Source organism: Rattus norvegicus, chromosome 1 (genome assembly GCF_036323735.1).
Source record: "Rattus norvegicus strain BN/NHsdMcwi chromosome 1, GRCr8, whole genome shotgun sequence".
Lineage (NCBI taxonomy): Eukaryota > Metazoa > Chordata > Mammalia > Rodentia > Muridae > Rattus > Rattus norvegicus.
In genome coordinates this window covers 209470016-209539656 of record NC_086019.1, presented here as the reverse complement: position 1 = coordinate 209539656, position 69641 = coordinate 209470016, and the positions used below count along the sequence as shown (strand labels likewise).

At 50.4% G+C, this 69641-nt stretch overlaps 3 protein-coding genes, 2 long non-coding RNA genes and 1 pseudogene across 13 annotated transcripts; 3 read left to right on the top strand and 3 right to left on the bottom strand.

Annotated features, from left to right (window-relative positions):
• The first annotated feature begins 11670 nt into the window (after positions 1-11670).
• Ccnd1 (cyclin D1) lies at positions 11671-21369 on the top strand. 2 transcript variants are annotated; one of them, XM_008760168.3, is made up of 5 exons: positions 11671-12169; positions 13561-13776; positions 14316-14475; positions 16829-16977; positions 18343-21369. In XM_008760168.3, exons 1-5 carry the CDS (start codon positions 11972-11974, stop codon positions 18571-18573), a joined length of 954 nt encoding a protein of 317 aa, XP_008758390.1. In that variant the 5' UTR covers positions 11671-11971; the 3' UTR covers positions 18574-21369.
• Positions 21370-23988: 2619 nt separating this feature from the next.
• Rps10-ps18 (ribosomal protein S10, pseudogene 18) lies at positions 23989-26091 on the top strand (annotated as a pseudogene).
• Positions 26092-29419: 3328 nt separating this feature from the next.
• On the bottom strand, positions 29420-36757 carry Lto1 (LTO1 maturation factor of ABCE1). 8 transcript variants are annotated; one of them, XM_063264152.1, is made up of 5 exons: positions 35912-36757; positions 34699-34804; positions 33524-33594; positions 31604-31742; positions 29420-31363 (listed from the first exon to the last, which is right to left on the bottom strand). In XM_063264152.1, exons 1-5 carry the CDS (start codon positions 36151-36153, stop codon positions 31295-31297), a joined length of 627 nt encoding a protein of 208 aa, XP_063120222.1. In that variant the 5' UTR covers positions 36154-36757; the 3' UTR covers positions 29420-31294. The 8 variants fall into 8 exon arrangements, with proteins under 8 accessions (XP_063120222.1, XP_063120231.1, XP_017444729.2 ...); XM_063264161.1 differs by having other exon boundaries at positions 29420-29812; XM_017589240.3 differs by having other exon boundaries at positions 31604-31721.
• On the bottom strand, positions 36608-36760 carry Bc1 (brain cytoplasmic RNA 1). Its single transcript, NR_036653.2, is given in 1 exon segment — positions 36608-36760. It is a non-coding gene; the product is annotated as a brain cytoplasmic RNA 1 (long non-coding RNA).
• A 12629-nt stretch (positions 36761-49389) lies between these two features.
• On the bottom strand, positions 49390-53844 carry Fgf19 (fibroblast growth factor 19). The gene is made up of 3 exons (NM_130753.2): positions 53462-53844; positions 53176-53279; positions 49390-50725 (listed from the first exon to the last, which is right to left on the bottom strand). The coding sequence occupies exons 1-3, from the start codon at positions 53712-53714 to the stop codon at positions 50426-50428; spliced, it is 657 nt and encodes a 218-aa protein (NP_570109.1). The 5' UTR covers positions 53715-53844; the 3' UTR covers positions 49390-50425.
• Positions 53845-54383: 539 nt separating this feature from the next.
• LOC134485204 (uncharacterized) lies at positions 54384-56508 on the top strand. Its single transcript, XR_010063201.1, has 2 exons — positions 54384-54588; positions 54874-56508. It is a non-coding gene; the product is annotated as an uncharacterized LOC134485204 (long non-coding RNA).
• The last annotated feature ends 13133 nt before the right edge of the window (positions 56509-69641 follow it).

Genomic DNA, 69641 nt, shown 5'->3' with positions numbered 1-69641 from the left:
TGTCCCCTTCAGAGAGGTGCACAGCCAGCATGAGGGAAGACCTGGTCCCTTAAGGTGGCAAGGCAGTTTGCATCATGGCTGGGATTTGGTCCCAGGTGACATCTGTGTGCTGGCCAGTGGTCTGTGGGCAGGAGAGTGAGCCTCAAGTCTGCTTAGAAAGGCTCATGTGGCACTACACCCTTCTTTTATCTGTTGCCTAACAAACTGTCCCAAAGTCTTATGCTTTAACCTTCCCCTGAAACCCTCCCGCCCAGATCCTGTGCTCCAGCCCAGTCAATGGAGATCATTACAGGAAGCCACAAACATTCAAAAGGCTGAGATCCATTCACTGTGGGGTACCTGGCCTCAACTAATACATCTACAACACAACACCCACACTGAACACTTGGGGACCATCATGGAAGAGGGGCGGAAAGACTGATAACCAGAGGACACAATGCAGAGGACCAGAAGTCTACCTCAAGACAGTGACTTCTACCTATGCCAGAGAAGCTACACCTGTGAAATCCCAGCTACATGGCTGCTTAAATGAGACCTGACCAATGGCAACACTCGTTACCATGCCAACACAGATGGGGGAAACAAAGGGATGAACAGCCATGGGCAATTAATAACTGCTGAAAAGGAGTGAACCCCCCGACTGGCTATCCAGTAACAAGCGGTCAGACACACAAACATACAGGCAACACTAAACAGACTCAGTAGATACAATATCTTAGTTAAGGTTCCCGTTGCTGAGATGCAACACCATGACCAAACACAAGGTTGGAGTGGATCATTTGGTTTACAGGTCCCCACATCCTGTCCATCACTGAAGGCAGTCAGGACAGCAACTCAAGCAGGGCAGGAACCCGTGCTGCTTACGGCTTACTCCCCTAGCCCTTGCTCAGTCTGCTTTCTTTTTTTTTTTTTTTCTTTTTTTTTCGGAGCTGGGGACCGAACCCAGGGCCTTGCGCTTGCTAGGCAAGTACTCTACCACTGAGCTAAATCCCCAACCCCTCAGTCTGCTTTCTTATAGAACCCAGGACGGTCAGTCCAGGGGTGGCCCCACCCACAATGGGCTGGACCCTCCCACATCAGTCACTAATTAGGAACGTTCCCTACAGGCCTCCCTATGGCCCAGTCATATTGAAGAATTTTCTTGATTGAGGCTCCCTCCTCTCTAGTGATTCTAGCTTGTGTCAAGTTGACATTAAACTAGCCAGAAATAAATACACACACACACACACACACACACACACACACACACACACACACACACACACATTACATTATATACATATGTATAATATATGATTATATAGTCTATATAATTTTTTGAATGGGAGGGTCTGAAAAGATGAAAGGGAGAAAAGTTATAAATATTAATTAAGAATAAAATTAAAGGGGCTGGGGATTTAGCTCAGTGGTAGAGCGCTTGCCTAGGAAGCGCAAGGCCCTGGGTTCGGTCCCCAGCTCCGAAAAAAAAAAAAAGAACCAAAAAAAAAAAAAGAATAAAATTAAAGCTCTTTCTCCTTGTTCTTCTCTTCCCTGCTCTTGCCCTCTTCCCTGTCCCTTCTCTCCCCATTCCTACCCTTCCTTCCATGGGCCCATGGCTGGCCTCCTTTACTTATCCCCCCCCCCACTCTTCTTCTCTCATTAAACCTCTCCACATGGAAAAAAAAGAATAAAATTCAAAAACAACACTTTGTTTAATAAACCAACTTGAGGGGTTAGGGAAATGGCTCAGGGGTAAGAGTGCTTGTGCTTGAAGAGTGCTTACATAGGACTTGAACTCAGTTCCTCGTCCTTACATGATGGCTCATAACTGTACACAATCCCAGACCTAGGGACCCAATAACCCAAAGCCTCTACAGGTACTATACACATATGGTGTACAAACAGACATGCAGAGGGTGCCAATACACAGAAACGATAGCAAGTCTTTAAAATATTTTCTAAAATAGGGCTGGAGACATGGCCTGGTAAAGAGTACTTGTTTCTCTTCCAGAGGACCCAGGTTTGGTTCCCAGAGTCCGCTTGGTGGCTCACAGCCGTCTATATAATCCAGATACCAGGGGATCTGACACCTTCTTCTGGCCCCTCAGGTACTGTATATATATATATATATATATATATATATATATATATATATACATATATATATATATATACATATATATATATATATATATATATATATATATATATATATGTGAGCACATGGGTGTAAGCCAAACATTTACAAACATAAAATAATATAAATAAAGACATTTTAAAAATACATTTCTAAAACAGAAGCCACAGGGCTGGAGAGATGGATCAATCCAGAAAGGGTTTGCCACACAAACACAAGAATCTAAGTTCTCTCCCTAGGACCCACTTGAAAAGTTAGGTTTGGGGGGAGGGGGATGAGGAAGGGGTTTGTGGAGGGGAAACCGGGAAGGGGGATAATATTTGAAATGTAAATAAATAAAATAACCAATAAAAAAGAGAAAAGATTAGCAAGATTGATAAACTTTAAAAAAATAAAAAATTAAATTAAATTAAAAGTTAGGCGTGGTAGCATATGCCTTTCACTGCTAAACTCAAGAGGCAGACAGCTCTCTGCCACCCAGGACGACACAGTAGCTCCTGTCTCAAAAACAAAACAAAAACAAAAGTGGGGGAGCATAGTAGTACACACCTTTAATATCTACACTGGAGAGGCGGAGGAGGTGGATCTCTGTGAGCTTGAAGCCAGCCTGGTCCACACACAGAGTCCAGGCCAGCCAGGTCTACAAAGAGAAACCTTTTCTGCCTCAGAAAACAATAAAATATAGGAAATTAGATGTGGGTGGTGGCTGCCGCCTGTAATCACTGTGGAGACAGGAGGAGCCCTTGGGGCTTTGCCTGGCCTAACTGATGCGCTCCGTCCCAATAAGAAACCCAGTGTCAAAAAACCAAAGTGGACAGCCTGCTCTTGCAGAGGACCGAGGCTTGGTTTCAAGCACTCAGATGGTCACTGACAACCTTCCATAACCTGAGTTCCATGGGTTCCGAAGCCCTCTTCTGACTTCTGCAAGCACTGCACCCACATGGTACACAGACACGCACTCGGGCACGCACACATGCACGCATGCACTCATGCACGCATGCACACCAACCCGTTGGCTTTCTAATTCCTACGGCTTCTGGTTTAGCACTAGCACATGTTGAACCTTATTTATCCCTGGTTGCTGCCACAACTGACCCAGACCCTGCCTTTCAGCATCTGTCAGGCTTCTCCCTGCTTTTCAGACATGGGACAGTTCTGGGGTCTCTTTGGAAACTTGGACCTTGGCTCAATACCAAGAACAACATGGTTTGTCAATGCATTGAACCTGGTGCCCTGGTCTTACTGCAACTGTAAGCAACAAGGACACCAGAGGTGGTGGCTATGAGGAGAATGGGGAGTGGAGAATGGGGGGCGGATACAGAAAACAGGTAGGACCCAGCCAAACACTATTCCCCACCCCAGATACAGTCACATCAGGCCCCACCTGCCCCACATCCCACAACCCTGCAATAGTCACCCTGGGCACAGCTGATCTGCTGAGTTCTACACTAGATCGTTTCTGATTCTTCCTGCCACCAGCTTCCGCTCATGAAACATGAATCCAGGCTTAGGTTGTAGTTCAACTGATAGAGTGCTAACCTAGCATGCATGTAGCCTTGGGTTCTGTCCCCAGTACTGAGTGAATGAGGCCTGGTGGCTCATGCTGTGATTCCAGTGTTCAGAAAGTGGAGACAATAGAATGAGGAGATCCAGCTTCAGGTACATGAGACCAGCTCAAAAAAGAAGAGGACGAGAAGGAAAAGGAGGAGGAAGTCTAGTAAAAGATAGAAGAAGCATACGGTGACTTTGAAGATGCGTTAACTTTCCCCTGCTGTAAGGAAATACCTGGGGAAATTAACTTACAAAGAACAGAGGTGATGTGAATTCACAGTTTGGGGGTTTTCATCCAGAACAGGACACCATTCTACTTTGAGTCTCTAGTGCAGATGGTGAGAGGGAAATACTGAGCAAACAGAACTGAACCATCCTGCACCACACAGCAAATGGGAGGAAGAGCGGTCCCATCATCCTCTTTGAGGTCACCTTCAGTGACCTAAGGACTGCCGGGCTGTCTGTTCTCTGTCTCTAGGGGTGTTTGCTTGTTTGTGAGTTTGTTTGTTTTTGTTTTGTTGGTAGTGGGTTTTGTTCATTTCCTTGTCTTGGGTTTGTTTGCTTTTGTTTTGGAGATGGAATCATGCTATGCAGCTCAGGCTGATCTCAAACTTGCCATCCTCCTGTCTTCACCCTCGGAGTACTGGGATCACAGGTGTGTGCACCACCACACCTGGCTTTAGGATCCATCTCTAGGAAGTTCTACCACCTCCCAACAGGACCACCCTGAGAATGAAGCCTTGGACAACCAAGGAATACCGCTGAGCTAAACTACAGCAAGAAGGGTGACCAGACGGCTCTGCTGAATTCACAAGCCACTGGACCACTGGCAACAGACACCATCTGTAAAGGAGTCGCTTCTCCCCAGGATGACAGATTCAATGCAACCTCAATTAAAACCCCAGCTCCCCCAACCCCGTGTGTGTGTGTGTGTGTGTGTGTGTGTGTGTGTGTGTGTGTGTGTGTGTATGTGTGTGTGTGTGTTGGGGGTGCTAACCTGTGTCTGTGCATGCATGCACAGTGTCTGAGAAAGAGGGTCCAAGATGTCAGCCATTGTAAGCCATGTTACTGTTCCCAGGGGCCAGGCCTAGAAGATGAGCCTTGTGCCCTCCTCCAGTGAGACCCACTGCAGCCCGCTTTCACAGTCAATCTCTGCCTCCATCTATCACCTCAAAGCCTGTCTGGGATTTGCTGGTGGGTGGATTGTAGGCTTAGCCTCAGCTGTTCCCCTAAAAGAAGGAGGTGAGGGCCCAGGCCTGAGGAAGCATTGGGAGGCAGATCCCAGGACTAAGTTTGTTGGAGACATATTCTCCAGGACCATATACAGCAGACATGGTGATGCCAGCCTGTCCTTCCAACACGTACAAAGTGGGAGAACCAGAATCAGGTGTTCAAGACCAGCCTGGTCCACTGTGACTCTGTCAAAGAACAAAACTGAAGTAAAGTACATCAACTCCACTCCGCCCTTTAAGAGTTAAAAGGGATCTGGAGAGATGGCTCAGCAGTTAAGAGCATTTGACTGTTCTTCCAGAAGAACACAGGTTCAATTCCCAGCACCATGAGGGAGCTCACAACTGTCTGTGACTTCAGTTCTATAATTCCAGGGGATTTGGCATCTTCGCAGCCATGTGTATGCATAGAAAAATAAATAAATCATAAAACAAACAACAAAGACTTAAGAGGACAGGAGAACAGGAACAAGGGAAGAAGATTCATGTGGCTAGATTTTCTTTTCCTCAATTTAACAGTTTCTTCTGTGGTTTACATCTCACACCCATGAAGCGCTCAGAAGTCGGCAAAGGGAAGAGGCTTAGATTCATCATGACGTCATTTTAAAATATCTCTTTCCGAATATAAACCAAAACATTTAATTAATTTCACATGCTTCAGCCTTCAAATTCACTCTGCTTAACAGCAAATCCGTGAATGAATGCATGAAACAGAGTCCAGCCACCCACCAGCACTGTGCTAAATGTCCTCTGTACTTTATCTTAATTCTTCTTGGCCATGGCTTGGCAGAGGAAACCATCACACCCCGCACAGCACAGATGGGGGCAGATTTGCTCACAGCCTCTCCAGTGCAAGAGAGCCCAGCTCTGAGTTGTTGCCTCCTGCAGTTACAGAAATGTTTTCCAACTTCCTGAAAAGAAGTGGCTTGCTTAAAAGTGACTTTTCTTTTTCCCTTTCACATATAACACAGGCTGGCCTCAAATTTACCATCCTCCTGCATCAGTGCCCTAGTCCTGGGGTGACAGGTATGTGCTACCTCATCTAGTTCTGGCAGTACACGGATTTTCTATGTCTCTCCCTGTCCCTCCCTCTCTGTCTCTCTGTCTCTCTCTGTCTCTGTCTCTCTGTCTGTCTGTCTGTGTGTGTGTGTGTGTGTATGTGTGTGTGTGTGTGTGTATGTGTGTGTGCAGGTGCTGGCATACATGACTTCTGTGTGAATAGCAGAGAACAATGGTGGGTGTCTGCTTCAATTTCCACTTTGTAACAGCATTTCTTTAGGTTTGCCTTGGTTTTTTTTTTTCCTGTTTTTGTTGTTGTTGATGATGTTGTTGTTGTTGTTGTTGTTGTTGTTGGTGGTGGTGGTGGTGGTGGTGGTGTGTGTGTGTGTGTGTGTGTGTGTGTGTGTGTGTGTGTGTGTGATGGGATCTCACTATGTAGCCCTGACTAGCTAAACTTGAGTTTGGATCTTCCTGTTTCTGCCTTACAAGTACTGGTATTTAAAGCAATGAGTTGGCCTATGAGCTTCTGTGGACTCTCCAGTTCCTGCATCCCATTATCGCCTGGGAGTGCTGGCGTTACAGATGCCTGTCTCCAGCTCTGTGTGGATTGTGAACCTGCCCCCACCCCCTCTGCACTCCAGTTTCCTGCCCTGACAATGACTGCATCCACCGATCAAGCTGGAAGGTGGGGGCCTTTCCTCATCCCACGGGAGTGGGTATGACTTCCTCAGATAGGCAGGGCTGGAACGCATCTGATCTAGAGGTACTTTGGGGACACACAGGAGTCATGGAGCCCCTAAGGTCCACCAGCAGCTTCTGCCCTGTCCCTGATGGCAAAGGGTCCATCTGTCAAAGCAGGGGTTGAAGGATGGCCCAGAAGAGATCTCCTCGAATCTCTGACCCCTACAGGACTCTGTGATATTAGGCCTGTCCTGGCTTCGTTTCTTGTGCTGTGATAAAATGTCATGGGAAAAAAGCAGCTTGGGGGGAAAGGGCTTCTTCTGGCTCAGAACTCCAGGGTTTATAGTCCAATATCACAGGAATGGCGATGTGGAAGGAACTCGAAGTCTCTGTCACATCACATCCTCCAAGAGCAGTGACATATGAATGCAGGGATAGGGATTGGAGAGAAGGCTCAGCAGTTGAGAGCATTGATTACTCTTCCAGAGGATTCTGGTTATAACTTTCTGTAAATGCAGTTCCAGGGGATCTGACACCCTCACACAGACATACTTCAAGTAGACATACATGTGGGCAAACACCAATGTACATAAAATATAAAATAAATGAATTATAATAAATAATTAGGCACTTAGTTATCTTTCCCACTCTTAATCAGTCCAGGACCCAAGCCTAGGGAATGTGCCACCCACTCCCACACTGGGTCCTCCCACATCAGTTAACACAGCCAAGGCAACTGCCCACAGCCATACCCATAGGACTTCTTGAGACTGTCTAGCCAGGCAATTCAAGGTTGAATCAAGTTGACAATTGAAACTAACCATTAAGGTGTTTAACTACTCCCTGATGTGGCAGAGTCAGGCAGCCCATTGGTTAACGCCAGAAACGCCATCCATGGATTGAATTTTTACCTTTAAATTATATTTATTTACTTGCTTGTTTATTTATTAGCGTTTGTATCTATGTGCATGTGTGAACGCGGCTACCTTCACAGCCCAGAAGAATGTGTAGGATCCCCTGGAGCTGGAGTTACAGGTTGTTTGGGGCTGTTGGGTGTGGGAACTAGACATCAAATCCAGTCCTCTGGAAAATCAGCAAGCACTCAGACCTGTTCAAGCCATCTATCTAACTCCATCCTTACTCATGTTTTAAAAATAGTTATAGCAGGTTTATGGATGCTAAACTCCCTCCAGATGGACTTCCTGATAACAGGTCCCTGGCCTGATCCACACTGATTTGAAATAATGATGAAAATTCAACTTTCAGGAGCAAAGGTTGTAGTTCTTCTCTGGTTTCTACCTCTTTCAGTACCCAGTCCAGTTCCTTAGAGGGTCAATCAGTCACCTTCCTACACATGAGCCAAGACAGTATAGTGCGCCTTATAAACATGGAAGGGCAGTTCCTACACAGAGAGGCCCCACGGGCTCGGCGCCACTACAGAAGTGCACATCCACATCTTACCTTTGGGAGCGTCCTCGGGCTCTCGCGAACCACGGCTGCGCGTCGCCTCCAAGCTTTACGGTAAGCGCGGCGCTCAGGACGACCACGTGGCGGCGAAACACCGGCCGGCGGGAATGCGCGGAATGCGCGGTGCGGCCTCGCGCGCTCCCCCAGCCGTGACCCCGGAGTTCCGGGCGCGCGTTTGTGGAACCGCGAAGGCTAGCCAGGGTTCTTCCCGCGAGTCCAAGCCACCAAGCATCACAAGAAGTAGGGACCCCATGGAGGGCTCAGCACGTGAGGCTAGTAGACCTTTTCCAGGACCTGGGGCTAGGTTTGCCCTTCCTGTTTGGGCCCCGCCACAGCCACTGTCCCGAAATCTGGAACCCGCATAGACCTAATTCTAAAGCCCCCACTGGTCTGGATTAAGAATGGAGACGCCTGGTTTTGCAGGAAGCAGGCCAGAGGGCTCTGCTCCCTTGACCACCCTTCGGGATGCTGAGGGACTAATGCCAGAGCCTGGGTGCCCCCAGTTTCAGCAGCAGCGCCCTGGATCGCATGAGGGTTCGCTCACCGCGATTGAGCCACGTGGTCCTGCCTGGCCACGGGTGACTCACCCTGGCCGGAGTGCCCGCTCCCCACCATTTAACTGGGAAGGGCCGAGGGCCAGAGCCAAAAAGTCCACAAACCCCAAAGAGCACTCGGGTTCGAACTGTTCAGGGCACCTATGATGCGTTCAGAGAGCTGGAGACCGAGCAGACACCATTCCCTAAAGTTGCATTTCTGCCCTCGGGGTCCCTGGAGCCAGGCTTGCCACTCCAGAGCTCATTCCACGGCGCGCACCTAATCGCTCTGGGTGTTGGGAATGGGGGACTGAAACTTATTTGGAAATGCACGCATGGAAAGATGGGATGCGGCTGTCCCAGGTGTGCACGGGGAATGGGCTGAGCATACACACACCATACACACCTTAGCTTAAGGGTGCCTGGAGTGGGTTCAGGGTAACCTAGGCGGAGCAGCCGCGTAGCACGTGGGCTGCCATGCGCGCCCCAAAACGCCTCCAGCGTGCGGAGAGGAAAGCTGTAGTGCCTCCGGAACCTTGGGGCTCAAATTCGGAAGCGTTTTCTCGGGCGACTTGAAGGCTAAATTAACAATGGCTAACTGGAACTGAAACAGCCAAGACCTTTCAAGTTGCCGCCAGGTATGCGGCTACAGGTGACCCCACGTAGGTGCGCCCGCTTCTCTGCGGGAGGGGCTACTGCCAGAGGCCCAAGATTGCTGCCGGGTCCCGCACCCCTAATCCAAGCCCCGGCGCTAAACGGCATGGGTTCCTCAATGAACGCGCTCCCTCCCACCTCTCAATGAAGTTCCCACAGCCAGGGATAGTGGCAAACGGAAGACTAAAAGTCGGCTCTCTTTCTCTCTGGAACCTTGGCTCCAGTCAGGTTGGGATAGGGTTCGAGGAGGCAGGAAATCGGAAAGGGGATTAAAGTTACTTTGAGATTTTTCTTTTCAAATAACGTGGTTCCCTCTCGATTGGGCAAGTGGCCTTTTGTCTCCAAAAGGTCAACGACAAATAGACGCAGAACACTTTAAGTGAGCCCAGAGCGGGCAGTTCCTGCCACGAGATATTTTTAAAAGCCAATGTAAAGTTAAATTTGCAAAAGAAAATGAGTGTTTGTGTTTTAAGTTACTGTTTCGCTGGAAAATAAAAATCCAAGCGCTTTCTCTGAGATTCTTAAAGCGGTTGCCCGGAAAGAACTCTGAACTGCAGCCCACCTCCAGGGCTCGGGATTCGGACAAGCAGGGTTCCCCAGATGGGGGATGGGAGCTCCCCACCGAGTCCCAAATTCCTGCGCCTCCCCCACGGGTTCCTGGACGGCTCTGCACGCCCGCTAACCGGACTTGCACTTTTGCTCCTGTCCCTGAGCGAAGAGCTCAACGAAGTTCCTCGTGGAGATCTGCCCGGTCCGCCTAGTAACAACGCTGAGTCCGGATTGGCTCATGCTAATTTCAGTTTCCTGGTCTTTCCCGCGGTGGTGGGGGGTGGCTGCGGGTCGCGAGCTCGTGCTGCAGGGTGGGCGAGCCCCTTTATGCCCCGCTGCCCTTGGTGGCGCACCCTGGCTAGGCTAGCCTGCTCAGCTCGCAGGCACTCAGCCGCGGGTGATAGCGCACAGCTCTATAAATCATGTTCACTGCCGCCCGGTAGGGATTTTATGAATGAAAAGGCAGCCGGGCGGCCCTCGTGCTTAGGCTAAGGCTCCCAGGCTTGGCGGGGCCTGTGGCCAGAGCAAGCGTGGGCGCTCTGCCCGGGCCACCCACCACCTTCGGAGCTACAGTGGAATCACTGTCCCGAAGGATCCGGACTTCAGGGACCCCAATGTCGGGGGAGGGAGGGCAAGAGGAATGAGCTCGGAAAGTGAGGGGTTTGTGTCTTGCGTGCCGCCTAGACGCCTTGCGCTCCCTTACCAGTTTCTTCGGGGACACGAAAGTATTCCGGGGAGAATATGTGAATAGTTCGCCTAACTTGGGGTCGGATACTGTGAAAACGTTCCCAAAACTAGGGAAATAAGTAATAGACCAAGGTGGTGGAACCTCTTCATTCTAAAAATATTTGACTATAAATTTAAAATAGGCTTAGGGATCCATTCTGGTATCCACGAGTATCTATAGAATGTCTTTAAATATCACCTTATCGGCTCACACATTTATCTTGATTCTCACCAGTCCCCACCCCCAAACTCTGTAAGGCTGCCCCAGCTGCAATTCTAAAGGTGGGGGAACACAAAACACACCCCCAACGAAGCCAATCGGGAAGCTTCCGGTGGTCTGGTTCCTGGAAGGGCAACTAATACTTGCAGCGATTTACTTTTCTTAATTAAAAAATAAATTACACAAAGAGCCTATCGTGTCTCAACCTTTCCTTCAAAGATTTATTTTTCTCCGGCAGTGGAGGAGGGGGATACCAGAGGACCCTGGCCAGGATAAACCGGTCACTGTAAGAAGGCAAATCTCAGACCCCATCCCCACCCCCACCCCACCCCCAGCGAGGAGGAATAGATGAAGGAAATAATGGCCACCATCTTGAGCTGTTGCTGAGATTTTCGGGGTTTTATTTTATTTTATTTTTGAGCGAGTACATGCCAGGCTGGGGACCCTTTAAAGCTCAAAGATACCCCTCTGGCCCTTTGCAACCACCCCAGTGCGCCAGGAGGGAGCCTGCACGAGAACTTAGGGCTCGTCTGGCATCTTCGCCTGTTACACAGTTCCTGAATTTTACACGTGTTGATGAAATTGAAAGAAGTCGAGGACGACGGGATTTCTTAGCAATCGGTCCGCCCGTGGGTGCCCTCGTGGCGTCCTCGGAAACGCGCCCATTCTCTCCGCTTAAGTATAGGGTGTCCTTGCACCCCCCACGATCCCCTTCCATACATTCTTTCTTGGCTTGCGTGTGGCCTGGCCTCCCTCCTAGCTGTCCCCCTGTCCAGAGCCGCCGCTACCCCACCTTCACAGGTCTCGGAGGACCCACTTGGGGAAAGAAGCCCCCCTCCCCATTGCCCTTGCCCCGCTCTTTCCCAGCTTAGAGAGAAGCAGTCCCGGCGATTTGCATATCTACGAAGGCCGAGGGGGGAGGGGGCAGGCTTTGGGTTTGTCCCCCCCCACCCCCGCCGCTCACTGCTCCCGAGCCCCCTCCCCCTGCGCCCGCCTCGGCCCGCCCCCCCTCCTTTTTCTCTGCCCGGCTTTGATCTCTGCTTAACAACAGTAACGTCACTCGGACTACAGGGGAGTTTTGTTGAAGTTGCAAAGTCCTGCAGCCTCCAGAGGGCTGTTGGCGCAGTAGCAGAGAGCTGCAGACTCCGCGCGCTCCGGAGACCGGTCGTAGAGCGCGAGGCAGCGCGCGTCAGCAGCAGACACCGGAGCCCAACCCGGACCACAGCCCTCCCCAGGCGGCCGCGCCATGGAACACCAGCTCCTGTGCTGCGAAGTGGAGACCATCCGCCGCGCGTACCCTGACACCAATCTCCTCAACGACCGGGTGCTGCGAGCCATGCTTAAGACTGAGGAGACCTGCGCGCCCTCCGTTTCTTACTTCAAGTGCGTGCAGAGGGAGATTGTGCCATCCATGCGGAAAATCGTGGCCACCTGGATGCTAGAGGTGAGAAACTACAGGCTGCTAGCTTGGGACCCCCTGGCAACTTGTTGCTATCACCGACATCTTCTTCCCTTCTCTTCCTTTCCGTCACGGATTTTTCCCGGTGTGTTGCTAGGACTCGGGATTCACAAAATAAATAGACACTTTCGGGTCCTTTTGAACGGGAAAGGTTTAGGAGTTGGGGCGATAGGAATTTCTTTTCCTGGTGGGGGGGGGCAGTCGGGGAGGGGTGCCTTCCAGGGAGGACCGTGTCAGAGACACCACAGAGGATGCAGGCTGAGCTTCTTCTGTGGCCCCCGCTTGTGCCCCATTCCTGCAGCGCCTCAGCGGGGGCCGCCCCTGCGCGTAGCGCCAGCTAAGGGGGGAGGGGGCATAGATTTGATTTTTAAATTAATATCCATGGACACGTATGCAAGGGCCGCTCGTGCCAATATTATGCGCCATCTTTGCTCCTTTATTGCAAAGCAAAAGTGTTTATTAATAATTGGGGGCAGGGCGGAGAGTGGCAGAAGGGGCGCTGGGACGGGCACGAGGGGCCTCGTGGCGGCCGGGAGTCACTAAATAGGACACTGTGAGGAATATTTGGGGGTGGGAGACTCTTTGTTCAAACAACGGACCCCTGGGCACCCCGCACACGCTGCCTGGCCCAGAGAAAACGCTAGACTGCAAGGTCGCGTGGCCCCCTAGTCACCGAGATTGACTGTTGTCCGTGCGGGTCTGCATTTGGGGGAACCTGTCTGGGTCAAGCCGGGGGACCAAAGCACATTTTCAGTTGTTCAACAGGAGGCTCAAGGGTTCCAAAATATTTTAAAATAATTTTTAAAGTGAGTTATAATGCCCTTGCAGAGGCAAACAGCGCCCGCACCCAGCAAAAGGGGGGCCCCCGAAGTTTGAGTTGCTGGGACTTATCCCCCAATGTCCACCGAGCTCCTGACCCTCGGCTTGGATCAAGGGTAGCCCTATTGTTATTTTCAGGCCGTTTTTAGGCACCTAGTTATTTTTTAAATATTTTTAAATATTTTTTGAAAAGATGACGTCTGGGAAATGCAGCGCGGCGGCCTGGGACGCCACCTTTGTGTCTCGCGTGCGCTTGAGCGGTGCCCAGCCCCCGGCGCTCCGCCAACCCTACGGTGGGCTTCCCTGCCTTGTGGCTTCCTAATTTCAACGGGGACGGGGGTCTCCGTGGCCACCACTGCCTCGATCCGCCGCGCCAGCTGCCCAAGGACTTTCCCTTTCAGTTTCATGATGGGTGGGTACTGGGAACCCGCAGGGCTAGAGCGCATCCCCCGGAATTGGCCACCGGAATCCCTCTGTGCAATCTATAAAAAGGGTGCGGGGTCACATCGAGCGACACCCCCCTCCCCCGTTGACGGTCAGGGTCCGGGTTCCCGCAGGTCTGCGAGGAGCAGAAGTGCGAAGAGGAGGTCTTCCCGCTGGCCATGAACTACCTGGACCGTTTCTTGTCTCTGGAGCCCCTGAAGAAGAGCCGCCTGCAGCTTCTGGGGGCCACCTGCATGTTCGTGGCCTCTAAGATGAAGGAGACCATTCCCCTGACTGCCGAGAAGTTGTGCATCTACACTGACAACTCTATCCGCCCCGAGGAGTTGCTGGTAACTGCTTAACCCACCACCCGTAATCCTCCATTAGCTGCTCGATCCCTGAGTGGTGGGAGATTTAAGGGGCAGGAGGTCCAGCCATCCATGGACAAATCTCCTGCCCCATGGATGGCACCCACACTGCATGACACCGAAGTGGCAGTGGGCAGAGAATCCCAACCCCATTCTACCTCTGTGCCCGCCCCCTTTCCGGACTCCCCACCGAGTCTGCGGTGGAACAGCTCTGAACTGTAGGCGGTGTGCGCCCCCTAGCGACGCCCGGGCCGCAGCGCTGGCCGTGGGAGGTCTTTTTGTCCATAGCTTGTCTGTCCCTTCAGACTTTCTACAGGCACATTTTGTTGTTTACCTATATGGGGTCCCAGGATGTCCCCACTCTTTTTTTCTTTTTTTTTCCTTTTTTCTTTTTTTTCGGAGCTGGGGACCGAACCCAGGGCTACCTCTGAGCTAAATCCCCAACCCCCGGATGTCCCCACTCTTAAGACCTTCTTGAATCAGCCTGCCTTTCTTTTGACCGAGTTCCTCATTCTCTGCAGCAAATGGAACTGCTTCTGGTGAACAAGCTCAAATGGAACCTGGCCGCCATGACTCCCCACGATTTCATCGAACACTTCCTCTCCAAAATGCCAGAGGCGGATGAGAACAAGCAGATCATCCGCAAACATGCACAGACCTTTGTGGCCCTCTGTGCCACAGGTAGGGCCCCGCCCTGACTCTTCCCGGGCACATCTGACTCCTTGCAGTTCCCAGGCTAATGCCTCATTCCTTGCTATCTGCTCTGAGCCCGGGGTGCAGGCAGCTTGTTGGAGATAGGTGATACTAGGTGGCACCGTCTTGGCTAGTGCCTTGGAGACCTAACAGAATGGCCCGGCCTCCCTGTGCCAACCTTTCCACTGCCAGGAAGTGGTATAACCACTGCATGCTTTCTGAAGAGGTTTTTGCCTCTGCTCCTAAGCTTCCTGCCCTGCCTGTGTTCACACGGAGACAAAGCTATAGAGCCCCCCTCCTAGCTTCTCTCAGGCTGAGCCACCTACTAGGGGTGCCTACAAGGGTGGGGCAAATGGTCCAGACTCAGTCACACGTGCTACATACAGTACATCCCCCAGAGCAGGGTGGCCAGTTCAGGAACGTAGAGAGATTCCCCTCCCCCACCCCAGGGGTGCTGCAGACCAGGTCTTTTTGACTGAGTCCTGGGAGGGCTGGCTGGAAGCAGAGAAAAAAAGAACCTCCCCATGACTCCTCCAAGGGACCCTCCCTGGCCCCAGACCCCAGGTAGACATGCTGACTTTAGTCAGGGTGAACAGCCATGCAGGAGTGCACACGCACGTGCGCATGCGCGCTCACACACACACACACACACACACACACACACACACACACACAGAGAGAGAGAGAGAGAAACCCTGCTATTTTGGGGTGGTCCCAGCACTACATCTGACAGCTGTTTCCCCACCTCTAACTGAGAACCCTGCCCCAGGAGGCTTAGCAGTGCTGAGGGGGTCCAGCATTCTCCCACCTGCCAAGGACCCCCTTCCTTAGTGGCCCTGACCAGACCTCAGTTGCTACAACTGTTTGGAGCTCAGGCAGGCCTGTGATGTCAGAGGGGCCTGTAGTGTCTTCCCCCGCGCTGCTGTCTCAGTGACATCTTCTCAAATGTGACAACCCCGTGGCTGGTGTTTCTGATACAGCTGCTGGTGTGAGGGTGTGGGGGTCCTGCTTGCCGATTACCTGCTGAGGGTGTCAGCCCCTCCCCAGGGGTGGGCCAAGCGAGGGGGTGGCAGATGGGAGCACTAAGGCCCTTGGTAGCCTGGAAGGATCTAAGGGGTGGGGGTGGCCCTGCTGGCAGGCAGGGAGGCAGCTGGCTAGGGTTCCTCTGAGGAGAGCAGAGCCTTTGGAAGCTCCAGGCAGCCTTTTATGGAGCTGAAAGTGGCTTCAGAGAGGCAGCAGAGTTTCTCAGAGATAACATGAGGATAGAGTGGCACAGCCTCCCCCGGGATGTTCTGGAAGCAATGTGTCCCTCCCAAGACCCCAGACACCAGCAGAGAAGTCATAATCACCACATCTGGGTGCAGCTGGACTCAGCTCCTCCATCTCTGTATGGCCTTTGTCTGTGATAGAGTTCACGAAGAGCCCTAAGAGACAGGTGGAGGTAAAGGACAGCTTGGTGAACTACGGTAGCCAATGTTCTGTGGCCTGGAGGCTTTGTCTCTCCTGTAGAAGCAACTAGCTCCCTTGTCACACGGGAACCACTTTGGGGAGAGGCCAGAGTAATACCCCAGTGAATGAAAAGATGCTGACACCAAGGCCAGGGGATCTGTGGCAGGGGCTCCCCCTATAGGAGGTGGGAGGACATAACTTCTCCCTTCCAGACACCCCCAGACCTGCATTCCTGACTGTGTGAGCAATGCTCTAGCTAGGGTTGGAGTTCTTGATACAGGTGGCCGGAGTGCACCCTTACATGGATGGATAAAGGCAGTGGGAAACTGAGCCGGTGACACCTGTGCCAGCAGCAACGAGTGTGAAGACGCAGATGTTAGGAGGTCCTTACAGGACATAACGTGGGAGGGAGAAAGACAGACTCTGGAAGGAGCCGGGGACTCCCGGTCCACGTGCCGGCTGGTGGTTGGAGTCTCGCTCCCTGTAAAAGGGCTGTTTGTGATTTACACTTGATTCCATAGCAAGGTCTTAGTTCACTGGAGTCACTAGCATGAACTAAGTCCTTGGAGCCACCTGGAGGTATTGCTCCTCTGCTGGGTCCCTTTAACAGACAAAGCTATGTATCCTGTCAGGGTGGTGTCCAGAGGGCTGCCTCAAAACAGAAGCTCTTGGTTTCTGATTCCCATTCAGCTCCTTCAAGTCTCTTTGATCTTCTGTCGCGTCGGGGTCTAGGGCTGCAGCACTGTGTGCATGTAGCACCTCTTAGGTGTCTCCATGGGAGCCAGAGTTGATGCGGTCATTGGAAGGCTGTGCTGAGCACTGTGGGTGAGAGCTGACTCACAGGCCTGTCACTGTCCTTGCTCACAGCCACCTCTGTCCCTCTCTGCTGCAGATGTGAAGTTCATTTCCAACCCACCCTCCATGGTGGCTGCTGGGAGTGTGGTGGCCGCGATGCAGGGCCTGAACCTGGGCAGCCCCAACAACTTCCTCTCCTGCTACCGCACAACGCACTTTCTTTCCAGAGTCATCAAGTGTGACCCGGTGAGTAGAGGCCAGGAAACCTTGGTGGGGGCTGTACCAAGGCACTGTGTGTACAAGGAGCTGTGAGGGGCGTCTTCCCAGGCATAGAGGGATGTGGTGTGGTGACAGTGCTCCTGTGATGTATATGGAGGTAGTGCCAGGTGAAGCTGAGGCCTGGTCCAGCTACCCTAGGACCATATCTCTCTCAGTGCAGACGTTGGGGGTTGGATCCACAAAGGACTCTGGTATAGACCACATTCTAGAACTTTCTTTGTGTGAGTGGTTTGCACCAGGCATACTGTACCACGGGTACTAAGTAACTGTAGCTTTTTGCTGAGGAGTATGGCTGATTGTGCTTGGAACTCTGGGCATGAAGGTGTCCTCGAGGGCATTGCAAGCTGGCATAGACAGGACAGGCAAAAGTCCAGCTCTGGCTTGAACTTCAGTTGGGGGTTCGACGGAGGTCAGAGTCACTGGCATGTGGAGGCTTCCGGTGTGACAGCTGTTCTGCCCTGTCTGGCATCAACCACAGGGGCACCCTGCCCCCTCATTCCTGTACCTCTCAATTGTGAACCATGCACCCCCTTCCCCTAAGTGTCTGGGGCTCCAGAAAACTGAGAGTGGGGTGTGTGGGCATGTGGGAGCCTTCAGGATTCAGAAAGGAAAGGGAGTCTGTGGGTCCATACCAGACCCACCTGGACCTCACTTTCCCCATCTGTGAAATGGGACCATTGCCCTGCCATCCTCTAGCCATGGAATTCATCAAAGGGGGAACGATAGGCGAGTTCTGATGTGAAGGCTTCCCGCGTATTCCCCCAGGAGTCCTACTGGCTTCAAATGTAGGCAGTGCCCTATCCTCACCCCATCTAAGCAAGACTTCAGTTCATGAGTCTCCCTGCTGGGGAAATGCTTTCCAGCTCCACCAGTGCTGGAGCTGCCTTCCCTCAGAGGCCACCCAGGGCAAAAAGCTATGGGGGAAGAGATGGATGCTCCTTGGGGAGTATAAGGTACAGCCCGATAGGGGGAACCTAGAGAGGTAGGGGTACCTTCCCCAGCCATGTAGAACCTGTCATGGGTTCTCTTTCTGGAGCCACCTAAAGAGATTGCATCCAAAGGGTGGCATTCCCGGGACCTCCCTGTCTTGAATTAGGGGAGGGTGTGTCATGTAGGGTTGTGGGGGCCTGAGAACATAGAGTGGACAAGCACTTGAGTGTCCCACAGATACCCAACTGTCCAATGGCATTGAGGCAGAAGTCTCCAGGCTGGGGACCAGAAGGGACACTCTTGCTTTCTATTTCTACTCTCTGACGGCTCTCGCCTCACTGGGTTTGGGGGTGACTTGGGGAGTCTCCTCAAGCCTTGCCCTTAGCAAAGCCTGCCTCGCAGGTCAAGGCCCTGGCCACCGGCCTCTGGCTAAACAAGGACTCCCTCCATCTCCGCCCGCCTCTCCAGGACTGCCTCCGTGCCTGCCAGGAACAGATTGAAGCCCTTCTGGAGTCAAGCCTGCGCCAGGCCCAGCAGAACATCGATCCCAAGGCCACCGAGGAGGAAGGGGAAGTGGAGGAAGAAGCTGGTCTGGCTTGCACACCCACCGACGTCCGAGATGTGGACATCTGAGGGCCACCGGGCAGGCGGGAGTCACCAAGTAGTGGCATCCGCGAAGAGAAAGGAGCCAGCCCGGGTGCTCCTGACGAGGTCCCCCTTGGGGATGTGTTGTTACCAGAAGGGGAAGTTTTGTTCTCTTTGTTGGTTGTTTTTCCTTAATCTTTCTCCTTTCTATCTGATTTAAGCAAAAGAGAAAAAAAATACCTGAAAGCTGTCTTAAAGAGAGAGAGAGAGATAGAATTCGCATCACCCTGAGTATAGGGAGACGGGGGGGTGCTACAAAAATAGAATTCTGTACCCCAGTAATCAACTAGTTTTCTATTAATGTGCTTGTCTGTTCTAAGAATAGGATTAACACACAGGAAGTCTTGAGAAGGATTTTTGATTCTTTTATGTGTTTAAGAAAAAAAAGCTTAAGAAACATTGCTTTAAAAAAAGAAGGAAAAAAAATACAGCAAACCATTGTTAAAGTAGAAGGGTTTTAGGTAGAGAAATGTACTCTGCTTTGCTGAAAAGGCACAGCTTTGGCAAGGTCCTCAACCTCACTCCCCTGCTTGTTCAGTGCCTACAGCCCTGTTACCTGATGATACCTGTGCTTTATCCCAGGAGTGGGCAGACCTCTTAACCTTACTGATGGTCGATTCGACCTCTAGCGGCCTCGTGGCGTGTGGCACCCTCCAGGGCTCATGTTATGGGCCCTCTGCCCCCCACAACCTGCAGGTTCACAGAGCGCCAGCCAGCCACGCAGCGGTAGGGATGAAATAGTGACATAATATATTCTATTTTTGTAACCTTCCTGTTTTGTAGTTCCTGTTTAGAGAGATGCTGGTTTTTGCCTGGTGGCCCTGCAGCCCACTCACATCAGGTTGAACCCACAGCTTTTCTTTTGTGTGTGGTTTGTTTTGTTATGTTTTCCTTCTCCATGTTCCAAAACCATTCCATTTCAAAGCACTTTTGGTCAGCTAGCTGGAGGCAGTGTTGCTGGGTGTGTGTGTGTGTGTGTGTGTGTGTGTGTGTGTGTGTGTGTGTGTCGGTGGGGGAGGGGGTCTAGTGGAATGGTTGGGGGATGTCCACACACTCAATTCTGATGGCTGCACAGCAGGTGTGTAGGGCTGGTAGCATGAGGTGCTTGGGAAGTTTTGTTGGGTCGAGAAGAGAAAGCTCTGTTCTCGTACCACCGGGATCTTCCTGCAAAGTCGGAGGGATCTTTTGGTGCCAGCTGGCGTTTGGAAGTAGGGACCGTGATGGCATTACCTGGACAAGGGGATTCAGGACGACTCTTAAGTCTTTCACACAGGAGGCTTTTAAACACTAAAATCTCTAATTTATACGTAAGGCTACAGAAGAGTATTTATTGGGAAGGTTGCCCATGACCCGTGTGACTCAAAGCAATGTGATCTTCCCTTGATTCAAACGCACACCTTCTGCCCTGCTGGCGAAGGTTTAGGGCCATGTCTGAGAGACTGGTCTTTTATTGGGCAAGTGGGGGTGTCCTCAAAAAAAAACAAACCACAAAGACGGAGATGTGGTCTCCTTGACTTTCCCAACCCAATTGGCCCCATTGGAGAGCCATCCAAACTGAGGAAAATTAGGGGACTCCAAAAGAGTCTTGAGTCTGGCACATTCTTGCCGCCGCTCCCAAGTTAGCAACAGTAGGTAATTTGCACACCTCTGGCTCTGCCTTTCTGTTCAGGATGTGTTGGTGGGAGGTGGAGAGCGGGTGGCTGGAGAGGGGATGTGAGAGAAGAAGTATGGAGGGTAGGGACCACACGGGACAGGCCGCGGCTCCTTTCACAGCGCTGCTACCAATGACTCCCAGGATCCCCGGCGTTCGGAACCAGATTCACGTTGCTTTGTATCTTTCATGTTGTTTTCGCTGCTATTGGAGGGTCAGTTTTATTTTGTTGTTGTTGGTTTGTTTGTTTTTTTTTTACAATGTCATAAACTGCCATGTTCAAGTTTTAATTTCCTCGTAGAAGAGTGTATTTACAGATGCCCTTTTTTGTACTTTTTTTTTTATTGTGATTCAATTTTGGATTAATGTGATTACCGCTGTATTCCCAAAAAAAAAAAAAAAACCACACACACACACACACACACACACACACACACACACACACACACACACACACACAAACAGGTTCCTGTACACAATACCTCATGTATCACCTAGCCATGCATAGGCCTGGCAGGCGGGTGGGGTGGTCTGCCTCCAGGGACCCTGGGACCCTGCTGGGGATCATCCTGTCATGCTGGGCCTTCATTTGATCTGGGACATAGCATCACAGCAGTCAGGGCAACTGTGTTCTGTTAGTTATCAATATTGTTACTTGTAGCGGCCTGTTGTGCATGCCACCATGCTGCTGGACCCGGAGAGATTTGTTCTGAGTCTCTGGTGCATCATTTAATCTGTTAGGTTCTAGTGTTCTGTCTTGTTTTGTGTTACTCACAGCATTGTGCTAATGTAAAGCCAGCCGCAATGCTGTAGGCCCCAGGTTCCCTAGCAAGCTGCCAAACCAAAAGGGTCACCACCAGCTTAGCTGAGGCGTCCCAACCAGGCAGGACCCTTGAGGGCTGCTGTGTCCATGGTGATGGGGTGAAGTTTTGGCCAAAGGGCCAAAGGCTGGTGGATCCACACAGTCTGCCCTGTGACATGAATGGCTTTGAGGGGCTCTGGCTGGTGGTCAGGTTGGCTTTGTGTATTCTGGTTGACACACCATGGCGCTTCCCAGCACAGACATGTGACCAGCATGGTCCAGGAAAAAAAAAAAGACAAAAAAATCTAGAAATAAAATTGGTAAAATCCCAGCTTGCTGTTGTGTATTTTCTTGGCCCTAAGGACAGGAGTCGGGGGTGGGGGGAGGTATGCCATCCTGATCCCAGAGCCATGTGGGATCCAGCCTGTCCTCTGCACCCAGGGTGTTTGGTAGCATCTCTGGCCCTGGCACCAACCTGGGACTCCCAAAGGGAAGGGTGTTCGCGGGTGGCAGCCAAGAGCAGAGTGAGAGCCACTGGCGTCAGGGAGACCAGTGGCGGCCACTGATCAGAAGCGGCTCTCAGCCTGTCGCTGCCAGCTCACCCTCTCGCTTATTTGCAGATGGAAGATCAACAGAGCCGGCGTTCACTGCCCCTCGTCTGGCGCAAATGGGTGTTTGCTCTGGGTGAATCACCGTTCCTAGGTGCTGCCAAGCGCCCAGAGAGCTAATGCTTAGTGTTAGGGCCAAGACCCAAGGTGGCCTTTCACACAGTCCCAGGAGACCTGAGTGACCTGGCTAGACTCCTGTGATGTCCTCTGGGTGGCAGCTGCTCATGACTAGTATTGTTTGCAAACCCTGTGGGGACAGGTGGTTTGATCCAGGTCTGCTTTAGGCTTTTGGGTCTCATGTTGGCTGTTTTGGTGCCAGGTGGGCCACTGCTCTTCTGGAAGGTGGAGAGTGTAGGTGATACCTGACCCGAATGGTGCCACCCCCCAATGATGAAAGCAGAAAGGGATGTAAGGAGGGAGGCCCAGTGATCCCTGCCAGGTCACCTTTGCCATGAGAGTTTAAGGAAGCACCAGAGCCAGAAGAGGCTTATAAAGTCACAGCCCTCATCTTGGGCAAAATTGATGGCAGGGTCCAGAAAGGTATTTTGTCAGCCCAGCTCCATATGTAAGCATCCGAGCCTGCTATAGATGTGGGAATTCAGGAACTGGTAGACCCCTTCTGCACACAGCCACATGGCATCCAGGAGAATGGGCATGGGGCCTTCAGCATTCCTGGAAAAGGCCAAAGGGTGTTGAGGTGGAAGAGTGCTTCCCTTTGGTTCTCAGAAGCACTGGGGAGCGAGCTTTTGTTCAGGTAGGCTGATGGGAAGGACACAGAATATGCTGGGGTGAAGCAGGCAGCCAGGGAGTGCAGCCCAGTGGTCCTAGGAATGTAGACACACACAGCAAGGGGCCAAGCATCCTTGGTGAGATGAAGGCTGCAGCTACTGCTGCTTCACACCACTGCCTCCCAAGGGTGGCCATGAAGTGACCCAAGTGGAATGGGCAGGCATCACCATCCACTGCGCGGGGCTCATGGCATGATACCCTCTTACAGGGCAATCGGCTTGTCTCGTCATCCAGTGGTGTGTGGTGCCAGCTATGGCGGATATCCAAACCTCTTTCCTTTGGTTTCAGCAATGAAACCCCAGACACCACTGGCCACTCCAGTTTAACTGATAACCCTGGAGGGTAGATCCCCTGCTGGGGTGTATAGACACTCCTGTTCATGGGGTGATGGTACAATAGCTTTTCGAGAGTCCTCAGAGATAAGGAGCCAGCACTCCCAATTCTCTCTTCTCAGAAGCTCAATGGCTGGTTCTCTCTCTATCTCTACCAGCTCCATGGTCCCTTGCCTTGTATCTCAGACAGGTTCCCTTATGCAGGCAGCCCCCATCCTTCAATCCAGCCCACCTCTCTCAGCTGAGCCAAGGTCTTGAACCTGCCTGGCCTCTCTGAGCCTCAGCTCCCTGAACCTGGAGGATTGCCTCTGACTCCTCATTCTGGCTTACCCCACTGCCTGGACCTACTCCAGCCTTCTTTTCTGCTTGTCCTACAGGACTCACAGTGAATATGACCACTGTGGAGCTTCTGCATGACATTGCACAGGTGACTCTGCATGACCTCCCCGCTCCTGCCTTCACATCCTAGGACTAAGTGTGAAGAAGTTAGCCTGTTGCCCACTGGTCAGATCAACTGCTGCACTTTGCCCTAGAAAGCAGGCCAACTTCAACAACCCTACAGAGGATCTGGGCTGCTGGGACCTACAAAATGGCAGGACTCCCAGGGGTGGGACACAAAGCAGAAGAGTAGGACCTTGTGTCCTCCCCACAGTACCCCAGAGCCCTTACCACAACATCCCGGGAGACAGTCAAGGCCTGTTGGGCTGGAGGACTGGACCTAGCCTCTGTTTGGTGGCAAGGCTATGCAGGCCACATAAGGCCAGTGCTGGGAGCTGGCACTGCCCAGTGTGCTTGACAGGCAAACCTGTACTTGAGCTGATATAGCAGCCTGTGTGTCTGGGGTGGGGTGCACAGGCTGGTTAACATGAAGTGGACATGCTTGTACATATACAAGGGGCCCATATGGACACAGCACAGTGCTGGTGGGATGCAGTACCCCTAGGTCTGAACTGAGCTGGCCTCTCTTGCTCAGGGACGTCATCCCAGGAATGTCTTTGATCAAACAGTTGTGCAAGAGGGCAGAGCAAGCGCAGGACCTCTAATCCGTTCCTAGTCCCCTGGCCTGCAGGGCCCCACAGCTCAGCCCCACACCACAGGGCCAGTGGGTAATAGCCTGAGGATGGTGGGGATGGTGGGTAGGCAGCTCAGGGCTGCAAACCTAGAGGCCCACATCTGGGTGTATTGCTACTCAGGGCACACAAGGAGGGGAAGAGAGAGAACACAGAATGCTCTACCAAAGGGGCTTCACTGGGCCTGGAATGTGGCATCCATTTAGCCTTTGAATTGTCCCCAAGAGACAACTTAGGCAGCCTATCTGCTGGGAGCCACTTTAAAACTAAGAGGCTCCACTCTTGGGGCCATCTGGGTGTGGCCAGCTAAGGCTCAGGGCATCCTTCCTGTGTTTGTCTGTCCTGAGTGGCTAGGCCAAGTTTCTAACACCTGAGCCTTTTGGGACACCTGTCTTGGTGCCTTTCCCTCTCGCTGGGATATAAACTAGAGAAATGTCACTTAAGGGGGATCTGGTTCACAAGTGAGGGTCTACCATAGGGGGAAGGTATGGCAAACTGAGCCTGAGGCAGCTGCTCACACTGCATCCACATGGGAAGCAGAGAGAAACAAACACAAGTGCTCAGCTCACTTTCTCCTCCTTATATAGTCCAGGACTCCAGCCATGGGACGCTGCCACACACACTTACAGTGGACATTCCCATCCCAATTAACCTAGGCAAGGTAATCCTTTAGGTTCCCATCTCAATTAACCTAGGCAAGGTAATCCTTTAGGTGGCTAAGAGTATTGGCTGCCCTTCCTGAAGACCCAGGTTTGGTTCCCAGCACCCACCTGGCAGCTCACAGCCATCTGTAACACCAGTCTAAGGGATCCCATACCTTCTTCAAACCTTTATAGGCATTTTCATGGTACACAGACGTGCATGAGGTAAAGCATGCCTACACATATAATTAAAGTTTTTTTTTTTCTTTTTCTTTTTTTCGGAGCTGGGGACCGAACCCAGGGCCTTGCGCTTGCTAGGCAAGCGCTCTACCACTGAGCTAAATCCCCAACCCTTGTTTTTTTTTTTAAATTAATGCTTTTTTACTTACTGTGTGTTCAGAAATCTTTTTCTGGTCCCATTTTTGTGAACCCTACATTGGGTTTTTGTGACCCACACACAGAATTGGGATCCATAGTTTAAGAAACTAGGCACTAGATTACCTCTGCCTTATGCAAATCCCGCAGGGAAGACCCGGAGAGACCACTTACGTGAGCCAGGTTTCTCTTCCAGGGCACACTCCTAGAGCTGCAGACAACCATGCCAACCTGAAGAGACCGCTGGACCACCAGCTCTTCCCAGTAGCAGGCAAGGTTGGTCAGCCCATACAGGGGAAGGGTGGGCAGGTCTCTAGCAGACCCCTCCTGGTCATTTCTGTTTCTAAAGTGACACTCCTGTCGCCTCCAGCAGAGGCAGTGGAGACTAGGGAAGCTAACATTAATCCCTTAGGGAAGGACCCACAGCGTCAAGCTGGACCTGGATTGGGTGTCCAGCTCCTCTACTCTGTAAACTGAGGACTGACAACTCTTGACAGGGAGAAGGAACTGCTGCCAGTGTTCTAGGACAGCCCTGACAAAGGACACAGTTTAAACAGCAGGAGCTGACTCTGTTCAGGGTGCTAAAGGGTAAACCTGTGTGTGGCTGGGCCACCCCATTTCTGGGGGTTCCTGGCAAGCCTTAATGTTACTCATCTGTGCCTCCTCTCTTTGCAGGCTGTCTCAGGTTTATATGCTCAGTTTCTCATGACTTCCTTCTCAGGGTCCACTACCAGCCCTCTTTTAAAGATGACAGTTGCTCCTTGAGCCCTGCAGCCACCCCGATGTTGATGCCTAAGAAGAATTGGATTGCCATCTTTGAATTCCTTTTTAAGGAAGGAGTGATGGTTGCCAAAAAAGATGTCCACATGCCCAAACACCCCAAGCTGGCAGACAAGAATATGCCCAATCTTCATGTTATGAAGGCCATGCAATCTCTCAAGTCTCGACACTATGTGAAGAAGCAGTTCACTTGGAGACATTTCTACTGGTACCTTATGAATGAGGGCACCCAGTATCTCCGGGATTACCTGCACCTACCTCCGGCAGGCCTTGGTCCAAAGGTCCAGATGGTGAGCAGCCTGCAAGATTCACAAGAGGGGAGGCAGACAGAGACACCTACAGAAGGAGTGCTGTGCCCCCTGGAGCTGACAAGAAAGCTGAGGCTGGGGCTAGCTCAGCAACAGAATTCCAATTTAGAGGGGGCTTTGGTGGTAGACGTGGTCAGCCACCTCGGTGAAGTTGAGATTATGTTGTATTGAATAAACTATAAAGGAAAAAAAAGATGCAGTTGCTTCCAGCCTTTCAAACTGATAGCAAGTTCGGAAGTCCCAGCCATGCTTGAGCAGGCCTTCCCTGCTCAAGTTTAACCACAAGCAAATTCCCAGCTGAACTGGGCAGCTAAGACTCTTCCAGAAAGACAGCAGGCTCCTGGGCTTGAGAGCAGATTCCAAAGCTCTGGTTTCAAGGATACACACTCACTGGCAACAGTAAGGGCCCTGCTGGAGAATGAGACCAGCATTTCAAGTCTTCAGTCCTGCAGACCCTTGGTCTTCAATAGAGGATAAAAGGACCCCAGCCATGGAGCACGGGGATAGGCACTCCAGCCCAGCAACCGAGGAGTGGGCAGGGCCTGTGGAAAGCACCTCTAGGAAGCTGACCACAGAAAGGCAAGGAGTGACTTCCCTTCTTGGAATACTAACCGGAGGTCATCCTAACTTCTGGAAGACATGAGCAAAGCCCTATTCACCCCAGATGGGGCCCCAATAAAAGACCAAAGTATAATTCTGCCAAAGTCCAATTTGGTGAGCCAATGAGTTTCTAGGTGGTGAGTTATAGGAACATGGGGGACCCCCAAACAGCTACAGATGATGATCTCCTGGGAGTTGCAAAAAGGGGCCCCACTTCTAGTCAACCTTCTACTTCCTGTATACTTTAGAATCCCCTCAGATCTACACTTCTGGGGACAGCCAGATGAAGTAATGGCTGGAATCCCAGAGCCCTCCCTGCCTTCTTCTAAGGGGTATCACCATGACCATCTACCATGACCGTACACGTGGTTATCTGTGACTAGTTGCCACAGCGACCTACCCTACATTCTACAGCCCAGGGTGCTGGAGTGAACTACAATACAGAGCCACAGGCCGCTGACCTTGGGAGGCAGGTTCCTGGTTGCCAGGGTCCCACACCTCACTTTCTCTGTTAGCCCCGTGGCTTCAATTTCCTCAGATACACAGCAATTCCCGGCTCTGCTCATAAAGTGGGAAGCCACTAAGGTCAGTGGGGCAATCTTTCTAGTCAGTACACTTTGGTCATGTCCAGGTGGAACCCCAAAGCAAACATGGGAGTCTCCCTTCCAGGAAGTCTCTATGCTACCACCTCAGGCAACTGAGTGTTCCCTACCTCTGGGCTCCCAGAAGGTGTCATCCATCGTCAAAGAGCCCACACAAGGTCTGGAGCATCTGACAGCCCTTCTGCATTGCTCCTTCTCTGTAAATCTGTGTTCTCCTGGATCTGCTGGATCCAAGACAGGCCATAGGCTCAAATGAGCAAGAAACCAGGTTGTAGCAGCTGGCACTAACTACTCTCACCCCACTGTGTTTTGTCCAGCCTGGAATTGGCCCCTTACTGTGACCACCTGCAGTCACCCCACCAGCCCACACTGCTGGCTGCAGTCTTGTACATGTAGACTTAGTGGCCTGGGGGAAGTCAGGCCCCTTCTTCCAGTCTTATCTTACTATGAGGCAGAGAAAGAAAAAGGTTTGGGGTAAATATGAAATGAGGAGGAAATGAGCCAGAGCTTCTGGATGTTTGGTCTCATTTGACTCAAAACTACCATCCTACAAAACCAAGCGTCACCACCAGCAGGTCTGGGGAGATGGATAGGCCATGCTCTTGCAGAGGACCCAGCTTTGGTCCTGACCACCACATGGTGGCTCAGTCACATGGAACTCCAGTTCTAAGGGATTTGATGCCCTCTTCTGACCTCTGCAGCCCCATGAGGTGGAAGCAAAACACTCATATATATAAATTTTTTTATATATATTTATGTATATTTTATATAAAATAAAAAACATATAATATATATATGTTTTTTGAGACAGGGTTTTTCTATTTAACAGGCCCAATTATCTGGAACTTTCTCTGCAGACCAAGCAGGCCTTGAACTCAAGAGATCCACCTGCCTCTACCTTCCAAGTGCTGGGATTAAAGGTGTGTGTACCACCACCTGGAAATAACCTTTATATTTTAAAAACTCCTCACTAATACTAGCTTTACACAGAACTCCAATCTGTGTTTATATTCAGGCTACAATTGGTCCCACAGTGACAGACAGGCCTGTTAGGGACTACACAGCGTCTCAGAGGCCTGAGGCTTTCCCTGTGTGCTTAGTTACTTTTCTGTGACAAAAAAAAAAATACAAAAACAATCAACCCAAAGACAAAAGACAACAATAACAAAAGGCAATTTAAAGGATGAAGGGGGGTTATTCTGTTCAGTTCATAAGGTGACAATCATGGTGGGAGGCATGGCAACAGGAGCCTGAGGCAGATGTCACATCATCGTATTCACAGCCGGGAAGCAGATGAACACTGGTACTCGCCCACTTTCTCCTTTCTTCAGTCCAGGACATAGCATGTTCAAGGTGGGTCTCCCTTCCTCAGTTAAATCTCCCTGGAAAGACCCTCACAGTCACACCCAGACACATGTCTCCTAGGTGACTCTAAACCATGCCAAGGTGACTATTAAGCAGGCACCACCCTGAGCAGAAAGATTTGGGGAGAGCCAGCCCAGAAACCTCTGCCTCAGACCTCCAGCCTCCAGACGTGACAAAGTGATGCTCATAACGGATAACACCAAAGCTAAAGTCATAGGGAGGTCACTCTGCCAGCCATGACAGGGTGGGGTGAGTGACAGAAAACAGACTGGCAGTGGGGACACTTACAGCTCACAGGACATGGTCTGAGAAGGCAGGGGAGTGGCCGGCAGCTCTGTGATTATCAAGGACACAGGTCCCACAGGTGCCTGACTCTGCTACCCTCAGTAGCAGCTTCACCACAGCTCCCCGCAGTCACCTATGGCATTCCAAGTAATACCTTCGTGGGACAGCATCCGAAAGCACATCCTCCCCTTTCACAGCAGACACACCATCTCAGTGGTGGGAAGAGGGGGCACACCCACATGGCAGAATAGTCCTGAGTAGTCTGTCTAAACTGTGATCCAGAATGCCTTTTGGAGTGACCAAAGCATCCTAGGGACTAGAAAGGGTCAAGTGGGCAGAGGTCAAGGCCTGTACAGGAACATGGAATATTATCAGGCAGGCGGCTGTGGTTCTGCTGATGGGTAGGAGACCTGACACCTGATGTGCACAAGGTGATGGGGATAGGAGGTAGAGACAAAGGGAGAAAAGGGGAAAGGGGCAGAGACAAGAGAGGAACTAGCAACTGATATCTGTGGTGAACGTGACAGGTACAGCAGGCCCACGTCTACCTCTGAACCTTGACACCTCCTCAGCAGCCTGGCACTGAAGGGCACAGCAGCTATCAGAATAAACAATACCAGACAGACTACTTTAAATACACTATTTATTCATTTTCCCAAATATAATAGGAAAGTAAGATATGATGACAGCAGCAGCCACAGCCCTCCAAGCTCAGTACCCAGAGCAGCACACTGCAGAGTCTGATCCTGGGAGCAGCTGGGAGAGCGGAGTTGAACCTGAGAGGCTCAGGAGGCCAGATGCATGGTGCCCCAGGCCCCTGCCTCAGCCTCCCACTGGCTCGGCTGGGCTGACAGAAGGAGGGAACAGCTCCAGCTGCACAATGGTCCCTCTACTCTACCCAGATGCTGTGAAATGATGTTAAACAGTGTCCTAGGGCCACAGGCCTAAGATCCCAGCACTCAGGAGACTGAAGCAAGAGGATCACCTTTTATAGCCAGCTTGGATTATGTAGTGCCTGTCTGTAAAAGAAAATTAAAATCAGAAAGAACCTAAAACTCCAAGTGGCATGCATCCATGGTGACCCTGTTACAACACAGAACTGAAGTGGGACAGATGGGGTACAATGGGGCCACCCAAAGAAGGGCATATCAACACATACTGTCATGTGTGCCCACATCTGTGACATGTGTAAAACTTAGGCCCAGGTCTTCCTTCCAGCTCCATGCTGCCAAAAATAAGACTCAGACTCAAAATACATTTACAAATACCCTGGACATATAGCTAGGCCCTACTCTGACTAGATCATAACAAAAGGTAACCCATTTATTTTAACTGCATTCTGCCACGTGGCTAGTTATCTGCACTTAGGTACTATTTACCCATCGCCTCACATCCTCCCTGGTGGATCTCCCGCCTGGCTGTATCCCAGAATCCTTTCTCTCTCCCAGATGTTCCGCCACTATTTCCTCCCTAAGTCATAGGCCATAGGTTTTTAACTGACAGTGATGCTTCCAAACAACACAAGGCCATTCTCTCTGCAGAAATGCCGGGGAGCACTGGGCCCACCCCTGCCAGCTCACTTTACATCTGCCTGTCAATACCATGCCAGAAACACAAGCTGCTGCTAACGGAAGTACATGTCACCCAGGCAAGCCCTACACATTCACAGTGCTGACCACCATCTAGTCCTGCTTTGGTTCCCAGTAGTTCCCCTAGTGCCACTGTTTGTTTGTTTGTTTGTTTGTTTTTTAATTCCCTCTGTAGACCAGGCTAACCTCAGACTCAGAGATCCTCCTGCTGCCTCTCCAGCACTGGGACTAAAGTGCGCCACTGCCGCCTGGCTCCACTGCCATTTCCTACTGTGTAGCGCTCATCCCACTCCTAGGGCAGCATGAAGGCCATGCTTCAGCTTCCTCAGGATCAGGCTGCTCTTGTCTTCTCAGCTAGGCATCCAGAGGCAAGGCAAATCCAGTGGACCCCGAGTCCTGTGCACACAGCAGGAAATCTGGGTCCTCCAGTGGTGTTGGCAATGACAGCACATGATGGAGGCTAAGGCACCATGTGGTACTGCAGGGCATGGATCTGCAGTGAGAGCCAGCTCTGCTGCCAGCCCTTAGACTGGATGGGTCTATTTCATCATCTCTAAGCCAGAATGGTATCTACCTCTGGGGCTGCCAGAGGGATGGAGTGAACAAAGGAGGCCCGAGCGAGGCCAGCAGAGGCTCAGCAGACAGCAGATCTCCTGTCATGGCTTTCCATGAACTGATTTCACATCAGCCCGCCTCTGTGAGTCCCACCCTCAGGACCACTCACTCTGGCCAGTGGCAAGCTGCCTCTTGAGTGTGCTGCTGCTGTGCAGAAGGCAGGGTGCAGACCACTGCAAGTCACCCAGGCAGAGCCTCAGGGGGGGCCAAACTGCTCCTCTCACAGAACAATGGGTGCCTCAGGCGCCTTTAATCACTGTGACACTTGATGTGCAGACATCTGCTCTTCTTCGGGCCTCAAAATGCAAGTCCAGAGCCCCCTGCAGTCACCTTGAAGTCCGGCTGCACGTTGAGCAGTGAGCACAGCTGTAAGTCCCCAAGAGACCCTGTCTTACACCTCATGCACTTCTGCTGAGCTTTCCCTAGCCAGCACAAGCCCAAAGGCAATGTCGCCACAACTTCCCCAGCCCGTTATTCTACAAGAGGCAGGGGAACAAACCTAGGCACACACTGCCCAACACAACCATCACATGCAACCTAGGGCTTACCCTGACCCAGCCTTCAGAGCACAGGCACACCCACAGACAGAGGCTAAAGAACACAAACCTGTCTGAATTTCCCTCTGATTCTCTCCAGGTCTTCATGGAGCTTCTCATAAGTGGGATCATCATAGGGAAAGTCCTGCAGCAGCGTGATCAGAGCCTCCACCACCTTCATCTTCCTGCTGAGATGCATGGGGGCAAGGCTGTCACCCAGGAGACTCCAGTGAGCAGGCCAAGCAAGCTGGAGCAAGGGAGAGCTCTACAAAAAGGATGGCAGCCAGGCCCAGCTGTGACTTCCTCATAACTCCTCCGAGATCAGGCTGCCCAGTCACTCCTAAGGTACCCAGGTTAAGTCCCCTTGCCTGTTACCTGCTGACACTAAAGAGCCAGGCATGATGGTACATGCCTTTAATCCCAGTGCTTGAGAGGCAGGGGCAGGAGGATCTCTTTGACTCTGAAGCCAGTCTGGTCTGCATAATCAGTTCCAGGACAGCCAGGGTGGTGTGATGGACATGCAGGGAGGAAACCCCAGAGCCCACAACTGATCACAAACACCTTGGTTTACTTTTGAATATGGCACGGGTCCTAGACATGGTAAGTGTGTCAAATAAAAGGTTGAGTCCCATAGGCAGGGAGCTGCTATTCTCCCCAGCCTGGTTTGCTAGTACCCTCCTCTAGGCCCTCCTGTGCCAGGCCAGGCCAGCAGGAGTAAGAAAACTATACAATGCCAGCCTAACCCAAAGCCTGTGCATATAAGAACATTACACCTTTTACTTCAGGGTCCCTCTCAGATTCAGGAAGCAGGCACATGGTGCAGCTCACAGGGCCCAGGCAGGCAGAGCACAGTAAGGCAAGTTACCAAAGACAACACAGCTCAAAGAGCAGTAACACTCCCTAGGGGCTGTGTATGAAAAAAAGGAATGCAGGTTGGGGATTTAGCTCAGCGGTAGAGCGCTTGCCTAGCAAACGCAAGGCCTTGGGTTCGGTCCCCAGCTCCAAAAAAAAAGAAAAAAAAGAAAAAAAAAAAAAAAAGAAAAAAGAAAAAAAGGAATGCTTCAGGTTGAATTCTGAATGCCTGTGGTGGTATATGTCTGTAAGCCCAGAACACAGGAGACTGAGGCAGAAAGATGGTTGTGAGTTTGAGGCCAGTCTGAATGACAATGTGAGACTATCTTGAAAGAAAGAAAGAAAGAAAGAAAGAAAGAAAGAAAGAAAGAAAGAAAGAAAGAAAGAAAGGAAGAAAGAGGGCGGGCTGGAGAGATGGCTCAGCGGTTAAGAGCACCCGACTACTCTTCCAGAGATCCTGAGTTCAATTCCCAGCAACCACATGGTGGCTCACAACCATCTGTAAAGAGATCTGATGCCCTTTTCTGGTGTGTCTGAAGACAGCTACAGTGTACTTATATATAATAAATGAATAAATCTTTAAAAAAAAAGAAAGAGTGAGAGAGTAAGTTGTCTTTCTTTCTCTCTCTCTCTCTCTCTCTCTCTTTTTTTTTTTTTTTTTGTCCTACTGTTCTAGAACTGGCCATGAAGACTGGGCTATCCTTGAACTCACAGGTCTGCCTCTCTCTCCGCAATGATTAGTCTTATGCAGCACCAATCACACCTGGCAGAGCCAGCATTTCTGAGGCCTCATTCCACTGACACTATTACAGCCTGTGTATCAGAAGCCCAGGTGAGAAACAGACAGCAAGAGGAGCATTCTGACATTACCTGAGGTGTGACATCATCCAGTGCTCATTGAGTACACATGAGGTGCCTGGCACATTTTACTGATTATTATTTGAATAACAACCCTCCAGTTGGCCGTTATTACTTTCTGTGTGTCACAGATGAGATTTAGCACTAACGATGTAAGATAACTATGCACACATTAGGACACTCAGAGCTACTCCTTGACATTGCTCGGATAGTATGCTGATGAGAGGTTGAGAGGGAAAAGGGGGTGGGAGGGAAGGGAGATAGGGAGCCACAGTCTCACCTTTCTTTCTCACCAGCACCACTGTGCAGGAGACATTTCCATGCAAGAGCAAAACCCCGGTAGCATCCAATCTGTGAATTGAAAAGCAGCCCAGAGTGAAGGCGGTAAACACTTAGTCACACCACACCAATTACCAAGATCTCAAAACACAGGGCTCGGCAGAGGGCTTCCACACTGCTTCTTCAGCCATTCTGGAAGCTGTGAGTTTGGGCAATGGAAACTACACTGACAGCCCTGGTGGGGCAGTTGAACCCCAAGATAACATTGGGGAAGCCCATCCTCTGTATACGTGCTGTAGCTGGCTCCTGGTCCTCCTCCAGGGTTCGTGTATATACAACAGAGGAAAGCAGAGTGTTCAGCTTCCGGGTCTAGTTTCTGAGACTGGCTAGAAAAAGCAATGCCACTTCTGCCTTGCTCTCATTGGCTACCTGTTCTGGAGTGTCATGAGGACATCTGAGCAGAGGATACCAATTGGACGGTGTGCCACCTTAGGGATAGATCCCTTGGCCCAGTCAGGCCTTCAGATAAAACTGGAGCCCTTCTGACTGGAGTCCTTACCTGCTGACCCTAGGTACTATGTGGCACAGCCAAAGATTGTTGTTTAGGGACCCATAAGTCTACAGGGCCTGCTTTGTGGCATCAGGTATCTGATACTATCAAAACCCCCTCTGCCAGTCAGGGTCAGTGATCTGGAAGAGAGAGCTAAGCAAGGACAAAGGCGAGGGGAGAAAAACTGTGTAGCCTATGGGATGCCACTGTGAACATGGTACCCATCTGGGTGAGTACTGAACTGGCTGACGACAGGAGACAGCGTTGTGCTACTCCCATAACAAACTCTGGTGATCCTGTGCTAAGAACTTTCTGTCTGGACTATGAATCCACACCAAAGGCCTTGTGGTGGGGAAAAGGTGAGATACTCTGGCATCAACAGCAAAGAAAGCAGCTGCTGAGGAAAAGGTTCAATGCTTTTGTCCTTTTCCTCTAGGCACTGTTTCAAAGACATGGCCTTACACATGCTGGCGCATGCTCTGCTGTTGAGCCACTTCTAGGCTGTTCTTTGGGACAGGATCTCACTGTCCAGCTGAAGCTGACCTAGAATCCCCTGAATGGTGGGATCCAGGTATGGGACACCACACTCATCTATGAAGTCACTTCTAGGTGGCCCTCCCTCTTACCTCAGATCCAATTTTGGCTCCATGTAACACACCATACTGCTTTCCTTCAACGATTCCCAAGCTACTGCCTTCTTCATAGCCTTCCTGATATCCCTCCCCATGGAATCTGTGATAAAGAAACACTTCATCAGGCAAGACACTTTTCCTGGAAAATTCTTCCTGCCCTGTATTATCGAGATCCCACTGGACCCAGCAGATTGGGTAATAGGAAGGGCTTAAAACTCAAGTCACAAAATACAGGTTCTAGGTCTAGCTCTTCTACTCCCTGGCCCGTTGCTGTGACCATTACTCCCATTTTTGAGACAGGGTCTCACTCTGTAGCCAAGGCTGACCTCCAAATCAAGCATCTCTGCCTCCAGCTTTTGCATGCTGAAATTACAGGCGAGTGCCACCATCTCCGAGAGAAACCATGATACATATGGGCTTCGTTCTATGGCAAGCACTCTACTAAGCAAGCTACAGCCAGGCTGTATCATCTGTAACTGTGAGTTACATGAATGACTACCAAACCTGGCAAAGCACCAGAACCCACAAGGAAAATGTAAAGATACAAACTCAAGCAAGCTTGGAATACACTAGGAATCTACTTTTGAAAATGTAGGCGAGAGGGTAGATGCAACTGAGCCTACATGCCATCATAACTCAAGCTGTCTGTTTCTAAAACACTCCAAGGACCCAGGACTCCCGACACCTGTAGAGGTACAGAAAATGTCCCCAAGATCAATAGAGTATGCCACCACTGGGATGCTCTAAGTAGAAGGGTATTATTGTCTCTAAGAGTTCAGCCCTCAAACTGACGATAACTTGCTGCCTGCACTGTAGAAGGAATGCTCTGGAAGCCCCATGTGAGGCAGTGAACAGTTCCCCATTTACGGGTTGGGGGGTTTAAAGGGCGCTTGTGGCCCCGCATCTGCCAGGACTCCCTAAGCCGAGCTTGAGCAGTCACCCGGGGAGGTACCCAACCCACAATGAGCAGCCGGCCTGGAGAGGCCAAGATGACCTGGGCCACCGCCCCGCCCAGGCGTTCCCTGTGGACTTTTCAGGATCCAAAGGGGCCTGTCCGACATATCCATCAGCAGATTCATGAATACCGCCGTATGTGCGGCAATTAAAGGACAAGAAAAAGTGGCAGCTCGCAGATGGCGAAGGCGGGTATCCCCGAGGACGGCACAGCAGCTGCCGGGGCGGGGCGGAGACGGATCTCTCTGCCCACCTCTCATCCGCCATCACGACGGCGTCAAATATGTCCTGCTCCATGGCCATGGCGGTGTCTCGGCTCTCCCCGGGTCCTCGCACTCCTGTCATTTTGTGTAGCAATCGCCAGCCGGCGAGACACGAGCACAAATGCCCAGATTGAAGAAGCCACTTCCGTTTATGCCGCGCGGAGCAGGGCGGGTAAGGACGGCAAGCTAAAGAAGCCAAAAAAAAAAAAAAAAAGCCCACCTCTCTACGCATGCGTAGGTAATATGTGGGCGGGGCTAGCCCGAGTGAAGCCTTGCTCCTCCTCCCTGGCACGGCTGGTTCAGTGGTGGGTGGGGTCGGGCCAATCCCTTGGGGCGTGTCCTCTGGGTCGCGCGCGGGGCCCAGATGAATCCTGCTTTTATTTCCAAAATCCAAACAGATGGAACCTAATTCACAAACATGGGTCTTAAAGAAATAAGAAAAGTTATCAAAGATTTGGCACAGGGGCGTTCCCAGGAAATCCAGGAAGGGCCCTAGGGGCAGGCTTCAAGGAGGGAGGAGCATCCGGCATCTTCCACTGTCACCGGGCTGTCAATCATCGCATCTGTACACTGCACGGGAGCTTCCCTGCGGACTGGAAACGATTTGATACTGCGATATCCTAAAGGGCAGATAATAAATATTGCCCCCAGCCATGAAAATGCCCTTGGGGGTCTTTGAAAATGAAAAAGGTTGTGTGTGCCAGTTACCTTGTTTTTTTTTGGTCTTTTTGTTATTTTGTCTTTTTTTTTTTTTTTTTTTTTTTCGGAGCTGAGGACCGAACCCAGGGCCTTGCGCTTGCTAGGCAAGCGCTCTACCACTGAGCTAAATCCCCAACCCCGAACGTTAGCTCTTGCTGCCAGTATTTAAAGCAAAACTGAAGTATTTCATACACAGTCAAGTATCAGATGGTACCGAAGGGCTGGCCGGCAGGAGGAGCCACTTTGTCCAAGCGCTCCAATCCCATAGGCACCCACATTCCAAAAAGCAGAAACTGAAGTTAGCTTTCTCATTTACATCAGAGATACCTTCCAAAATATAGTTTAAAAAAGTATTCCAAAGTACAGTAAATTCCTTAGACAACAATTGCTAACAAGTTGATCAGCTTCTGTATGAAAGAGACCAGAGACACAATATAATTGATTGGAGGGCTAAGTGAACACACACACACACATACACACACACTCCAGGGATTCTACCTCCAATCTGAATTTCATATATACAAATGAATCCTTAACTCTAACATGGTGCTCTTTGAAAATGAGAGCTCCTGTGCAGAGAGAAGTTTGAGTCTCACAACCAGTATGGTTGCCTGTTGACTGGAGAACAGACTAGAAAGGACAAAGGTGAAGTCTCCTAGGAGTAAAACTTCACATGATAAAAATAGAATCACAAGCTCGGGGGAGGATAGAGCAGTAAGCACTCCACATGATAGGAAAGTATTGGTTTGTCAGGAAAACAAAGTCCTGTGAGGCCCTCACACCCTGCTCACGCTGCTCACGCTGCGCATGCTGCTCACGCTGCTGTTCACTTACACCAAGTAAAGAGCTAACCATAAAAAAGAAAAAGGAGGCAGGAGGCCAGGTCTGGTGGCAAAGACTTTCCTTTAATCCCAGTACTTGGGAAGTTGAGGCAGGTGGATCTCTGAGAGTTCAAGGCCAGCCTGGTTTATAAACAGAGTTCCGGGACAGCCAGGGCTACACAGAGAAACCCTGTCTTCAGAACTTAAAACCAGAAACAAACAAACAAAATCCAAAAAAAAAAAAAAAAGAAAAAAGAAAAAAGAAAAAAGAAAGGAAAGGAAAGAAGCTGGAGGATTCCTCAGTAGAAGAGGCACTTTTCAGTGGGTGAGGGTAGGGTGAGTTTGAAACAGCATCCCTATGTGCTAGTCTTGAACTCCTGACCCTCCTGCTCCACCTTCTGAATGGACAGATGATAAGTGGTCAACCAAATAGAGTTGAAAACCTCATATGCCTGCTACCCTCAGGGAGTGGAAAGGGCTGAGCGCATCTTGCACCCAACCTGGGCTAGGATTACAGGACTGTATGCCCCGGGCATAGCTTCCAGATGTTACTTTAAACAACTAGGAGTCATGCTGGAAAAAAAAAAACAACCTATTTTAACTAGCTAAGCACCACTGCTTTAGGCTCAGAGTGGGATAAACAAAATTCAACACCAAGGAGCAGTATTCTTTGTGCTACAGTTAAAACAATGGTGCATGTGTTTGATAAAGAAGTTAAGGAGGTGGGTACAAAACTGAGTCATCCTGGAAGTGGGGACAGTGGCTCCCACTTGTCAGCCCCGTGTGAGAAGCTGAAAGAAGAGAACTGCTGTGAATTTGAGGCCAACCTGGGCTACAGAGTGCATTCCAGGCTGGTCTGGGCAAAAGAATGAGACCATATCTCAAAACACAAAATAAAATTGTTTAGAAATAGATAAATGAATGAGTAAATTCATCCTGATAGGGAAAATAGCAAGCTAATGGGCCTTTTGTATGTCACCAAACTGAGCAACAGGTGTCTGGCCTTTAAATTGGGTAGCATCCCATAGGAGCAGAAGGAACACTGGGAAAGGGCAGTCAGAAGCAGCACGTGCCTTCTGAGGGGTTTGAAATGCCCCTAGCCCTCTGTTTTGGCAGAATTAAAGGGAACTTTTCATTGCTCTCCAATGTATCAATTTGAGCTGACTTTTGGTCAGATGGTTCAAAAGGATGAAGAAGGTCATTTGAAAGTCTGGCCCCTTTGACCTGGTGGTTTATGGGTTTTGTCTGAAGGAAGCAGTCAGAGAAGAGTGGAGATTTTACATCCTACAATGAGCATTATGGTGAGACTTGTAAAACCTGGCTGGATTTGGTGACAGCCATGGAGAGCAATGCTGTCAGGCACTGGGAGATTCCCATAAGTTCACACAAGAAAGATGACAAGTGTTAACCATGGCCAGACCAGGATTCGGGAATCCTTATGACTTCCTCCTGTGTGTTCTTGTCCGTGTTTACATAGTGAACATCACTTACTTCTGGATGATAAAACCCCCAAAGACATGTATATTTTAAAGGTAAAATGAGGTACTTCTGTGCTATTTCCTAAATCTCTTTTACATTTTTACTTTTTTTAAATAACCAAATAAAGTCACAAAACGCTCATAATATTGAGAATGGGGAAAAAAAGGAGCAAGCAGAATAATGTATTTCTCCAGCCCTCTGATCACCCCTTTCTTTTTGTTAACACTGTTAATATTGTTATGGGTTTTCCCCCATAAATTTATATGCCGTCCAATGTACCCAGCTTTATGCTTTCAACATGCCTCCAGGACAATTCGCTTATTCTTGTGTGTTTAAAATACAATCCTGAGGATAAAAGTTATTAGCTGAAATAAAATAAAATGTAGCTTTTGCCATAAGGAAATAGTCATGGCAGGAAGTGTGTGGGAAAACATATATATCACAAAGACCCAAACTATTGATTCTGACCCTTGGTTCAGAACATGGCTTTGGTGAAACTCACCCTGCCCAGTTTGGTTTCCGTCCTAAACATGTTTTGAATCCAGCTTGTCTCAACACCAGGAGCAAAGAGACCCTTTATACAGACTTGAATCTTCAATACCATGTTTGCAGGTTGCTTGATTCTCAATAAGGTCCAGACTTTAAATATGGGACCTTAAAAGCAGGAGGGGGGGCTGGGGGCGTGGCTCAGTGGCAGAGCACTAGCCTGGCATTCACAAGGCCCTGGGTTCAATGCCCCGTACACTCAAAGGAGTTTCCAAAGACCCAGAATTAGTACCTTTTTTAAGGTACAAATATTATTGATCTCTAGATTCTTAATGTAGGTTTCAAACTTGATGTTCATTTTAGCAACCTGAACATATTAAAACTGGGTGGGAAAATTCTGAAACACTTTTGCTGATGGCAGGTTTTGGAGAAACTCATGTGACAGCCACTTGTGTAACACCGGAGAATCACAGCCCAAATGATAACACTGGACAGGACAGGCGGGATGAGAGTGCTGGGGAGGGTCAGTGGCAGACCACCTAAGCATGTCCTCAGGTGTCTGGAGAGCTGTGTGTGTTCTATTTAGCCAGCGGTTTCAAAATGCTTTCACTGCACTGAGGGTATGGCTCAGTGGCAGGGCACTTGCCCAGCATATGTAAGGCTCCCGGTTCAATCCCCAGTTACTAGCATAAAATTATTAATATTACATTTTTGGACAAATGCATAAAGGAGATGGTACACCAGCTTCCGGAAATCCACTACACTAAAACTACATAGTTTTTAAAGGGTTCATCCTCATATTTTTTAAGATTCAGAGAAAAGTGAAGACGATCAAAGTCAAAAGCAAATTCCTCCAAGTTCCACATTGAAATGTGCTCACTACAGTAATTGATATTAATTGTTGCTTTGTTTGTTTGTTTTGTTTAGTTTGAGACAAGGTCTTTGTAGCCTGGGCTGGCTTCAAACTCAGGGCAATTCTCCTGCCTCATCTTCTGGAGTTCTGAGGTTACAGGTGTCAGTAATCATGCCTGGTTTAGCAGTTGACTTCTTTTTTCAATGTTATATCTGCAACAAAAATAGTAGGCAAGTAGCAAACCGAACCTGGCCATGGGGACCGCCCTACAGTGATTAGCCTGGAACCATCCATTTTGTTAAAAGGAGGACTAACAAATTACAACAACGATGGGCCATTTGCTCTGATTTTAGTTCAAGAAGAAACCCTAGAAGTATAAACAGGCTTTCAGACAGTGTTAAGAGGCAGAACTCTTGGAATCACATGGTAGCACTGGATGATGGAATGTTTTTCTTTATGTGTCCTGGATCTTCTCATTTGACAATGTGCTCTTTACCTTTGTGGACTCCGGTAAGACTTCCATACTCAGTAAAGGAAAAACACAAACAACCCTTAAATTCTTAACAGGAAGTCACTAAATAACCGTTCACTTTAAATGGCTACTTCACGGAGAAATGACAACACAATTGGGAAGAAGAGGCAACTGGGAGGGGAAACCAAGGGTCCAGAACCATTTGGGCTTTCTCCATAAACCCCCTTCCTGAAACTTCCCCAAAAGGAAGTCCCAGAAAGCCGGTCAGGAAGTGCCCTCTTCTACCGGCCTGCTGGGGAACCCAGCACAGCACAGGACGGTGGGTGTAAAAGAGTGTATTGCTGAGTACCTTCCGGGCTACGAAGAGGCCTGGCTAGCAGGGGCATCTCCGACTTGCACAGCCCTAAGGCTGCAAACACCTTGGGCAGGGTTGACTAGGACCAAAGGTGTCATCTGTGCTCTGCTGAGGAAGGCAAGGCTCTGAACTCCAAACGGGGAAAAGAAGCTGAGCCTTCCCCCAAGAGCCTAGGCTGTTCTTGGGGAGGTCCTGCTCCACTTAAATAGAGGCAGAAGGACTCCAGGAGCCCAGACCTGCTGTGCATCCCCGGGATGTCATGACTTGGTTCTGTGACGAATATCTGACAGAAAGAAGGTAGGAAGGGTTAGTTTGGCTCCTGCTTTAGGAGGGTGCAGTCTATCATGGCGGTTAAGGCCTGACTGAGGGTTGGAAGTCACTGGAAGCAAGAGCTTGCAGTAGTTTCTCACATCTTGGGAATCAGGAAACAGAAAGCCAGATCCAGAACTCATATCCTTCGAGGCCTGCTTCTAGGATCCTTACCCCTAAGGTCACACTGTGTTAAGACAGCCCTACCAAATGGGGAAGTAGTCCAACATGGGAGCTTGTGGGGTACGATTCACCGTCAAGCAGTGATGACGGTTCTGAAGTAATACACCCAGTGGGATGTCAGCGTGGACTCCCGAATCTCTACTTCCCCACCAGGGACAAGGGTGCCACCCTGAGGCAAGCAGCAGAACAGAGCTGAAGACGTGAGCTTGGAGACAGACCATCTGCTCAGTCTACTGGCCAGAGTTGATCACATGTCCCATTCCCAAACAGCAAGGAAGCTTGGGAAATGGAGTTCGAGATAGTGAATCTAGTAGGACCTGCTTAATGTGCTATTATTGTAGTTCTTCCCTTAAACCTTGGCAGTGCGTGGCTTCTCAAGTTTAAGAAGGCGAGAACCACCTGTTGGGACGAAGTCTATGATCCCAGCACTTGGTAAGTGCAAGCAGGAGGATCAGGAGCTAGCGGCCATCCTTGTATACTTGTTAGTTAAGGATAGCCTGGACTGTGTGATACCCCGACTCAGAAGAACAAAAAGCCGAAGAGGGAAAGGAGAAAGGTGAGGAACTGCTTAGCTGTTGTGATAAGAGGGATGGCCTAGGTCAACTGTCCTAGCCCAATTAAACAAAACACCACAGGGATCTGTCTACCAGATTTCTCCAAAGTTGCCACTTTGATAGAGTACAGAAAGCATGACTGAACATTAGCTGACCCAGCACTATGGAGCTGATGTCTAGAATGAGAACCGTGATTCTCAACCTTCCTAATGCAGTGGCCCTTTAAAACAGTTCCTATGTTGTGATGACCCAAACCATAACATTTTTGTTACTATTTCATAATGAATTTTGCTACTGTTATGAATCTTAATGTAGATATCTGTGCTTTCCCATGATCCTGTGAAAGGGTAGTTTGACCCTCCAAAGAGGTCACAGCCCACATGTTGAAAACCGTTGGATTCCCAAGTACCCTTCCTGGTGCTTCTCCTTTCCGCCTCTAGAGGGAAGGCTAGCCCAGGCGCACGCCTTTGAGCTTTTTTTGTATTGCTGAGGCGCCTGGTGTGCACAAAACGACATCAGCATCTATATTTATCTCTGGTTGTAGGAATAAGTACTCTAAATAATAAAGAAAGTTTTCTTTGGGTTTTTGGTTTTTGATTTCTTTGAGGGGGGATATTTTGTTTGTCTGTTTGGGTTCTTTTTTCTTGTCTGCTTGTTTTAGGTGTTTCTTCTTAAGTTTATTTATGGGGGTGGGGCAGTCATCCCATGGCATGTATGTGGAGGTCAGAGGACAACTTGCAGGAGTGTGTTCACACACTCCACCATGTGAGGATCATGAATCCAACTCAGGTCATTCGGGTTGGTGGCTAGTGTCTTAACTTCGCTGTGCTGTCTCCTCCAAGACCCTTTTTTGCTTGCCTTTTAAGACAGGGTTTTACATAGCCTAGGCTAGCCTCAAACTCACGATGTAGCCAAGGCTGGCCTTAAATTCATAATGGCCTCAAGTCAATCTCCTGAGTGCCGTGGTAACAGGTGAGTCACCAGCACAGCAAACTCTTGATGCATAAGCACTGTGGGGTTGTGGAAGGGACTGAACACTCTTTAGCTGCCTGTTGGCTTAGGTCACATAATAGGACCTTCCGAAAACCTCTGGTTTCTTGGGCATTATCTGCAGCTATGGGCGAGTAGAAGCGGTCACCACACGCAGATAAAACTGCGCTAAGGGGCCAGTGTGTCATACACCCATTGGATCCGAATCATGTCACCTCACAGCTTGCAGGTTCTGAGCCCACGACCGTTCGGCACAGGACATTTCTGGACGCTCAGGCAAGTCCCGCACTTCAGTCTCGTGCGGCGAGTTCTATAACCACCAGGGGGCGCGCTTGCGCTTCGGACGCTCTGCGGCGCCAACGAAAGCAGCTTCCCAGCAAAAATCTTCCGACCTCATCTTCTTTCTGCGCCTAGCCATGAGTATAAGGATCGTGGAGGAGTCGGGCTTTTACTCTTAGACTAGGGAGGGACTTACCGGGTTTCACTCAGAACACACCCTGAGATTCCTGTGTCGCCACCGTGGGACACTCAGCCAACAAACACGCTGGGGTCCCCTCAGCTCGGGGCATGTCAGCATCCCCATGAAAATGTCCAGACAGGCCCATGTGGGCCCCAACAGACTGTGCTGCCCACCTCCTCACCTGGCCTCTAGCGTGACACCGGACCACAGGAGGTACACAAACCCCTTGGCCACTCTAGGCCTCCACCTTCCTGAAGCGGGTAAATGAGGGGTCGAGGCTTATTAATGTCTGCTAGGACTGCCAGAACAAAATCTCATGAAGGGAGTAGGTCAGGTGGCAGACACAGACATCCTCCTGCCTCTGCATCTGCATCCCTAGTATTGGAATTAAAGGTATGTGTCACCACACCAGAATCTCTCTCTCTCTCTCTTCTCTTTTTTTTTTTTTTTTTTTGGATAGACTCTATATAGATTAGGACAGGTTAACTTCAAACTTATCTTCTGCCTCCTGAGTGCTAGCATTGAAGGCATTTTTATATTTAAGTGTGTGAGTGTATTTGTGTGTGTGTACACATGGTGTGGAGACCTGAGGCTGGTGTCGGGAACCTCCGACAGTCTTCCACTTAATTTTTGAGGCAGTGTCTCTCTTAAACCCAGAGCTCACCTATATGCAAGGCCTCCCTAACCAGCTGGCTCTAGAGATCCTCTATCTCCATCTTCAGAGGCTGGAGTTAAAGGCGGTGCCACACTTACCCCAGTTACAGAGGTACTGAGATCCGGTCTTCATGACTCGGACGAGTGCTTTAACCCCTAAAAATGATATCAGCCATCTCTCCAGCCCTCTCCTTTTTCTTCAGGTCACATGAATTCTATTTCCGGTTTCCTCCTGCTCCTTTAAGATCTCTTCCTCTCCTCTCATGACCTGCTGTCTAGGCATGCCTCCCGTCTACGACACATCAACATATACACACATCAACGTATACACACATATAAATACATTAACATTTTTTATTTAAAAAGTGTAATTATGTGTATGCATGCTTTGCCTGCATGTTTTTACGTGCACAACATGCATGCAATGCCTGAGGAGGCCAAAAGAGGTTATAAGATCCCCTAGAATTGGAGTTACAATTATGAGTCAGGATGTGGGTGCTGGGAATCGAACCTGGGTCTTCTTCAAGAGCAACCAGTGATCCTAATTGCTCAGCAGTCTCTCTACCCTCCACATACCCAGATTTAAATCCGGATTTTTGTATATGAGAGCACACAATGTTTGCCTTTCTGAGTCTGGTTTTGTTTTTAAAGTTTATTTATTTATTTTATGTATGTACACATATATGGAAGTCAGAAGACAACTTTCAGGAATCGGTTCTATTTACCCTGAGGGATCCAAGGATCTTCAGTGGTCTGGCTTAACTCAATGAGTCCTCTTGCTGGCCAGAGTCTGTCTTAATTCATTTAACATGATGATTTCCAGTTTACTCCTTTCTCTGCAACATCCCCCTCCCCAATTCCTTTAAAAGGTTTTTTTTGGGGGGGGGGTTATCGAGAGAGTTCTTCCACCTCTCTTATCCCCAGAGGCTACTAGCTACTTCCTGTTTCTGTCATTCTCTCTATCTCTCTTTTTAAAGATTTATTTCTTTATTATATATACGTACACTGTAGCTGTCTTCAGACACCAGAAGAGGGCATCAGATCCCATTACAGATGGTTGTGAGTCACCATGTGGTTGCTGGGACTTGAACTCAGGACCTCTGGAAGAGCAGTCAGTGCTCTTAACCACTGAGCCATCTCTCCTGCCCTTCCTGTTTCTTTTGTCTGTCCTCTCTTTCTTTCTCTCTCTCTCTCTTTCATTTTTTGATTTTTTTGTTTTTGTTTTTGGTTTGTTTGTTTGTTTTACAAGATGCTCTGACGGAACCCGGAACCCAGAGCCTTTTGCTTGCTCAGCCCATCATCCACCTCTGAGCCCTATCCCTGGCTGCTCTGTATCTTATGCCTTCTTTTGGCAACGGTCTTTGCAGTGGGTGGCATATATGACACACGTGTTTGTGCCCATTCTTTCATGCACACCTGATCTGATCATCCTGCTTGTGACACACTCTGGGACTGTAACCACAGGGTTGGGCAGCCATTATGAGGGGCTATCCTTGAACCTCTGTGATTCCCCAGCCCTTCACACTTCCTGGATCAACTACAAATCTCACGGTTCCACTCCACATGGTGTCATATAAGAAACCCATGGTGGGCAGCAGAAACAGGGCAGCCAGCATGAAGAGGGCAAGCCTGGGGCAGGAGCTGTAACTCACAGCTCAGTGATGAGCACATATAGGCTTGTGACACTCTGAGTCCCATCTCCAGCCCAAACAATAGCATCAAAACCCTACACCTCGTCAGACGTGGTGGCACATGTCGATAATCCCAGCAGTCAGGATGCAGAGACAAGAGGATCTCTGTGAGTTCAAGGCCAGCCTGGTCTACACAAGTGAGTTCCAGGGCAGCCAGAGCTGCACAGTGAGACCCTGTCTCCAGACAAAAACAACCCACATCTCTGTGTGTGGGTTTCTTCAGTTATTCGTAGACAGACTTGTACATGTGGAGACTGAATCTTCACCCCTCATGCCTTCGACTGAGACGAGAATACTCTTGGCTCTTGCTCACAGCCTGAAATACTTAACCTGTGTATTGCTGACAGATAGAGATTTTGCTTTGTTTAGGTGGACACTGTAGTTCATTGACAAAGCTCTTGCCTACTGTGTGTGAGGTCCTGATGCAGGGGATGAATCTACAACACCACAGAATTATCGGATTTGTTTTTATTAAGTGTGTGTGTGTGTGTGTGTGTGTGTGTGTGTGTGTGTGTGTACCTGCACGTGGGTGCATGTGAATGTGTGCAGGTGTTCAAGGGGCCAGAGGTCTCAGATCCCCTAGAACTGGAGTTCCAGCTATTAAGAGCGGCCATGTGGGTAGTGGGAATGGAACCTGGGTCCTCTGCAAGAACAGCCAGTGCCCTTAACCGATGAGCCACCTCTGCAGCCCTAGATGTTGTTTTTTTTCTTTTTAGACATAAAACACTATCTTCTCACCAAACTAACAACATCATACAGTATCCAGCATGCGTCCATAGAACCCATTCTCTACAGAGCACATTTCCTGAAGCCAGCAGACACACTTCTAGCTCTCCCTCCAGTGCTTCAGGTGAAGCAGAAGGTCAGAGAGTTGAAGAGCAGCTTGAGGCAGACCCTGTCAGAAAAACAAAACAAAACAAAACAAAACAAAACAAAACCAACCATTGCCCAAGGCCCTGGGTCCCATCACTAACATCAACTTCAAAAGTTTAACTCCAGGAACCGAAGACATGATTCAGTGGTTAAGAGCACTTGCTGCTCTTGCAGAAGACCCAAGTTCATTTCCCAGTGCCCACAGGATAGCTTTCAACCATCGAAAACTCTAGAGGGATCTGATGCCTCTTCTGGCTTCCATGGGCAAGGTGTGCATGTGGTTTGCTGCAGGCAAAACACCCATATGCATAAAATAAAAGTAAATGAATGGTTTTTTGGGGGAAAAAAGTCTAAATCCGGACATGATGTCTTAAATAATCCCGGCTTGGGAGGACGAGACAGTACGAAATCACAAGCCAAGGAGTTTGAGCATTCGAAGCAGGAATCCTTGACCAGCGATGATGAAATCCCTTAAAGCAAATGAGATGAGGAAAACCTCCGTGAAGAAACATAAAACAACACCAAGCGGCTGGGGAGTGGCGGCGCACATCTTTAACCCCAGCACTTGGGAGGCAGAGGCAGGCAGATCTCTGTGATTTTGACACCACCTTGGTCTACAGAGCAAGTTCCAGGACAGACTACACATAGAAATCCTGTCTCAAAAAACAAAACACAAAACAAAATAGCACTAAGACACAGCATAGAATGCGATTCCTTACTCACTGGCAGAGCCCCGCCCCCAGCCATGTTCAACAAGGCCTTCTTCACTGTGGGGGAGGGGAGTCCAGGGGTGAGGAAAAAGTATACCCTCATTTTTTCCTACTGTCCGTTTACAGTGCAGATCCCTTCCTCAGTCTCTCAACTCTACCAGGTAACCGCAGCAGGGGCACCCTCCTCCACACCTGCCCCGGGGCAGCAGCAACAGCCACTGCTGGTGCGGCCTCCAACTCAGTATTCCTCCTAGGCTTTGGTCCCACTGACTACAAGTTCCGGTGCCCACCTAAAACCCCTCTTCCTGGGTTTCCACTAATTTGATATATTTACCAGCCGCCTGGGTTTTTGGTTTTGTTTTGTTTGAGACAGGGTCTTATTACATATTTCTGGCTGTTCTAGAACTCACCATGTAGACTCAGAGATCTGCCGGAACCTGCCTCCCAAGGGCTGAGATTCCACCCGGGCTCAGACTGTAAAGGACACAGAAGGGCGGATGCGAGGAGTCAGGATGTAGAGAAGGCTCTGTGTTTATGAGACCTCTCGAGTGCCACCTGAACTGTAAGTTCAGAGGTTTCCAGAAGCTTTTCTGAGCCAGTGGGCTAATGGAGACTTTAAGGAATAAGCTTGATGGCTCAGATCACCAGCTTTGGCGTTTTAGACTAGGCCAATATCAATTCTTCGAGCCTCCCTGAAGTCTGGGTGGGTGGTGCTCACCCAGAGTGAGGGATTTCAACTCAGCAAGACCATTAGCATACCAAAAGACATCTTCTCTGGGACTCCCAGGATATCAGAAGCTGTCGGGCAGGAAATGGGGACCAGGACAAAATACATACCTCAGCTGTGTCACAGGTGAGGCTCATTTCCATCTCTGTTTCCAATTCTCCGGGCCACTCAGCCCTTCCCCACCCCCAACCCCTTTTTTTCCTTCCTGGTCCTTGGACGCTTTTTCCAGAGTCAGTTCCTAATCCAAAAGAGGTAAAAGGCTAAACCGCCTGAGCTCTTTTGTTTCCCATGGGGAAAACACTCACCTCTCCTCCTCTCACTGTAACTAAGAGCCAAGGATGGCAAAGACCCTCAGTTGGCCCCTCAGAGCCACCTTGCTCCTGCCCCTCCCCCAGCAATCAGAAGACTCAGCCAGCCATTGTTCTTGAAGCCACCAGCTGAGACACAAGACCACATCAACAGGTCCCCTTTACTCTGCACTGCTTCCTTGTTCATCTGACCATGTCAGTGTCAGTCACACTTGCTTTCCCAGCCTGCCTTGCTGCTGGAGGGCAGTAGATAGATAGATAGCCCCGTGGTAAAGTCCTGCTTCCTGGATGGCAAAGGAATTTGTCAAAAACTTTAAGCAAGCTTTGACTTTCTCAATGAGGCAGGCTGAACAGGCATCAGGACACATGTGTTCCCTCTGCACTTGAGTCTGGACATAGAGACTGTCTTTAAGGGATATCCCGACCTGGTGGTGCATACCTCTAATCCCAGCACTAAGGAGTTAAAGGCAGATGGATCTCTGAGTTTGAACCCTGTGCCGTCTACTTAGGGTTCCAGGACAGCCAGAGCTGTATAACAGAGAAACCTTGTCCGAGGCAGACCCAAAGCCGAGGGGTGTGTATCTTCAAAAAGCCCTTCCACACCCTCACTCCCATCAGCTAGCACATCCCAAAAGACAAAAGCTGATGGTGGGTGGGGCTTCCTGGCTTAAGCTATTGTATCCTCCTGGCCTCATCTGGAGGTTGGGTATGAGAGGTCCTAGCAGCCAGAAAGGGAGCTACCCATTGTCAACAAGGGCACCAGGCTCCCTGTCAGCCCCTGACAGCCATGTGCCCCACCTCCTGTGCCTCCTCTCTGCACCCTACTAGGAACAGAACAAGTAACTTTTGATACAAACCAACTCCTTTTTAATGTAGAAAACAAGTCATGTACATAAATATGATCTGGGGCATAAATAAAGTAAGAAAATAGAAGACGCACACACAATAAATTACTTACAAATATCACGCTGCCAAGTAAGTGCGGGGGTGGGGGGTGGGAGGTGGGTGAGGGGGAAAGGACTTCACAGCTCCCCTGCAGAATTTGGGGCTTCCTATTCCTGTCGCTTGTTTATGAGGGGTACAGGTTAACACAGGCAGCAGAGACACATGGAATCACAATGTTTGGTGACCAGGGCTAAGAGCCAGGAGCTGGGGACACAAGTGGATGGCCCATAAGCTACCTGCTCTGGGGTTGGAGGGCCCAGGTGAACTCTGGGAAGGGTCTGAGGAGCAGATCCAGGCCCTGGAAATCTGGAGTCCCAGGACCAAGATACGCTCTTAGGGCACAAGTGACAACTTGGCTATGCATTCAGCCGAGGAGTCCACTCACTCTTGAGCCTGGCTAAGGGTCATTTCCATCTGACTTACAAGTGGGGGAAGGGGAAGCTACATATGTGGTCAGCTGGAATTCTTAATCCTAAAACCATCCTACAAGGCTCCCAAGGTTTTCTAGGCTACCCTTTGTGGCCCCCATTAGCCAGGAGACACTTGGGGGGCAAGTTAAGATCCCACAAGGTCCATATAGTGAACATTTACTTCAGAGCCCACTTTCTCTACATGAATTTTGTCATTAGACTTCATATCCTCTGACTGCCATCTTAAAACCATCCAAGTCACCGATTTGGCTCAAAAGTAAGAATGTTTCACAGGAGTGAGTTCCCCATTAGTGGAGATAATCAAACAGAACTGGAGTAACCTAGGCACATGTCGGCAACCTCCAAAGTCAGTGGGGCTCGGATGGCAGCCAGGCAGGTTGTCAACTTAGGCTCATGATCAAGTCTAGCCACTAACACGACAGGGTCCGTGTAAGACTATGTACAGCTCCCCTAAGGGTACGCACACAGGATCTTGGGGATTTTCTCCATCCTGTCAGAACCCCATCATTTCTGGAAGCTGGGACTCTTCACTAGGTGGTCCACATCCTCCACCATTCTGAACGGATCCATGCTGTCGCTCTCCAGGGGCAGAGAGAACATTTTAGACCTCAGCTGGTCCGTGGATTCAAAGAAAGACCGGTGAAATATGGGGATAAAGTTTGAAGGTTTCTGGCCCTGGAGCTGCTCTCTGGGCTTGGCCTTGATGAAGATGATGTGGAGGTGGTGCTTCATGGACCTGTACTGGTTGTAGCCCAAACAGTCCATTTCCTCCCTGAAGGTACAGTCTTCCTCCGAGTAGCGAATCTTTGGAGAAAGAGACAACAGGCCGTGCTTGTGAGCAAGCACCACAGTACCCCATCCCAGTGGCAGCCAGCCGTGTGCTTTCCTATCTTTAAGCACACAGACATCCAGGCACAGTAGTGCTCAACTATCATCCCATGACTCGAGAGGTGGAGGCAGGAAATCTGGAATTGAAGACCAGCCTGGGCTACATGAGATTGTTAGCTCATCCCAGAAGTATCCATCAACTTCCTCTTGAGACAGATTCTTAGGTAGACCAGGCTAGCCTAGAACTCAAAGATCCACCTGCCTCTGTCACCTGAGTGCAGGGATTAAAGGCATCTATAACCACTTTAGGTCTGGATTTCCATTTTGAAACAGGTACCTCCTGGACCATGCTGACTTTGAACTCCTGATCCTCCTGCCTCCACCTCCCAAGTGCTGGGATGACAGACAAGTGAGCTCCACTGAGCTGGGTTTACGTAGTGCTCAACTGAACTCTGGGCTTTGAGCGTGCTAGGCAAACCACTCCACCAGCTGAACTCAGTTCCCCAGCCCCATCGTGTTTAAGACAGGGTATCACTCTGTGGGCTTTACCTCTCAGTGATCCTCCTGCCTCAGCTACCAGAAGGTTGGTATGTGCCAACGCGCCTGGTTTGTACCAATTATCCACCCCAACTGAGCCATATCCATGCAGAAGCTGGCAGTGTGCAAGTCTTCTGGCCTTTAACAAGTGACTTTAAGTTCTGATCACTATTTATCTGCTTTCCAAAACTCTGATCCCAGTTAGATTGCATTTTCTGGGTAGTAGCTGCAGCCTGGCCTGGGGCCAGGGATAGAGTGATCCTTCCTTGCTAGACCTGCAGCACAGGGAGCTTTTCTAATGCTGAGGTGGTTGAGTCTCCTACCATTGTGAGAGGAGAAGCCCCCTCACAGGCAGCCAGCCAGGATCTGCCTGATAATCCGCAGCTCCTCCCCCCATGCCCGGGACCAAGCCCACACCCTGTGGGTGGCCGGAAATGAGTGCTGTAGGAAGCTGTCCCTGATCCTCATCCCCAGTACCAGAATATTCCTAGTCCCTAGGCTTGAGGTATCAGTTGCAGTCTCCTAGACTGGTGCCACAGCCCCTTGGGGAGCCTACATGGCTCAATAAAACACAGGCTGTGTCTGCCTATGCATGCCGAGGTCACTGACCTGCAGGTGGAGACTGTTGGCAGATAAGGCTCTGATAACAGGCTAATTCCAAGAACCCATTGCTCCTGCCCTGGCTGATGGCACTAGGACAGAGCCACCACACGACAGGGGCCATGTTCCATGAAAACTGTGTAGATAAACATGGGATGTATTTCTCTTGGAGAATTCATATGGACAACTGGCCACTACCCTTTTTTTAATATAGGAACAATGGATTGTGGGGTTTCTATTTTTTAAAAAGGAGAGTTGGTGATGAACTATGCCCACCGGATCCAGGACAACACTGGAATTGGGGGTCAAAGCTCCCGTGGGCCTTCCTATACTATTTACATTAGTGCAGAATGGGGGTCGGACCCCCTGCTCAGCACCCTTGTCATAAATAACGGGAAGACACTGGCAGGAGATTTGCTTGGGTCTGGGTCAGCTTTCAGCCAGGCAGAGGACCTCCTCCTTTCTCTGCAGAATCCTTTCTCTCTTTCCTCTCTTTGTGGTCTTTTCATGTAGCTAAATCAACCTCAGTGCTGCAAACAATTTTGAGACTCTTAAACAGAAGGACGAAAAGGTTGAGTCCTGTAGCTATCCTCATAGGGGGTCCCAGCTTCTCCCAGGAGCCCAGAGCTAGATGGGAGGCCTCGGCCAAGGGACCTCACACAGCCTCTGCTAGTACCCCCAGAGGTAGGGCTGAAGGCTTCTTTTAACACCCAGCCTCTGTCCCTACAAAGCACTAGCCCACATACTTCAAGTCTCTGGATTTCAGGGGTTACCTGATTGTGGCCAGCACGCCTCACCCCAATTACCCGAGGCCCCAAGCAGGTGAGCATCTTGGGGACTTTCTAAAGTATTTCTAAATTTTACATCACACTGTGTACCTAGGACATAAAGATCCTTCCTTTTTTTTGTTGTTGTTTGTTTGTTTTGTTTTTTGTTTTCTTTTTAACTTGAGGGAGAGGAGAAAACCGAGGACCACACACGCAAAGCCTGGAGATGAAAAACGGAAGAGGCAGGTTTTCCGGTTCAATATCAAAGGGACCGAAAGCTGAATGGGACTTAGCAGCCAGCCCAGCCTTTGGAGGATTAGACAGCTCCACTGACCTCCCCATTTCCCCGCTGCCGCCTGGGGCCATCACTTTGCGCAGGGCGGGCAAGAGTAACATTAGCCTCACTATCATTGGTACCTTGCCTCAAGTTCCTTTAGGGCCTGAACAGGAGGTGAAAAAAAAAAAAAACAAATATGGACCCAGCGCGGCCCGGAGCATCCCGCCGCGTGGAGGAACACTCACCAGCCCGTATATCTTGCCGTCGGCGCTCATGCAGAGGTACCGCACGCTGCTGACGTCCTTGATGGCAATTGTCTTCAGAGCAACCGCGCGGAACTCCAACAGATCTGCAAGAGAAGGAAAAAGTTGCCTGGGCCCAGCAACACGTGGGTACAGCGGCGTCACACTGCCTCGTCCTTCCCCAGCTTAGTCTAGAAGTCAGGGGTGGGAGGATGTTAAAGCCACGGTGACATATCCACGTGCTCCTAGATCCTAAGGGACTCGAGGGGACACGCTGGTGGATACTCACTTCGTTCGTTCTGGTCCTCCTCGCAGTCCACAGAGCCGTCACTCCGGATACGCAGGAAGCAGTTGGAGACGTAGGGACCAGCAGAGTACAGGTACTGCAGGCGGGTAATCTTGCCCCAGCCATAGAGAAAGAGTGGACCTTCATCCGACACAGACTGGGATTGCTGGACCAGGGGACGCCCAGACACGGCCAGCCACAGAGTGGCCAGGACCAGAGCTCGGGCCACAATACGCCCACTCCACTTTCTCGCCATGGCACCTCGGGGTCGTGAAGGCAGCTACAAAGGTGGCGCGGAGACTGCGACGCGGCAGGGACTCGCAAGGCAGGCACAGCCCACAAAGCAATCGGGCGCTTGCAGCGCGGGGCGCTGCTGCTTCGACGGCGTTGCGGCTCCGGGCACGCGGCCTTATATACGTTTCGTCCCTCTGGCCCGGGTGTAGGTGACCGCAGTAGCAAGGCAGTCCTCCTAATTGCATCAAGTCTCCGCCCCCCGCACACACCCATTCAGCCCCATCCCAGTGACCCCGCCCAGGCAGGCCAGATCTAGCAGTGGAGGAGCCCCCTTTGTGACCAAGGCCGGGGGTGGGGTGGGGGGAGTGTTAAATGCACAGTGTCTTGATGGTTATTGAATAGGCTATTTTAATGTTACGATTAATTACTGAGGTCTTAAGGCCCTGGGCTTTCAGAGGGCTGCGCTTGGGACGGTCATTAGAGACTTAGAAGGCACGCAGAGCTCTGCCTCCGTACCCCCCACCCCCGTTTTGAGTCTTGGGTCTCTTCTTTGGCACGCTCTCGCAGATCGGATCCTCCCACATTCTCCAGCCCCAGACCTAGGCTCCCTATTCATGGATATTTGCCCTACACAGTGAAGACATAGTGGGAGTGTGTCGCGCTCACTAGGTGGCGCTTCAGCCCCAGTTTCGGCCTCCACTGTGCTGCCAGCTGCTCTCTGTGCGTCCTCTGCTTGCCTCGCGCGTGGACTCCACAAGGCGAGAGTCACTGGGGCTGTGACTTTGAGAAGGATGAGCTGACCAGCGCGCAGAGGCAGGGCAGGGGAGGTCGCGGCGTCCCCTCTTGGGTCGGTGATCAGGCCCTTGAGTCTGCGCGCGGGGGACAGCTGCGTACCGGTGAGGAGGGGGCCAGCTAGGAGCAACGGTGGACGCTGCTGGCGGTGGGTCAGGTGGGAGGAGAATGGGGGCCTCTCCTTGAGCCGCTCTTGCAAAGAAAGGAGGCAGCCTGCAGAGAATTCCCCGGCCTGGAAGAAAGGGTCCTCGCAGGGGGCTTTGGTTCAGCGCGTAGCCTTTCTCATTATGCCTCCAATCCCCCAACTCCTGGGTGTGCCCCCCCCCCCAAGCTGGTTTGGGGAAAGAGGTACTGGCCTAGCTCCGTGGTGATGGGAGGTCTGTCTGCAGGGGCCGGACAACAGAAAAATGGCAGGTCTGATGAATCTCAATGAGGAACACGCCACTTTCAGACGCCATCAGTGACTGGCATAAATGACGGAGCTCTGGGAGAATGTCACCAGGAAAGCCTTTACAAAAAGACATCACCGAAGGCTCTCAGGACCGGGGACTCCCATGCTGTGAGGCTTGTTTTAGAGAGCGATGTCTCCTGTAAAATCTAATTACTTCTCCCTTGTGATTCTCAATTGACAGCACGGACTATTAATCTTAATTGCCTTCTCCTGCCGCTTTTGTCTTAATGTCCATGATAAATGTGGGGTACCCGGGAGGTTGGCAGAGGTTTCACTGAGGAGTCCCCCCAAATTGGGCTGGAGGGTGACGTGCGGATGGCAGCACCCCAACCCTACTCTTCTCCCTTCTCAGGGACTCCCAGAAGAGTTGGAGATGTTGATAATGGAGCGCTCAGAGAAATGTCTGTAGAGTCCTGAGGGCCCCCATAAGAACATTCTTTTCCAGGGTGGATTTTAGGTCTACCTCTGAACGAGGTAGAAAATGGGATTCTGGAAAGTGACATCGTGAGAGGTGAAGATGGAGCCTTGTGTGTGACGAAGACAGGATGGTCTGTCTCAGGGCTCCGGGGTGACAGCAGATCCACAGCCAGCCACTCCCTGGACACATTATGAACCCTGCGCCAGTTACATCAGCCTGGGCTTGCCTTGTGCCGTTTGGAAGAATGGACATAGGAGTCCTAAGATCTCTGTCCATGTATAGAACAAGAGCCTGGGTTGTTCACACAGAGAGCAAGAGTCTGTTATAAGTGGCCTTTCATAGCTACAGCGACGGGGAAGTGAATCCTGAAGGAGCGTGAGGGGGCGCGCCGTGGAGATTCTGATCACCCCACTCCCAGGTTTTCGGAGTATCCCAGGGAGAAAGTAGAAGAAAATAAGAAAGGGGGCATTTTTTGCCAGCGGGGGGCGCTGTTGCTATTTTATAGACTCTCCTGATGAGAGACGAGACGATGCCTGCTGCTTTCTGCACATCTGGTCCCCTAGAATGGCCAGAGCCTGGCGTGGTGCTGAGACTAGGTTTCTAAGCTGACATCTCACGAACTGAGTGGTAGAGTTGTACGGGAAGCAGCGAGCAGGACTCCTGTGACCTCTGCTGTTTTCTCAGGGCCCATACAGACCAGATGGCTAGAAGAGCTTGACTTAGGGTTTTTATTTTTTGTTTTTTTGCTGATTGAAAACAAACAAACAAACACAAAACAAAAAAACCCACAAAACTTTATTCTTTGAAAGTTCCATACAATTTTCTTTTGAAACTGCACGTGTGTCTATCTGTGGGGGAGATGCTCAGAGAGGCCAGAAGTGTGACATACCTCTGGGGCTGGGTGTGAGCTGCCCACTGTGGGTGCTGGGAGATGAATAAGGCCCTCCTGGAACGCAGTAAACTTCTCTACTGGGGCTGCAGAGGTGGCTCAGCGGTTAGGAGCACTGGCTGCTCTTCCAGAGGTCCTGAGTTCAATTCCCAGCAACCACATGGTGGTGGAAACTGATGCCCTCTTCTGGTGTGTGTAAAGACAGCTACAGTGCACTTGTATACATTAAATAAATAAATAAATAAATAAATAAATAAATAAATAAATAAGCAAATCTTTAAAAAAAATTGAGAACAAACAACTTTCTTAACTGCTGAGCCATCCCTTCAACCCCGGTTCCCTTCGACTCCCCCAGAGTCCTCAAAATCTCCCTCCAAGCTTCATGGGGAAGAGATTTTGTTTTTCGTTTATTAGGTTTTATTGTTTTTGTTTTTTATTTTGCTTGGTTGTTGTTGTGAGACAGAGTCTCTCTCTCTATCCTTGACTGTTCTGTTCTGGAAATCACTATGAGGCCCAGGCTGGCTGTGATCTCAAGGCAATCCTCCTGCCTCAGCTTATCATGTGCTGGGATGGCAGGCCTAAGCCATCAGTGTCCAACGTAAAAAAAAGAGTCAGAAGGCCAGTCCACAGTCTGACCACTAACAGGGAAGAGGTTGGCTGTAGGTCACTAGAATGTTCCATATCATGAAAGCAAGAATAACATTTGTTAACGCTCTTAGAATTGTGCTCTGAGAGGGCTGGCAAGACGACTTAGCAAACATGGGTGCTTGCCTGAAGACTGAGTTCACTCCCCAAGGAGTGAAAGGAGAGAAGTGACTCCGACAGATTGTCTTCTGACCTCTGCATATGCACTACCGCATGGGCACACACACACACAAATAACTGTGCCCTTCAAATAAGGGCAGAGGGTAGTATTTGTGTAATTTCTAAATTTTACAGAATAGGCTGTGTCTGAATCTTAAAGATACATTAATTTAGAACCTGTTATATATGTGTATTTTTTCCCATTGTGAGACACGCTACACAGAATGTGCCCAGCAAACTGTTTTCCAGGTGCAGCCTGAGGGGTCTTATGCTCACATCATTGTGGAAGTAGGTGTTACCTAGTGTCTCCAGGACTCGTCAGCTTGGAAAATGAAAACTCGTGAGAAGATATATTCTGTTTTAAATCATGCCTACAGAAATCTGTTGGGAGGGTGATATCCCCTTGGTGTCTTTAACCCAGCTTTGCCATTTAGAAAATGTAAGAAGACATTGCTACAGAGCTTGTCTGGGAATGCGGTGTCTCACCCCGACTGGAAGAGGCTGGGCCCACAGAGAATAAAGGCAAGTCCACCACAGGCATCCCCGGGGCTGCGCTGAGCTGGTGTAGAAACGTAGAAACTCACAACCAGTTAATCCCTGAGTTCACCACTAAGGACTCCCATTCCTATGGAGTTGTGTTCTTCTGATGGGCTCGATTCATGTCGGCTTCCCGCCAAGGGCAGCCTGGAGTGTGAGAGCCAAAGCCCAGTCAAGGTTGTGCAAGGCACCATCTCACAGCCATGAGATAGGACAGGAGGAGAAATGAGGGGCTACAGTCGATGGACACAAAGGGGCTTTGCCTCCTCTGCTCCTCATCCTGTGCCCCTTTAGGTTGCATTCCTCTGGGCTGTGCTGGCGGTCAGTCATGGGGACTCTTGGAGTGCAATGCTAGCCAGAGCTGGGAGATTGCCCTTCTGAGGACCAGTCTCTAGGATGCCAGGGAACTGAGGCCTGTGAGGCCCTAACATATGGCTCAGTCTCCTGCTGTTTGCCTGCAGAACCGGTGCTGGTGATGTTGCTAGGAGCCCAGAAAGTTGGGTGGAGTCACTAGGGTAGAAATGCATCCCAATGGGCAGAGCAATCTCTCCATTTTCAGTACCCGATTCCCACGCCTTCTGTTTGTTTTAAGAGATCCTTCTGGAAGTTTCCTCACAAGACACTTAGAGTTCCTCTTGAACTGGGGCCTGGTGGCTCTATGTGTGTTTATATGACATCCCTAGGGATTCAGGGCTGAAGTTTGACTCAAGTTCTAATGGTATGAGTAACTGTGACCACAATTTGCACCATCTGAAAACCCACAAGTCACTGTTCACTCACCAGGGCTCACTCTGAAGACCCTCCTGAAGGGCAGCATGGCGTTTTTCCTGTTCCAGAACACCCATCCCCAAGCGATAACCAGTATCTGTGAGAATGGTCGCGGCCATTTATAGACACTGACATTTGGCAGCCCTTCCCAAGTGACTGCTGAGGTTTGTACCAAGCATGAGGGGACAGTTTTCCCCACACTGGTCAGTTTGCAAGCAGCAGGGCTGGAATGTGAACGCAGGGCCACTGCCTTCAAGAGTGGCAAACAAATGATCATTGACCAACAATGACTTTCATAGATATTGACTCCTCAGAGCACCCAAGGCAGGAAGCCAGGGATCAAGACATGAGCAAAAGAGTCAGATGTGGTCACCTGTCATTCCAGTACTCCAGATGTAGGGTCAGGAGGACTAGGAGTTCAGTGCTTTTCTTAGCTATATAGAAAGTTCAAAACCAGGCAGTACTGGCACATACCTTTAATCCCAGCACTTTGGAGCCAGAAGCAGGCAGATCTCTGGGGAATTCAAGGGCTAGTCTGGTCTACAGTGCAAGTTCCAGGACAGCCAGGGCTACACAAAGAAACACTGTCTTGAAAAACAAAACAAAGAAACAAACAGCACAACAACAATAGATAATAATAATAAGTGGGGTAAGGACTGGAGAGATGGCTCAGCAGTTAAGAGCACTGGCTGCTCTTCCAGAGGACCTAGGTTTGATTCCCAGCATCCACATGGTGGCTCACAGCCATCTGTAACTCTAATTCTAGGGGGGTCCAATAGGCCAAAATGCATGCAGTCAAAACATCATACATAAAATAAAATAAGATCAAATCTAAAAACAATTATTTAAGATAGAATAGAATAGATCCAGGCAGACTTACTTGTTTCCAGGTTCTAGGGCCTGTTCCTCAGCCTCTCTGATTCTTGATGGTCCAAGTCCCCCTCACCTCAGGGGAGCATCACTTGGCCTTGGCCTTTATCTCCAAGTATTTTTCTGCTTGTTTGCTTCTTTCCAAGCTCTCCCTGTTATTCATGCTCTTGGCTGTATGTCTTTGAGCTTAGTCTTATTCGCCAAAAGGATGCTGCAGTGTGTGTGTGTGTGTGTGTGTGTGTGTGTGTGTGTGTGTGTGTGTGTGTATTCCTCTCTTTTTTTTTAAAGATTTATTTATTTATTATATATAAGTACACTGTAGCCGTCTTCAGACACACCAGAAGAGGGCATCAGATCTCATTACAGAGGGTTGTGAGCCACTATGTGGTTGCTGGGATTTGAACTCATGACCTCTGAAAGAGCAGTCGATGCTTTTAACCACTGAGCCATCTCTCCAACCCCATGGGTTCCTTTCTTTTTCTTCTTCCTCTCCTCTTCCTCTCCCTCCTCCTCCTCTTCCTCCTCCTCTTTTTCCTCCTCCTCCTCTTCTTCCTCCTCTTCTTCCTCCTCCTCCTCCTCCTTCTTTGACAAGATCTCACTCCATACTTCTGGCTGGCCTCAAACTCACAAAGATCCACTTGCCTCTGTTTCCCAAGTGCTGGGATTAAAGGTGCTTGCCACCTCACCCAGCCTATCTTGAAGTCTTTTATTTCATTCCCTGCAGGAAGCTCCTTTGAATGTGGACATTCACTTATGGTATAAGCCGACCAGTCAGTGTTCCTTCCCACCGGCCAGGTGCTTCTCTCATTGCCCTGAGGAAGAAGTGGTGGGCAGTGGGTCCCCAGAGTGTGGACATCATCAAGGAACACCCTGCATGCAGTATGAAGGTCCTATAGTCAGGAGCAACTTGGAGGGAGCTGACAGAGCCCAGGAGGCAAGAGTCTGAGAGTCACTCTACAAAGGATCCTCCCAGAGAGACTCCCATCATGGCTCCCTGTCTAATCCCTTGTTGGCCTGGCACTGGCTGTCTCCTGTACATCACAATCCCTCATCTGTGATGGGACCCTGGACTTCCTATAGCAGGAGAGGGCGTAGGGAAGTGAAGCCGAGTGCCCCCCCCCCCCGCCATCTCCCTGGAGAAATTACCAGCAGCAAACAGATCTCACATAAGCAGCAAAGGTTCTCATCTTTTATGTAGCTCATATCTTCCGCAAAGCCATTGGCCCTTCCCCAAGTACCCCTGGAAAGCCTCTTGCACCTGAGCACAAAGCTATTGTCACAATTGTCACAGCTAGAGCTGAAGGCTTCCTCTTACCTCTCAGCTGGCCTGGCAGGTGAGAGTGGAGATGCCAGGGGCAGGGCTGTCCTTTTCCAGTGGTTACTGACATATCCATCACTCCCGCTCCAACCTCCTGGGCTAAGGCTCTATCTCCAGTTCCCACCAGGATCAAGATGGATCCAACAAAGCCTGTGGGCCTTACCCATCTGGTGGTAAGAAATGCAGGCCCCAGGTAAGGCAGGTGAGCTGAGGATGGTGCACAAGGGTTTCAGGTGCTCACACCTGAAATGTCCAGAATGTTTCAAAACCACTTTTTAAATAGGCAACCATTTTCATTGGAACCCAGTCCAGAGCAGACGGCAAAGCTCTCTCTGTAAAGGGCTTTGGTGCAGGATGAGTGTTTGGGCTCTAAGGGGCTGAAGGCCTACAGCGAGGCTGGGGGGAAAAGGAAGGCTGGTTCGTTCTTGTCTTGCCTCCCATCTTTCTCTCACATTCCCCACGGTGAACAGACTGCTCTCCTCGTCACAGCCCAGAAGCTGTGAAACCTACAGATGATATTTTCAAAGTGACCCAGGGCCCCAGACAAAGGGGTCCATGACGTGGTTGAGTGACTCCATCAGTCAGCACTGAGTGGCCACATTTGGGGACGTCAGTGAAGCTCCAGTGGTCAAAGGCACACGGACAGCTTCGTCTCACACGTCCCTGAATGTCACCTTCCTCCTAAACAAAGCCCTAGGTTTCTGCACAATGGCCTTCCAGTCAGGCTTCTCCGGCCGGAACCTGCCTGGCATTTTCCTTCGAGGGTCAGAGGCGCTGCCCTGGGGCGGAACCTGAGCCTCAGCCCCGCAGCCTCAGCAGCCCGGGCGGTGACCTCGTGGAGCCACTTTCGGGCGACTTTGTGCCTGCTGAGGAGCCTTTTAACTTTTCGCAGCTCCAGCCTGTCGTCTCCAAAGGGCTCATGAGATTCTCAGGGACCCGGCAAACCTGGCGAGTCCCCAATGCTTTGATTCACAGAACAGATGTTTGCCAGGTGACACTTGCAGGGCTGAGGGAGGCGGAATTGCATAAGAATAGGGGTGTCAGCTCCCAAAGCTGGAGGAGCTGGGCTCCCAGTTAGGGCTGTTAATGGGTAGGGAACAAATTGGGGGCTACCACCTGTGGTCCAGCTGCTGGGAAACTGACAGGGGGTCTACAGGACACACAGCAGGTCAGCTGGCCCGGTCTTCCTCAGACCCAGAAGCTGCCTGGGTCACCTCTGGGCCTCAGTTTCCCCAGGCTGCTCTCCGCTCTCTAGAACATTTCTAGGGATGATGTAGACGTCCTTTCCTCCCCTAGCCCCTCTTTTGACTCAGTGTCACACCGTGTAGCCCTGGCTGGCCTGAAATTCAGTGACTAGATCAAGGTGGCCTCAAACTCCCAGAGATCCACCTGCCTCTGATTTCTCAGACCTGGGACCAAAGGTGTACACCATGACCACGTCAGGCCTAGCTGCTGTTACTCCTTAGTTGCATCCCTAGCCAGCAAGGAGAGGGCCCGGGAGAGGTTAAGCACTACCTTTCCCTGCTACAGTGCAGGCAGGGGGTGGCTTCTTTTTAGTGTTTGTTTGACAGGGTTTGGCTGTCCTGGAACTCTCTCTATAAGACCAGGCTGGCCTTGAACACACGGAGATTCACCTGCTTCTGTCTCCGGAGCACTGAAATGAAAGGCATGTGTCTCCACTGCCTGACTGGCTTCTCTTATTTTAAATTTTAAAACAAATCGTAAGTTTTAAATGATGTTTCTGTGGAGGGGGTGTGAGCACATTGGTGCAGTATCCACAGAGGCCAGAAGAGGGTGTCAGGGCCCCTGGAGCTGGAGTTTCAGGAACTTTTGGGCCTCAGAACGCGGGTACTGAGAACAGAAATTGGGTTCCTCTGTAAGCAGCACGTACTTTTAACCACCGAGCTTTCTCCATGCTGCTGGCTTATTTTACCATGGGGGTTACTAGGAAGGCTGAACTGCAAATCTCTTCATCGCTATGAGATAAACGGCTCGGGGTTGCCCAAAAACCCTGCTCTAAGGCCAGGGCTGTAGGAAGGCACAACTCCACAGTTGATTGACAGATGGTGGGTGGGGAATCATGGTGGTCATGCCTGGATAACTGGAGGCTCCTCAGAGGGTAGAGTGTGGTGAGACCAGAGTGCCCAGCTTGCAACCCCTCCGTGGTACAGCATGACCTTTAGTGTGTGTGTTTATTTTCTCCTTAGAGCTCCCTTTTGTACCTGTTCCCTCACAGGGCAGGCAGTGACCTCTTCCCCACACCATCAAATTCAGTACCTAGCTGGGTGCTCAGGCATAGCAGGTGTTCAGTCAGCATCCATGGCGTGAAGGAAGTCAGGCTATGGTGGACAACCGAAGAGAAGGAAGTTTGGCCAGCAGAGTGGGGAGAAAGTGAGCCAATGCACCCAGAATGGGAGGCCTACCAGATAAGCATGCTGGCTGCCTGTTATCCCAGAACTCCAAAGCAGGATTGCTGCCACCTCAAGGCTGGCCTGGATTACACTGCAAGAAAATAGTCAGCAGGCTGGTGTTATCCAGACACTCTGAGCCAGATTACAGCAGCAGGGGAGACCACAGGCCCCTACACAGAGGCTGAACGTGCCCATGGCATACTTCAAAGTGGGGCAAAGCACAGACCCCTTGGCCCTGGAGCACGTACTAGCTATGGGTTCACAAGGGACACCTTCCTCTGGCCACAGCTTTTTATAGCTCCCTGCCACCAGGGTTTGGTGACAGTTGTATCTCTCGGGGGCTATGCCTACCCCTCTCACAGGGGAATCCTGTTTAAATCTGTGCATATACAAGCATGTCCTTTCTTTTTCTTTAATTGTTTGTTTGTTTGTGTGAGAGCAGGTTTCTCTTCATAGCCCTGGCTGTCCTAGAACTCACTCTGTAGACCAGGCTGGCTTTGAACTCAGAGATCTGACTGCATTATATATGTCAGTAGAAGTCAGAGAAAGACCCTGGGTAGTGTTCTCAGGAATGCTGCCAACTTCCTCTGAGATGGAGTCTTCACTGAACCAATGCCAGGCTGCCTGAGAGAGAGAGCCCCAGGCCTCCTCCTGGCTCTGTGTGTGCCACCACACCTGGCCTTTCCATGTGGGTTGCGACATTGAGCTTGGGTCCTCATATTCGCTTTACAACCACTTTACCTGCAGAGACACATCCTGAGCCTAACTTTACTTCTAAGAGATCTTCATGCAAGTATAGGGGAGAGGGGAAGTCTGCTTAAAGTCAGCATTTGGTATCATGAGGTACAGATGGAGGTTTATTGGCTTTGACTGCCACCATAGTCATTTTCCTCACAACTGAAGAATCCCAAGTTCTGACATCACTGTGACCACAAATGGGTTCTTAGAAGAAGCAGAAAAATAGACAACAGTAGTGTGGAAGATTACACAGCAAAGAACATGGAGAGTTCTTACAGCCATAGGAGTGAATCTGAGAGATATGATGAAGGAGGAAAGGGCAAAATGGGCACACACAGACACACAGACACATGTACAGACACGCAGATATACAAATATACGGACACACACACACATAGAGAAACATAGACACACAGAAATACACACACAGAGACATATAGAAATGCAGACATAAGCACATCACACACACGGACACAGACATACAGAAATACATAGACACACATACATGCCACACAGACACACAGAAACACTGACACACACAGAAATAGAAACATATACCACACATATAGACAACATACACACAGAAATACACACACCCCACACAGACACACACACACCACACACAGACACACAAAAACAGAGACACAGAAGCACACGCACACACCACACACGGACACACACATATAGACACACACACACAGAGACACACACACACACAGACACAGAAGCACACGCACACACCACACACGGACACACACATACAGACACACACACACACACACCACACAAGAAAGAGAGAGAAAGCATAAAGATGAAAGGCACTCTCTGAAGAGGTGTGTCTGGGCTGTTAAACTACAAAGCAACAGTAGTGAAAGGGGCAGAGGAAGGTTCCCTGGGGCAGGGAGGCCAGGCTGGGGTCAGGAAGGGCACAGGGTGGGGAGCTCTGGGGTGACCAGGCCCTCCCTGGTGTTGGCTGCTGTTGTCCTGTGGGCATCTGCTTTATGATAACTCCCAGAGTCCCCCTCTGTGCTGTCACCCTGTGCTCTGTTCTTACTTTTCAGTGTCCTGAATGCTGGGTGAGCATGGAGGGGTGGGGCCAGCACTTTCCACTTGGATGTTAATAGATTGGAGACCATCACTGAGCTTTGCTGGGCTATGGCTTGACAGCTGGTCCCTAATTCCCACCTCCAAACAACTCTGAAGAATGTCATTTATGGTCCTTGGTCACACCTGGAGGTCTAAATCCAGGGAGGAGGGCCTCTTTCCTGGGCACTTTGCTCTGAGCAGTGCAGGACAGTAGCCATGCTTGCTCTAGTCTTTGGTGACAAATGGCTGGGCCACTGGGGTTCTGAGGTGGTCCTGGGTGGGGGACTGCTCTGTCCTTCCTGGGTACTACAGACCAACTCTAAAGTACTGGAAGCCACCTGCCACCAGGAACAGAGTCACAATCACAAGAGGGTTCAGAGGCCCAGAAGCTGTCCAGAAGTGATGGCTGCTATGGACACTGAAGGTCAATTCATAGTGGGCTGCTACTTTTCTGAGGTGTGGCATTCACAAGGTGATGGCCTCGGGACCCCTGGGTTGGGGACCTGGATTGGTCTTGGGCTTGGGATGGGTCAGAGGTTGAGAATGGGTTTAATTTCAGAAGCAGCCATCAGAGGGGCTGAGTAGCCTTTGCAGAGTCAGTGATGGGCGTGACCCTGTACACTCCCAGAGGGGTGTTGGCTGACACCTGCCTGCCCACCAGCACTGGGCACCTACACCAGGTGAGACTGTCACCTTCTGTCCCACAGGGATCACAGCCTCTGGCTTCTTCTGCCACTTACCTACTATATCAGGTCTGCCAGGAGTTTACACAACACAGGGAACCTATCTGCTGTCAAGAGGAAGGGTCCTACACTTCACATGGGAAGGGAACTGAGGCTGAAGCAAGGCCAGCCCACCAAAGACCAGGCAGGTCCAGGAACCAAGTGCTTTAGTCTTCTCTGAGCTCCTCCACAAAAAGAACCCGTGGGGATGCTCCAGGGAACACAATCCATGACAGGCCTCCTCCTAGGATGCCTTCTGGTGGCTCTTGCTTGTTTATTTTATGTCACGTTCATTTCTTTTCACTATTGGGAGTCTGACCAAGGGTACGATACCACTGACATAATCCACAGCCCTCTTTCCATTTTATCTGAGGCAGTCTTACTAAGTAGCCCAGGCTAACCTTGAACTTGTTCCATAGCCCACACACATGTTCCATCCTCTTGCCTCAGCTTCTCCAGTAGCTGGGATAACACAGCCTGCTGGTTGTCGGTGTTAAAGGAGCCTCAAGTTGAATGTTCATCCCCAGTCAGCTCAGTGGTCACATGACCCCTTCCTCAGTTGCCTAATAGACCACCTGCTGTAGTGGTCAACTCATACAGCTGTGCAAGTGCATCCATTCAAAAGAACTTCTTGTTCCTGTGGGCAGCCTGGCCTGGTCCTATGGGTCATGCCCAGAGGACTGGGGACACCATGAATTCTACCTGTGTGACACATCACTATCTGCCCCTGCCTGTCTCTGGTGGGGTCACACTGTAAGAGCTGACAGCCCCAAATCACCATAGCTGATCAGAGCGCTGGATAGAGGGGCTGGAGAGATGGTTCAGTAGTTTAAGAGCACTGACTGCTCTTCCAGAAGACACAGGTTCAATTCCCCACACCTGTGTGGCAGTTCATGACTGTCTGTAACTCTAAGATCTGACACCCTCACACTGACATACACGCAGGCAAAACACCAATGCACAAAAAATAAAAATAGTAGAAAGAGAAGGAGGGAGGGAGGGAGGGAGGGAGAGCAGAGGGAGAGGGAGAGGTGTGGGGAGTGGAGGAGAAAAGCCAGCACAGGCCTTTCCGCATGGTAGGCCCAAAGGTGGAAGTTGACAGCTCTGAAGTCTTGTCCACTGCCACAGCATCTGTCCTGCAGGGAGGAACACTGCTTGCACTGGGCTTGTGGTACATCGAACAGAGGGAAGGTGGGAAAGAAGCCAGGAGTCCTTGTGCAGGCTACAACCTGCACGGCTGTATAAGGCCTGCCTGCTTGAACATGTGTATGGTCTTGCCCACCTGTGTGCATACGTACAGATGCAGACTGTTCAGAGACAGACAGACACATACATGTGCGCACACACTCACACAACCTTGTGCTCAGGTCCAGGATGAGGGCGGATAGACAGTGGGAACCCTGGAAGTTCCCTGGCTAATTAAACCTAATAAATCTCTCTAGCAGTGGTTCTCAACCTTCCTAATGCTGTAACCCCTTCATACAGTTACTCATGTTGTGGTGACCCTAACCATAAACCTATTTCATTGCTTCTTCATAACTGTGATTTTACTACTGCTATGAGTCGTAGATATCTGATATGCAAGATAGCTGACCCCTAAAGGGATTGCACCCCACAGGTTGAGAAATGCTGTCCTAGAGACTGACCTGGGGCCTGGGAGACCCAGCTACTCACCAGGAGTTGGGTATAGTCATCCCTAAGGCAGCACTGTAGCACTGTGGAGGCTGACCCTATTATCAAAGCATTGGTAGGCTTGCCCAGGTCCCAGCAGCAGGCAGAAGTGTTCTGGGCCCAGTGTCTCTGTGCTGACTCTGGCTGGGCTGCACCCTGCAGAGACCAGGACATGGAGGCACAGGAGGACCTGACAAAGAAGTCTTCTACCACTGCATGCCCTGACACTGTCCAGTGAGCCACTGCCCTGAGTCCCTCCAGTCTCAGTCTCCACAGTCAGGTTTACAAGCTGAGGTCAGAGGTCATCCAGACATCTATGCCAGGCCAGAGGGCTGACCTTTTATGACCAAGTCAGAGGATCCCTGGGACCCCAGTGAGGAACTTCAGACCCCTTAGCCACCATCTGAAACACTGCTTGAGGGTTGATCCTAATCGCCCCTAATTTAGGGGACAAATGGCCAATTAAGGGACCATTTGAGAGTCAGAGAAGCAGAAGGCTAGTAAGGAGACAGACAGACTCAGACACGGCCATCCCCGCCATCACATGGTCAGAGAGTCTGCCCACCAGCTGGGTGGAAGGCACAGCCTCCTCTCCTGACATTAAGGAATGGGGAGGGGGTATCCTTAGGGCCACCAAAGTCCCCATGACAAAGTCCCCGAGGGCCCTGCAGCTCATGCGGCTCTTGATTCCTCCTCAGACACTCAGTGATAGAGACGTCCACTCGAGGTCCACACTGGACCCTTGGCAGGGAACAGCTGAGGTCGTGTGTAACCTTATTCTAGTATGTGCAGGGCTGGGGCCGGAGGGGACAAAGAAGAAGCGAACAGCAGGTACACAGATGCGGGGCTGGAACAAAGACTTCTGCATGAGTATGAGGACCCAATCCCAGTGCCCAGTGTTCACATAAAGGCAGATGTGCAGCCTGGGTCTGTAATCCCAGGTCTTGTATGGTAAGATGGAGGCAGAGACAGGAGACTCCTCAGAAGCTGGTGATTCTGCTGGATAAGACCAGGAGATCTGGGAAAGGACACAACACTCCCAAAATAGTCCTCTTTTAGAAAAACTCCATAAGTCCTTCAGGCCCTCCCAAGGCTTTGTCTTAATTGCACCACTGTGGACAGGTGGCCTTTAGAGACATTCCACCTCCTCACTGATCTGAGGGGTCCTCCAGGGTAGGATAACACTTCCCATTGGATGTCCCAGGCTGGGCCAAGGGCCGCCTGGCCCTCATGGTGCCTCCTGAACAGATGAGTAGGGAGCTTGCTGTCCACTGAGATCCGTTTGGATAGACGGAGGCTAGTTGGAGTAAAGTCTCTTTTCCCCTGGCGGCCCCTTAGCTTCCACAGCACCCAGGCAAGGATGTGGGTGAGAACGCTCATGGGAATCCCCACGTCCGGTCATAACTGCCTCCAGTCCCAAGGGATCCAATGGCTTCTGAAAGCGCAGACCTACATGCAAATCACACATGAAATAAAATGAACAGTTAAAAAGGAAAAAGATGAGAGAGAGAGAGAGAGAGAGAGAGAGAGAGCGAGAGAGAGGGAGAGAGAGAGAGAGAGAGAGAGAGAGAGAGAGAGAGAAATTACACATGAAATAAAATGAACAGTTAAAAAGGAAAAAGATGGGAGGGGAGAGAGAGAGAGAGAGAGAGAGAGAGAGAGAGAGAGAGAGAGAGAGAGTGAGTGCTGCTTTAAGCACTGCTGCACTGCTGCCTGGAGAGGAAGAATGGGGACTTTTCATGGCCCTTGGTGGCAGAGCCTCCACAGATGAATTCCAAACCAGTGACCTTTGCAGGAACTTGCCACTCCTCAGCTGCCCAGGACTCTGCAGACCTCCCCTGTGGCCTCTCCATTCCTAGACCACTTGTTTCTCCAGGCCTGGCATCTGAGGAGAGCTCCAGCCAGGGGTCTGCTGAGCACCTCAGCTCTCCTTTCTGAAGGACGAGATGAAGCGATGACCAATATTACCTCTGTGCCCAGCAGATTGAGCCCTGGCTCTGCAGTTCACTCCTACCCAACCCAAAGGAGGCTTGTGACCGAATCTGCAGGCGGGCAGGCAGTGGCACACTGAGTGGTAATAACCAGACCTTGCTTAGCCCTGGGCTTCGCTTTGATTTCATGGCCTGTCTTTTGGGGTATTTGCAGGGTGGTCAGTGTTTTTCTGATCTCTTGCTACATGGCCTGCCTCCCCCCAAACTTGGCTCTAGACACCCACCTAGGGACTGGGGAGATGGTTTACTCAGTAAAGTGCTTGCCACACAGGTTTGGATCCCCTGCACACATGGAAAAAGCTGGGTCAGTGGCACACACCTGAACTCAGCACTGGGGAGGTGGAGGCAGGGGGACTCCTGGAGCTCACTGTGCAGTCAGCAAAGCTGAATCAGTGAAGTCTCGGTTCAGCGAGAGACCAGGTTTCTGTCTGAGACCGACAGGGTCTCTCACTGATCTCTAAGGCCAGTTCCAGGGAACCTCAT

Excerpts from the sequence above, each read along its gene's own strand:
- Fgf19 (NM_130753.2), bottom strand. The coding sequence starts at position 53,714 with ATGGCGAGAAAGTGGAGTGGGCGTATTGTGGCCCGAGCTCTGGTCCTG. Across the intron at positions 53,280-53,461 it reads GGAGGACCAGAACGAACGAA|ATCTGTTGGAGTTCCGCGCG; the intron begins GTGAGTATCCAC and ends CTTCTCTTGCAG. Across the intron at positions 50,726-53,175 it reads ACGGCAAGATATACGGGCTG|ATTCGCTACTCGGAGGAAGA; the intron begins GTGAGTGTTCCT and ends CTTTCTCCAAAG.
- Lto1 (NM_001107565.1), bottom strand. The coding sequence starts at position 36,003 with ATGACAGGAGTGCGAGGACCCGGGGAGAGCCGAGACACCGCCATGGCC. Across the intron at positions 33,595-34,698 it reads GAGCCAAAATTGGATCTGAG|ATTGGATGCTACCGGGGTTT; the intron begins GTAAGAGGGAGG and ends TTCAATTCACAG. Across the intron at positions 31,364-31,603 it reads TCAGAGGGAAATTCAGACAG|CTGTGCTCACTGCTCAACGT; the intron begins GTTTGTGTTCTT and ends GGGGACTTACAG.
- Ccnd1 (XM_008760168.3), top strand. The coding sequence starts at position 11,972 with ATGGAACACCAGCTCCTGTGCTGCGAAGTGGAGACCATCCGCCGCGCG. Across the intron at positions 13,777-14,315 it reads TCCGCCCCGAGGAGTTGCTG|CAAATGGAACTGCTTCTGGT; the intron begins GTAACTGCTTAA and ends CATTCTCTGCAG. Across the intron at positions 14,476-16,828 it reads TGTGGCCCTCTGTGCCACAG|ATGTGAAGTTCATTTCCAAC; the intron begins GTAGGGCCCCGC and ends TCTCTGCTGCAG.